The sequence below is a fragment of the Neomonachus schauinslandi genome, chromosome X (genome assembly GCF_002201575.2).
Source record: "Neomonachus schauinslandi chromosome X, ASM220157v2, whole genome shotgun sequence".
Classification (NCBI taxonomy): domain Eukaryota; kingdom Metazoa; phylum Chordata; class Mammalia; order Carnivora; family Phocidae; genus Neomonachus; species Neomonachus schauinslandi.
This window is the reverse complement of record NC_058419.1, coordinates 39,591,813-39,663,901: the sequence shown is the minus strand read 5'-3', so window position 1 is coordinate 39,663,901 and position 72,089 is coordinate 39,591,813. Positions and strand designations below refer to the sequence as shown.

The 72,089-nt window shown below is 41.8% G+C and overlaps 1 protein-coding gene across 1 annotated transcript; it reads left to right on the top strand.

The window, feature by feature from the left end:
* The first annotated feature begins 31,882 nt into the window (after positions 1-31,882).
* Positions 31,883-66,481, top strand: VSIG1 (V-set and immunoglobulin domain containing 1). The gene is made up of 8 exons (XM_021678463.1): positions 31,883-31,931; positions 47,939-48,102; positions 51,336-51,443; positions 56,953-57,151; positions 61,934-62,089; positions 62,497-62,616; positions 65,539-65,692; positions 66,141-66,481. The coding sequence occupies exons 1-8, from the start codon at positions 31,883-31,885 to the stop codon at positions 66,424-66,426; spliced, it is 1,236 nt and encodes a 411-aa protein (XP_021534138.1). The 3' UTR covers positions 66,427-66,481.
* The last annotated feature ends 5,608 nt before the right edge of the window (positions 66,482-72,089 follow it).

The window sequence follows — 72,089 nt, the reverse complement described above, 5'->3', positions numbered from 1 at the left end:
CTTGGAATTAGTCTTTTTGTATTCTTTGAGCAAATACCTAGTAGTGCAATTGCTGGATGGTAGGGTAGTTCTATTTTTAACTTTTTGAGAAAAGTGCATACTGTTTTCCAGAGTGGCTGCACCAGCTTGCATTCCTCAAAACAGTGCAAGAATGTTCCCCTTTCTCCATATCCTCACCAACATCTGTTGTTTCTTATGTTGTTGATTTAGCCATTCTAACAGGTGTGAGGTGATATCTCATTATAGTTTTGGTTTGTATTTCCCTGATGATGAGTGATGTTGAGCATCTTTTCATGTGTCTGTTGGCCGTCTGTATATCTTCTTTGGAAAAATGTCTACTGATATCTTCTGCCCATTTTTTAATTGGGTTATTCATTTTTTGGGTGTTGAGTTTTATAAGTTCTTTACATATTTTGGATACTAACCCATTATCAGATATGTCATTTGAAAATATCTTCTCCCATTCTGTACAGTGCCTTTTAGTTTTGTTGATTGTTTCCTTTGCTGTGCAGAAGCTTTTTTTTTTTTAAAGATTTTATTTATTTATTTGAGAGAGAGAGAGAGCACATGAGAGGGGGGAGGGCCAGAGGGAGAAGCAGACTCCCTGCCGAGCAGGGAGCCCGATGCGGGACTCGATCCCGGGACTCCAGGATCATGACCTGAGCCGAAGGCAGTTGCTTAACCAACTGAGCCACCCAGGCGCCCTGTGCAGAAGCTTTTTATTTTGATGTAGTCCCAATAGTTTATTTTTGCTTTTCTTTCCCTTGTCTCAGCAGACATATCTAGAAAGAAGTTGCTATGGCCAATGTCAAAGAGGTTACTGCCTGTGTTTTCCTCTAGGAGTTTTATGGTTTCAGGTCTCATATTTATGTCATTAATCCATTTTGAATTTATTTTGTGTATGGTCTAAGAAAGTCGTCCAGTTTGGGGACGCCTGGGTGGCTCAGTTGATTGAGCGTCTGACTCTTGATTTTGGCTCAGGTCATGATCTAACAGTTGTGAGAGCAAGCCCTGTGTCAGGCTCCATGCTTATTACAGAGTCTGCTTGAGATCCTCTCTCTCCTCCGCCCTTCCCCCTGCTCACATTCACATGTTCTTTCTCTCTCTAAAATAAATAAAAATAAATAAGTCCTTTTTTTTTAAAAGAAAGTGGTCCAGTTTCATTCTTTTGCATGTGGCTGTCCAATTTTCCCAACACCAATTGTTGAAGAGACTGTCTTTTTCCCACTGGATATTCTTTCCTGCTTTGTCAAAGATTAATTGACCATATAGTTGTGGGTTCATTTCATTGATGGAGTCCAGTTTATTTTTTGTTTGGTTGCTCGTCCTTTTGGTATCTTATTTACAAAATGACTGCCTAATCCAAATTATGGAGATATATTGCCTATGTTTTATTCTAAGAGTTTTTTAGTGTTACTAATTACATTTAGGTCTTGGATTCACTTAGAACTAATTTTTGTGTATTATGTGAGGTAGGGGTCCAAATTATCATTATTTTTTTAATGTGGATATTCATCTATTCCATTGAATGGTCTTCATATATTTGTTAAAAATCAACTGCCTATAGATGTATGAATTTATTCCTAGACTCTAAACTTTGTCCATCGATCTACAAGTCTGTCCTTATGACAGTGTCCCACTGTTTTGATTCCTCTAGGTTTGTAGAAAGTTTTGAAGTTGGTAAGTGTTAGTCACCAGCTTTGTTCTTCCTTTTCAAGATTGTATTTTTTATTCTGGGTTCCTTGCATTTCCATATGAATTTTAGTACCAGATTGTCAATTTCTCCAGAAAAGTCTTTTGGAATTTTGGTAAGGACTACTTTGAGTCTGTAGATCAATCCAGTGAGTATTGCCATCTTAAGAGTATTAAGTCTTCCAATTCATGAACACGGGATGCATTTATAGAACTAGAGAGAAGCTCATCAAGGAAACAGAAGGCCTGAACAGTACTATAAGATCTAACAGACGTCTGGAGAGCACTCCACCCAACAACAATGGAATATTCTTCTCAAACGCACATTAAGCATTCTCCAGGATAGGGGTGCCTGAGTGGCTCAGTCGGTTAAGTGTCTGCATTTGGCTCAGGTCCTGGGATCTAGCCCCATATCAGGCTCCCTACTCAGCAGGGAGTCTGCTTCTCCCTCTCCCTATGCCCCTCCCCTGCTCCTTCTCTTTCTCTCTCTCTCTCCTTCAAAATAAATAAATAAAATCTTAAAAAAAAAATTCTCCAGGATAGATCACATATTAGGCAAAAGTTTCAATAAATTTTAAAAGATTGAAATCATACAAAATATGTTCTATTGCCATAATGGAATGAAATTAGTAATCAATAACAGAATGAAACATGGAAAATTCACAATTAAGTGGAAACTAAACACAGTAGCTAATGAGTCAAACAAATCAGAAAGTAAATTAGAAAATACTCTGAGATGAATGAAAACACAAAAGATGAAAACACATGGGGTGCAGGAAAAGCAGTGCTCAGAAGGAAGTTTACGGCATTAAAATACCTACATTAAAAAAGAAGAAATATCTAAAATCAATAACCTAATTTTCCACCTTAAGAAAATAGAAAAACAAGAGGAAACTAACCCCAAAAGAAGAAGAAGAAAAGTAATAATAAAGATTAAGGGCATAAATGAATTAGAGAAAAGGAAATAATAGAGAAAATCAAGTAAACCAAAAGTTCATTCTTTGAAAAAAACAAAAAAATTGACAAACCTTTACCTAGACTGACCAAGAAAAAGAAGGACTCAAATTACTAAAATCAGGAATCAAACTCAATACCTTACTACCGACCTTACAGAAATTAAAAAAAAAAAAAGATTATGAGAGAATACTATTAAGAAATGTACACCAAAAAATTAGATAGTTTATATAGTTTATAGTATTGTTCAGGGTTTATGGTATTTTTCAGGTCTTCTATTTCCTTGATAATCTTCTCTTAATTTGTTCTATCCATTATTGATAGTGGGGTATTGAAATTTTCTACTATTATTGTAGAACTATTTCTCATTTCAGTTCTGTCAATTTTTGCCTCAGGTATTTTAGAACTCTATTGTTAGGGGAAGTTGTGTTTATAAGTGTTATATATTTTCAAAAGTTTTACATTTTTATCATTATATATCCTTCTTTGTCTCTTGCAACAATTTTTGTCTTAAATAAGACTTGTTTGATATGAGTATAGCCACTCTAGCTCCCTTTTGGTTATTATTTGCATAAATATCTTTTCCCACCCTTTATACTCAACCTATTTGTGTTTGGTTATAAATGAGTCTCCTATAGACAGCACATACCTGGAACATGTTTTTTTCTTTCCATTCTGTTATTCTCTGCCTTTTGAGAGTTCAATCCACTTATATTTAATATAATTACCAATAAGGAAGAACTTCCTTCTGCCATTTCACTATTTATTTTCTTTGTTTGTTCCTCAATTCCTTCAGTACCGAATTATTTTGTGTTCATTAGATATTTTCTAGTGTAACATTTTAATTCCCTAGTCATTTCTTTTTTTTTTTCAAAGATTTTATTTATTTATTTGACAGAATGAGAGAGAGAGCACATGAGAGGGGGGAGGGTCAGAGGGAGAAGCAGACTCCCTGCCGAGCAGGGAGCCTGATGCGGGACTCGATCCAGGGACTCCAGGATCATGACCTGAGCCGAAGGCAGTCGCTTAACCAACTGAGCCACCCAGGCACCCAGTTATTTCTTTTAATATATCTTTTGAGGTATTTTCTTGGTGGTTGCCCTGGGGATCACAATTAACATTCTAATCTATAACAATCAAGGACCAGAAAAACTTCTAGCTATCTGGAGTGAAGGCAGACAATAGTAAGTACATATTTAAATCCCTGTGATCTCTCCCTCTCCCTGAGGGAGTTGTGCAAAGTTCAATTCTAAATGTTCAAAGGGTCCCCAAGTCTATGGTTCCTGTCCATGTCCCATCTTAAGAGTTCTTCAAGCGTTATGAATCTGGCAGATGAAACATTCACTGGCAACTTCAGCTATTACCTGATTAATATTTTCTCAACAATGTTGTCCCAGAGTAGTTTTCAAGTTTGTTTACTATGATGGATCATAGCCTGCAAATTTCTCATCAGACTTTATTTCAGAAAGACTGGAGAGAGACCAAAGGACAGTCTTGGTATCTCTGTAGCCTATTTGATAGTAGAAACATTGAGATTTCTCTCACTATCTTTTTTTTTTTTCCCACAGTCTGGTGCTTTAACTGCATTTTGCTCAAGGTTTCATAGAAGTAATCTGGAATAATCAGGTAATCTTTAATTTGCTGAACCAGTTAAACTTGGGTGAGAGTACTCTGTTTAGCATTCTGGTCGGCCAAGGCATTTCCTTTTGCTCCATGTGTTTGTTCCTTAGTATGTTTCAACTTTAATTATAGCCACTTCCATGGAGAGGAGCAAGGCATCTAGTAAAGCTTGAACATGCTCACACTGCTTTTTGGAAGTACCAGCAGCTGTTAGAAAACCCTGTTGTTTGTATAGCATGCCAAAATAACAAACCACACCAAAGGCATATCTGTTTTCTGTGTATATGTTAGTCTTTTGACTCCTTGCTATTTGGTAGGCTGCAAGTTTAGCTAGTTGTGCTAACTTGACTTCAGGAAGGAAATTGTATTCAGCAAGCTGTTGGGAAGTAGTGACAGCGTACCCAACTTGAGAATATACTTGGTTAGTCTCAAGATATGACTTGTCTAAAAAGAATTCTTAGTCTGGGTTTTGTAGCGATGTTTCAAGGAAATAAGAGATAGACAGCTAGGGTCGCTGGGTGGCTCAGTCGGTTAAGTGTCTTTGGCTCAGGTCATGATCCCTGGGTCCTGGGATCAAGCCCTGTGTCAGGTTCCCTATGCAGCAGGGAGTCTGCTTCTCCCTCTCCCTCTGCTGTCCCCCCCCACTTGTGCTCTCTCTCTCAAATAAATAAAAAAAGAGAGAGAAAGAGAGACACGTAAAGTTCTTAGGTTAAATTTAAACAATCATGAGGTTCTCCCCTCTCTGGAAGAGGAAATAAGATATGACACCAAAACGTACAAATGGCCAATAAACACATGAAGACACTCAACAACATTAGTCATCAGGGAAATTCAAATCAAAACCACACTGAGATACTACTTCACATCCACAAGGATAGCTATAATCAAAAAAGACAAGTGTTAGGATGTGGAAATGGAAACCCTATACATTGCTGGTAGCAATGTAAAATGGCAAAGTCACTGGGGAATAGTTTGGTAGTTTCTCAAAAGGTTAAATAGAGAGTTATATGATCTAGCAATTCCAGTCCTAGGGATATACCCAGGAGAATTAAAAATGTATGTCCACGCAAAAACTTGTGCATGAGTGTTCATAGTAACATTATTCATATTAGCCAAAAAGTGGAAACAACCTAAATGTTCATCAACTGGTGAATGGTTAAACAAAATGTGGTACAGGCATATGATGGAATATTCTTTAGCAAGAAAAAGTAATGAAGTACTGATGCATAATACAACATGAATGACCCTTAAAGCATAATAGGTGAAAAAAGCTAGACACAAAAGCCCACATATGGTTTGATTCTATTGACATGAAAAGTCCAGAATATACAAATCCATAGACATAGAAGGAAGAATAACAGTTGCCCATGGTTGGGGGAAAGAGGGACTAAGAAGTGACTGCTAATGGGTATGGCTTTGCTTTGGGGGATGATGAAAATCTTTGGGAATTAGATAGTGGTGATGGTTGCACAACTTTGTGAATATACTAAAAACCACTGAATTGTGCACTGAAAATGGATAAATTTTATGGTTTCTGAATTCTTTCTCATTAAAAAAAAAGATTTTGTTTATTTATTTGAGAGAGAGAGGGAGAGCAAGTGAGAGGGAGAGGGAGAGAGAATCTGAAGCAGATTCCACACTGAGTGAGAACAGAGCCCATCGTGGGGCTCAATCCCACAACCGCAAGATCATGACCTGAGCCGAAACCAAGAGTCAGACATTTAATTGACTAAGCCACCCAGGCACCCCAATTGTATCTCAATTTTTAAAAAGAGTATGACTCCTATTGATGGTAATATATGCTGAGGAGGAAAGCAGCAGTTAATAGGAAGTGAGTCTGAAAGCAGAGAAATGTTGAGTGCTTTGGTGAAAAGAGTTTGAATTGCATGCGGTACCATTAGTTAGAAAGGTGACCCCAAGATTAAATGTAGCTACAGCTACTACCTTAGACAAGAGAGATATGTTTAACTACTGGGTAGAGAGAAAGGTTGAGATATGTTTAACTGGGTAGAGATATGTTTAACTACTGAGCAGAGAGAATGAATCTCTGATTTTCATTATATTTCTAAGATAAAACTCCAAGAACTTAACCATTTCTTTTATATATAAGCAGAAAAAAAAATAGTATACTCTGAGGGTGACTTAGAATGGTAGGGCTGTGGATAGTAACTTTGAGTTCATCAAAGGCTAACTCTGTAGTGACCTCTGAAGGCAGAGGATCAGGGATGCCAATTTTAGTCATGTCGTAGTAGGTGGAAGTTAATTCCAAAAAGCTGGGAATATACCACCTGCAATATCCTCTAAATCTGCTAAGTTGTCTTTTGGTAACAGGATGAGGGCAGTTTTGAATGGCTGTATTTCTATCTACTCAGAGGGATTTGTCTTCCTAGGATATATCAGGGCTTAGACAGTGGATCTGAGTCTAACAAAATTGTAATTTATCTTTACAAACTGTATGTCCTTTTATAGCCCAAGTTTCTAAGAGATAAAGAGAGCCCTCTTGAGAAGAGATTAGATTAGGTGGATATAAGAGCAACTCACCTACCTGTTGGATTAGGTAGAGGGACAGAGAAATTATAAGTCTTGGAGATTATGACTGAGAACCTGAGATAAGTATGAAGGGGCTTCACTGAGGTCTTGTGGCATCAGATCCAGGTGTATTGCTGTTTTTCCCACATTAAGATGAAAAGGTATTGGGAATCAGGATGCAAGGGAACACTAAAGAAGACTAAACAGACATCTACTACTCGGAAGTGTGTTGAATTTGGAAGTATAGAAACCAAGATAGTGTTTGGGTTGGGGACTGTAGGTAAATGTGGCCAATACCATATGATTTATAATCCTTATGTCTTGTACAAAGTGGTCCCTATGTCCATTAGTCTGTTTTTCACTGGGTGGTTAGGAGTTTTGCAGGCACTAGTACCAAGAATGATTAAGCCTTTAACTATAAAATCTGCCACAATGGACATACTCCCTCTAGTGCTTCAGGTTTTAGGGGATACTGGCCAATTCAGCCAGAGGCATTGTGGGTCAGTATAGATTTGTAAAAGTTCTTTCTATATCCTTTATTTTTCCCATGTCTGTAGATGAGGAAACCCAGAGGATATTGGGTACTGAAGAAGTTAAATTAGAAAACTGAAGTAATTTTTAGGGGACTCAGGAGTAGGCTTTAGGTGGTACTCAAGTAGTTGAGGGAAGCCACCATAAGATGGCATACTGGGTTATCAGACTCTAAGAGATCAAGAAAAAGGCCTTTGGGTACACATCTAATGGTAGATCCCGGCTGCGCCCAGAGGTCCATTCTCAGTAGGTTGGGGAGAAGGGAAGGAAGGACTGCAGCAAAAGTCATATTGAGAAGTTAAGCATCCCTAAGAGATAAGCAAATGGTTAGAAGAGAGAGAAAATGTGTTCAATGGGTAAGGCCCACCTGAGATTTTTTATTAACCTGGCAGAGTGTGGTGAGAAACTAAAAGCAATTAAAGGTATTGAGTATGGCTCCAGTGTCTATTAAAAATGAGATTGAATGATCATTTATGAATACATAAAATTATTTCTCTTTGCTGATCCAAAGGCAGTTGGGAAAAGTGGAGGATGCCTTTCATTGGGGAGGGGAATCATTTTGTTTCCTTTAAAAATTTTTAATTTGATTTTATTTTAATTCCACTATAGTTAAATACAGTGTTTTATTAGATTCAGGTGTACAATATAGTGATTCAACAATCCCATATATTACTCAGTTGCTCATCAAGGTAAGTGTACTGTTAATCACCACCTATTTCTCCCATGCCTCTACCCACCTCCCCTCTGCTAACCATCAGTTCGTTCTCTATAGTTAAGAGTCTGTTTTTTGGTTTGTCTCTTTTTTTTCCTTCATTCATTTGTATTGCTTCTTAAATTCCACATATGAGTGAAATCATATGGTATTTTTCTTTTTCTGACTGACTTATGTCGCTTAGCATTGAACTCTCTAGATCCATCCATGTTGTTGCAAATGGCAAGATTTCATTATTTTTGTGGTTGAATAATGTGTGTATATCTATATCTATATCTATGTCTATATCTATATACCACTTCTTTATCCATTCATCAATGGACACCTGAGCTGCTTCCATAATTCGTCTATTTAAATAATGCTACAATAAATGTAGGAGTGGATATATCCTTTTGAATTAGTGTTTACATATTCTTTGGGTAAATACTGAGTAGTGTGATTACTGGATCATATGATAATTCTATTTTTAGTTTTTTGAAGAACCTCCATACTATTTTCCACAGTGGCTGCATCAGTTTGCATTCCTACCAACAGTGCACAAGGGTTCCTTTTTTCTACATCCTTGCCAATGTTTATTGTTTCTTGAGTTTTTGATGTCAGCCATTCTGACAGGTATGAGGTGATATCTCATTGTGGTTCTGATTTGCATTTCCCTGATGATGGTGATGTTGAGCATCTTTTCATGTGTCTATTGGCCATCTGTGTGTCTTTTGAGAAATGTCTATTCATGTCTTCTGCCCATTTTTTAATTTTTAATTTGATTTATTTTTTTGGTGTTGAGTTGTATCAGTTCTTTATTTTTTTAAGATTTTAAAAAATTTGTCAGAGAGCGAGAGAGAGCACAGGCAGGGGGAGAAGCAGGCTCCCCACTGAGCAAGGAACCTGATACGGGACTCGATCCCAGGACCCTGGGATCATGAGCTGAGCCAAAGGCAGATGCTTAACCGATTGAGCTACTTTGGCTACTCAGGGTCTTTTGTAGTTCCATACAAATTTTACGATTGTTTGTTCTAGTTCTATGAAAAATGCTGTTGGTATTTTGATGGGGATTACATTAAATTTGTAGATTGCTTTAGGTTGTATGGACATTTTAATAATATTTGTTCTTCCAGTCTATGAGCATGGAATGTCTTTCTAATTGTTTGTGTCATCAATTTTTTTATCAGTGTTTTCTAGGTTTCAGAGTACAGATCTTACACTTCTTTGGTTAAGTTTATTTCCAGGTATTTTATTATTTTTGGTGCAATTGTAAATGGGATTATTTTCTTAATTTTTCTTTCTGCTGCTTCATTATTAGTGTTTAGAAATGCAACAGATTTATGTACATTGATTTTGTATCCTGCAACCTTACTGAATTCATTTATCAGTTTTGGTAATTTTTTGGTGGAGTCTTAAGGGTTTTCTATATATAATATTATATAATATTATATCATCTGCAAATAGTGTTTTACACTATTTACATCTTCCTTACCAATTTGAATGTCTTTTATTCCTTTGGTTGTCTAATTGCTATGGCTAGGACTTCCAGTACCATGCTAAATAAAAATGGTGAGAGTGGACATCCTTGTCTTGTTCCTATTTTAGAGGAAAAGCTCTCAGTTTTTCCTCATTATGATGTTAGCTGTGGGTTTTTCATATATGGCCTTTATTATGTTGAGGTATGTTCCCTCTAAACCTACTTTGTTGAGAGTTTTTATCATGAATCGGTGTTGTACTTTGTCAAGTGCTTTTTCTGTGTCTACTGAAGTGATCATATGGTTTTTATCCTTTCTCTTATTGATGTGACATATCACATTGATTTGCAAACATTGAACCACTCTTGCATCCCAGGAATAAATCGCACTTAATTGTTGTGAATGATTTTTTAAAATGTATTGTTGGATTCAGTTTGGTAATATTTTGTTGAGAATTTTTGCATCTATGTTCATCAGAGATATTGGCCTCTAGTTCTCTTTTCTGTAGTCACTTTATCTGGTTTAGGTATCAGGGTAATGCTGTCATAGAATGAATTTAGAAGCTTCCTTCCTCTTCAATTTTGGGAATAGTTGAGAAAAATAGGTATTAACTCTCTTTAAATGTTTGGTAGAAATCACCTGTGAAACCATCTGGTCCTGGACTTCATTTATTGGAAATTTTTTGATCCCAAAAAATTTCTCATTCCTGGTAATAGGTCTGTTCAAATTTTCTATTTCTTCCTCATTCAGTTTGAGAGGTTATATGTTTCTGGGAACGTATCCATTTCTTCTAGATTTTCCAACTTGTTGGCATATAATTTTTCATAATATTCTCTTGTAATCCTTTGTATTTCTGTGGAGTCGGTTGTTATTTCTCTTCTTTCACTTCTGCTTTTGTTTGTTTGAATCCTCTCTCCCTCACTCTTCTCTCTCTCTTTTGATAAATCTGGCTAAAGGCTTATTAACTTTTTTGATCTTTTCATAGAACCAGCTCCTGGTTTCATTGATCTGTTCTATTGGTTTTTGTTTGTTTGTTTTTTTAGTTTCTATTTCATTTATTTCTGCTCTCATCTTTATTATTTCCTTCCTTCTACTGGTTTTGAATTTTCTTTGTTCTTTTTCTAGCTCCTTTAAGTGTAAGTTTAGGTTGTTTATTTGAGATTTTTCTTGCTTCTTGAGGTAGATACGTATTGCTCTAAACTTCCTGCTTAGAACAGCTTTTCCTGCATGTCAAAGATTTTGGACCATTGTGTTTCCTTTTCATCTGTATCCCCTGCCATTATTGTATTACTATCAATTAGTTCCTTTGTTTGTTATTAACTGCTTTATGTATTTGGGTGTGCCCATGTTGGGTGCATAAATATTTATAATTGTTATGTCTTCTTGTTGGATTGTTCCCTTTTTGGTTACATAGTGTCCTTCTTTGTCTCTTGTTACAGTCTTTGTTTTAAAGTCTATTTTTGTCTGGGGCGCCTGGGTGGCTCAGTTGGTTAAGCGTCTGCCTTCGGCTCGGGTCATGATCCCAGGGTCCTGGGATCAAGCCCCGCGTCGGGCTCCCTGCTCCATTGGAAGCCTGCTTCTCCCTCTCCCACTCCCCCTGCTTGTGTTCCCTCTCTCGCGGTCTCTCTCTCTGTCAAATAAATAAATAAAATCTTAAAAAAAAAAAAGTCTATTTTTGTCCGATACAAGTATTGCTATCCCAGCTTTCTTTTCACAACCATTTGCATGATAAATGCTTCTTCAACCTTTCACTTTCAATCTGCACGTTTCTTTAGTTCTGAAATAAGTCTCTTGAAGGTAGCATATCCATTCCATCACCCTATGTCTTTTTAAAATTTCTTTAAATTTTTATTTTTTTAGAGAGGGAGTGAAAAAGGGAGCAGGCAGAGGGAGAGAGAGAATCTTAAGCAGGCACCATGCCCAGCTTGTAACCCAATGAGGGGCTTGATCTCACAACCCTGAGATCATGACCTAAGCCAAAATCAAGAGTCAGATGCTTAACCGACTGAGTCACCCAGGTGCCCCACCCTATGTCTTCTGATCTGAGCATTTAGTCCATTACAGCCAAAGTAATTGTTGATAGGTATGTATTTATTGCCATTTTCTTACTTGTTTTATGGTTGTTTTTATATTTCTTCTCTGTTCCTTTCTTCCCTTGCTCTCTTCTTTTAGAACTAGGCTTTCTTTAGTGATATACTTGGATTCCTTTCTTTTTATTTTTTGCATATTACTTATTTTTGATTTGTGGTTACCATTCAGTTTATATATAACATCTTCTGCATATAGTAGTCTATATTAAGTTGATGGTCACTTAAGTTTGAACCCATTCTTTACCCTTTCCCCTTCACATTTAGGTATGTGGTGTCATCCTTCATATTTTTTTATTTTGTGAGTGTCTTGACTGATTTTTAGAGATATACTTATTTTTACTGCTTTTGTACTTTTACTTATGGTCTTTCCTTTATACTCAGAGTCCCCTTTAACATTTTTTAAAAGATTTTATTTGTTTATTTGAGAGAGAGAGAGAGAGAGAGCATGGCGGGGAGGGTCAGAGGGAGAAGCAGACTCCCCGCTGAGCAGGGAGCCTGTTGCAGGACTCGATCCCGGGACTCCAGGATCATGACCTGAGCCGAAGGCAGTTGCTTAACCAACTGAGCCACCCAGGTGCCCCCCTTTAACATTTCTTGTAGGGCTGGTTTAGTGGTCATCAATTCCTTTAACTTTTGTTTGTCTGGGAAACTCTTTATCTCTTCTTCTAATCTGAATGATAGTCTTGCTGGATAGAGTTTTCTGGGTTGCAGATATTTTTCCTTTTAGCACTTTGAATATATATCATGCCACTTTCTTCTGGCCTGCAAAGTTTCTGCTGAAAAATTCACTGATGGCCTTATGGGATTTCTCTTATCTTGCTGCTTGCTGCTTTTAAAATTCTCTCTTGATCACTACTTTCTGCCATTTTAATTACTGTGTCTTGGTGTGGACCTCCTTGGGTTGATTTTGTTGGGGGATCTCTATGCCTCCTGGACATGGATTTCTGTTTATTTTTCCCAGATTAGGGAAGTTTTTAGCTATTATTACTTCAAATAAATCTTCTGCCTCCTTTTGTCTCTCTTCCCCTTCTGGGGTCCCTATAATGTGAATTTTATTATGCTTGATGGTGTTGGTGAGTTCTCTAAGTTTATTCTCATTTTGCATAATTTTTTTCTCTCACCTGCTCAGCTTGATTACTTTCCATTACTTTGTCCTGTAGATCACTGATTCATTCTTCTGCTCCCCTAGTCAGCTATTTATTCCATCTAGTGTATTTTTAATTTCATGTATTATATTCTCCATCTCTGACTGGTTCTTTTTTATTTCTTTGTTAAGAGTCTTACTGATGTCCTTCACCCTTTTCTCAAGCACAGTGAGTATCTTTATGATCATTACTTTAAATTCTCTATCAGGCATATTACTTATCTCAATTTTGCCTAGGTCTCTTGCTGTGATTTTGTCCTGTTCTTTCATTTGAGACATATTACTCTGTCTCCTCATTTTGTCTACCTCTCTGTGTCTGTTTCTGTGTGTTAGGAAAGTCAGATACATCTCTTGCTCTTGAAAGATGAGGTCCTGTAGTGCCCTGCTGTGTAATGTCCCCTGTTCACCAGAACTTGGAGCTTCAAGGGTATCTCCTACATGTGTTGCCTATGCCCTACTGTTGTGGCTGAGCAGCCTTTTCCTTCAATTCAGTTGTCTGCATTGCCTCTCTTTTTCTGTTGTGGGCAGTGTTTGGTTCCTGTCGTATTAGTGGGCCAGACTTGGGCCTCCTTGGGGTCGAATTGAGTCAGACCAGGCATTTTCCAGAGATGTAGTAGCACCAAACTACAGGGTGCTTTCCCTGTTTTGTTCCCTGAGAAGCTTTCATTGGTGGATGGGGCCTGCAGTCCGACCAGCTGTCTGCCCCCAGCCCCACTGCTGGGGCTGCAGTCTGACTGATGTTTGTGATTATATTTTCCTCTTCCCAGGACAGGAGTCACTTTGAAGTGGTGCTGGCCCCTGTCGGGGCTGCTTGCACACTGCCACGCTTGTGGTACCACTTTGGATGGGCTCTGGCCAAGAGCATATTGGAGGGGTAGATCTGCAAAGTATGAGGGGAGGGAGGTACTGCATTAGCAAGGTTTGAATGCTGGACCTCTGCAAGAGGGCACCTGCTACCACCACCTGAACTGAGGCCAGCCAGGTTGTAGTGGGGAGATCCGCAAAGCACGGGGGTGTGGGAATGGGAGGTGTGGTGTTTGCAAGGTTTGTGCCAATTCTCTGGAGGAGGGGACCAGCAGCACCCGGACTGTAACAGGCCTGGCTGGAGACGGTGGATCCACCAAGCATGGAGGTGCTGGATACGTGGTATTAGCAAGTTAGATAGCAAGTTTTGGCATCACACTGGTTCCTGCAGATGGTTGTGTGTTTACGCTGGGCCACAGGGGAGGGAAATGGAGACTGCTGGCTCCTTTGTCCCTGGAGGAGTCTCCCAATGATCTCTGTCCCTCTAGGATACACTCTGAATTTAATAACTCTAACTCCTGTATGACCCAATTGTTTTTCAAACTGCTGCTGCTTTGCTGTATCTCCGTGGGCTGTTCGTTGTGCTGTGTCTTTAAGGGTGGGAGCTCAGTTTCCCCTCATACTCCAGCTCTTCCAGAGCCGAGCACACTGATTTTTAAAATTATAGGTTTTAAGACCTACTGGTTGTAAGAACTCATGCAATTCCGTCCCTCTGGTTTTCAAAGCCAAATGTCATGGGGATTTTTCTTCCCAGTTCAGGCTCCCTGGTGTGATCATCTCTTTCTCTCGCCTCTCAGTGCCCATGAGACAGTCACGTGTGTCTGTTTAGCTCCCCATTGAGTCTCAAACTTTCCTCCCACAGACAGTCACGTGTGTCTGTTTAGCTCCGCATTGAGTCTCAAACTTTCCTATCCTCTTTGATGTGGCCTCTTCTGTACATTTAGTTGTGGAGCTTGTTCTGCCAGTCTTCAGGTTGTTTTCTGGGTTATTTACACTGGTGTAAATGTTATCTCATTGTACCCATGGGATGAAGTGAGCTTAGAGTCCTCCTACTCTGCCATCTTCCCAGCATCTCTCTCCAGAATCACTGTATTTATGATGGAGCAAGCTTTGTAGGGTTGCCAGATAAAATACAGGATGTCCAGTTAAATTTAGATGTCAGATGCAATGAATCATTTTTTAGTGTGTGTCCCAGATATTTCATGAGATATACTCATGCTAATACATTACTTGCCATTTATCTGAAATTCAAAATTTCCTATATTTTTATTTTCTAAATTTGTCAGCCTAGTTGTGTCTTGTTTCCTGGTCAAAGCAGTACAATAGCAAGCCCCCTGTCATTTTCTCTGCAATATCTGCAAGTGTCCATGTCTCTCTCTCTGTGTTGTATTTGTGGAGGGCCTTTTATTTCCCTTATGCTGTTTAAGTTATAATGGCATAAATTTGTGGTGTGTGGCTTTTTCTTTGCTTATTAGCTCCCCACAAAATGCTGAACTAAACAGTGCTGGACTCAAAGTGCTATAACTCATGAATGGGTGTGGTCTGCCAGCCTATTTGATGCTTATGAGTAGCATCTGATATTTCAGGCTGAGGGCCACTAACAAAAGATGTGCGGATTGTGGTTGGGGTGTTAGCATTGATGCCCAACTCTGAGTATTCCTTAAATGTGGTTTGTAATGGGTCCCTAAAATTAGAGACCGATTCATCATACCCTTGTTGACAGGTTTGGATTGTTCTTCAGTCAATGAAAGAGGGAAAACCTTCAGGGATTGCCTAGAAGGTCTTTCCCTCTGTCTCTGCTCAGGCAGATCCTGTCCCATTTCTCAAAACCTAGCTCAGATACCACCTCCTCCATGCAGTCTTCTATCTCTATGGCTTTTGCATGCTTGGAGAGTTCTGAAGGTAGGGATTTAAAAGTTAGAGGGAGCTGAAAAAGGGAAAGAGGAGGAGAAAGAGGGCACAACAAAGGACAGAGAACAGGAGAGGTAAAAATCCAGGAGGGAGCTGGGTTATCAGGGGCAGACACAGAGTTAGAAAGAAGGAGTTCTTTAGGGAGGCAGAAGGCTGAGGTTGTTTTAAGACTCAATAGATTGGAATCTTTCTGATCTTTTTCTTTTCTCAACATCACCTTACCAGTTAAAGAAAGCTGCTCGTGGGTAGTTAGGCATTTTATTTCCTTTTTGTTCTAAGGCATGAGTCTTGATGTGTTCCCAGAATCCCAAATGGACCCCTGCAATTCAAAATTGCCTTCCTCAGATTCATTCCACTTAGGCCATAATAAAAGATCCAACATAGAAGAAGAGAGAAAGGCATTCTACCTTAGGATCTCATTCTCTGCTCCCAGAGAACATAGAGGGCCAGAGAATTCCCAAAGACAAAAAGAAATAGAGGCAGTGACTTCAGTCAGACAATAGGTTAACCCTTTCAAAGAATCAAAGCCTGCAATTTTCATGCTACAACAAAGAATTGGAGCACATGAGTGGGAACAGGACTTACCATTTGACCCAATAGGGGACTCTGAGAAGAGAGAAAGAGATTCCTTGACTTGCTGTGTTCTTGTCTGAAATCTCAGTAGGTTTGGGGGCTTATTCAGACCCAACTGGAGTCATAGAATCAGACTGTTACAGACAAAAATAGTTAAAGTGACTCAAATAGAGGTTACAGCCTTTATTCAGTTGTGGCACATCCGGGAGTACCTTGACATCAGTAACTCCATGAGCTGAAATAGGTTGGAGTTTTCATAGGGTGAGAAGAGAAGCGTATAGGACTATAGTCTTGCCCCGGGATGTAGTTTTCTTTGTCTGTAAGTGCCACGCAACTCACAGTTGAAATGGTTGGAGATTGTTCAACTCTCTCAGGATTGTTGGTGTAATCTCATTTTGGCTGTTCTCAGAACAGTTCCGAAAGCAATCTTTGTTGGCCTGTGGGTTGTCTGTTAACTGTCTAATGCCAGTTGAGGTACAGGGGACAGAGATCTAGAAAAGAAAGAAAACAAGAAGGGGAAATAAAAAGAAAGGAGACAACATTCCAAGCAAGGAAAAATTGGGGTTTGTTTTAATTTTGTTTACAGTTCTCTCAGCTTCCACCAGTTACATATACTCTTCACTCAGGTACACAAATTCTCAAGTACTCCCCCCAATACTCCCCTGCACCCCAGTTTTGTTGTCTTCATGTTCTCTATCCCATAGCCACAGGAAATGTCACATCTATTGGGTGGGGAGTCTGAAATCGTGGAAGGCTTCATGGAGAAAGCTGTATCTCAGCTAAGCCTTGAGAGATGGGACAAGATCTGCCTGGGTACAGACAGAGGAAAAGACCTTCCAGTAGAAGATGATGATGTGAATTTTTTCATTCTTCAAATAGAGTATTATGGAGGGCTTTCTTTGTGCCAGGCACTAATCATGTTCTGGGTAAGAGTGTAGGTTTTGAGGACAAAGACTCAAACCCCAACCTTTGCTATTTCCTGGCTATACTAGGGGTTGGGATCAGCTATAACGTAATCAGTGAAGCAGGCTGGATGGAGACTGACAAATTGGAGAGCAAAAGCCCGCTGTTTAACAAGGACAACTCCTGCTCGGATGCTGGTAGTCATAGCCATGTGGGCTAGTTGGGTCTGATATTCTGATATTTCAAGAAAACTAAGATTCTGGATTTTATGTGAAATACTTTTCTTTTTAAGATACTGGCCATTAAATTTTTTTAAAAAAATGAATTTATAGGTCAAACTATACACATCTGTAGGCTGGTTTTCTTCATGGTTGACAAGTTTGCCCCCCTCTGACTTAGAGGCTTTACTCTGTACTTAGTAGAGCAAGCAAGGCCCCCCAGCTAGCACTTCTGCTTCATTTCCAGCTTTGTTTTTCCCTACATCTTTCTTTCCCTGCCACTCTGTGGCCCAACACAGTAAAACTGTTGCCCAGATGAACCTCTGTGTTCGTGCACAGGTTGTTGAAGTGCCTTTCCCCACATCCCCAGTTCAATTTTCTTCTCCTGACTAACATCTCCTATTCTTTGAGAGCCATCTCCTTTGAGAAGCTTTCACTCACTCCTTCCCTGTGCTTCCCCAAACCTTGGATAACTATTAGTGGCACTCTATTGTCATTCCTTATCTACTTGTCATCTTTTCCACAAGTCTGAGTATATTATGTGTGCGACATAAGGGCATGTGGTAAATAAGTGGTAAATGAATAAGTGGAATGAATATATGTCTGCAATGTCATTTGTTATATGTAAACATGCACCAAGAAAAATATAGAAGTCCCCTTCTCTATCCACTCATCCAGCAAATATTTATTGAGCTCTTATTATATGGAAGGGACTGTTCTAGATGATGGAGATACAAGAATGAACATGCCAGACAAAGTCCCTGCCTTCACACATCTCATATTTTAGTGTGTCTTCCCACACTAAAATATGAAATATTTTAAACAAAATGTGTAATATAATGCAAGATGGTGATAAATGTTAAGAGAAGAAAATAAAAGCAGGGTAAGGGCTTAGAGGGTGACAGGTATACTTTCCAATACGGTAGCTGGAGAAGGGATCTCTGGGAAGGTGACATCTGACCAAAGGTTTGGGGGAAGGGTGGGAGCAAACCATACAGATAGATGGAGAAGAGCATCCAGGCAGAAGGAACAGAAAGTGCAAAGGCCCTAGGGTGGGAGCATGATTGGCATATTTGAGGAATAACAAGGAGGCCAGAGTGGCTACAGAGGAGTGAGCAAGGGGGAGAGCAATGGGAGGTGAGGTCAGAGAGGCAATGGAGGGCTAGACCATCTTATCATCACCCCTCTCAACCACCCATTGAACACAAACCTTGGTGAATAATGGAGTAAAGAATGTCAGTCTTGCTGGGATGTGTGGTGGCAGTGCCAGGGAGATATGCATAGGTCAAAACAGCTTCCCCCACAGATATATGCTTCTCGTAGTTCCCTCTCTACCCAGAGTCTTTACCACAGGGCTCTCAGAGGCAGGTCCCACCTGAGACCAGGCCCTGTTTGCCTTGGGAGGGTCATGAACCTGTGGAGATTGGCCAAAGTTATTTCCTGCTAGTTGGAGTTGGGACCAGGCTGTGCAGCTCCACCCAGTTGGAAAGGACTCCAGAGTTGTTATTCATCAGATATGCTGCTGTTTAGAACAAGTCCTGAGTTTCCCACTTCTACACCTTTTCCGCTCCCAGGAAGACACACCAAAAGAGTCAGGAGACCTATGTTCTACTTCCTGCTTGACCTCCACAGTGGGTTGTGAGAGCTGGGGCAGGTCTGGTGCTCTGTGAAAGGAAGGACTGAGACTTGATGTTCTAGTGCTGTATGTTGCACCTGTGTCTTGACTCTGCATGATGGGCCACCTGATTTCTTTTTTTTATTATTATTATGGTCAGTTAGCCACCATATAGTACATCATGAGTTTTTGATGTAGTGCTCAACGATTCATTATTTGCGTATAACACCCAGTGCTCATCACATCACGTGCCCTCCTTAATACCCGTCACCTGGCTACCCCAGCCCCCCAGCCCCCTCAGCCACCTGATTTCTAACCTTGGAAGTAGGCCTTCTATAACCCTCTTCTTGTAGCTGCACCAAGGTGTGAGCATAGCTGTGCTGCCTATTCAAAAGAGGTGGTAAGTGGTGAGGTTTGACTGAAGCCCCAAGGTCTCTTTTCCCAAACATCTCCCACAGCTTCTCCTCTCCTGCACACCCTGACATTCTCACCATTAATTGTTCCTCTCAAGCAAAGGTGGAGGCCGTCTCCAGAGGTGACACCTGGGAGCCTGCAGGCCCATACACCCAACCTTCCCAAGCGGGTTTCAATTTCTTCCTAGCATGCAGAAAGAAAGGACATCTCCTCTGAAGGAAAGACACAAGGCTCCAAGACTGTCAGAAAACCACTGGCAAAGGCTCGGGCCAGGCTCCCTGCTGAGTGGCTCTGAGCAGCTCCCAAGCACGAAGAACAAGGGACCACAGGAAGCCCACTGCCTGGGAATGCTGCAATGGATGGTGGCTCTGAAGAAAAACTTGGTCGCCCTTGTAGCTTGGTTTGGGGCTTGCTGCTGGGTAAATTCTTCCTGAGCTGTGGTGTTTTCAGACCTTGAGGCACAGTTTAACCCCCTAAATGAGCATAAGGAGGAGGACACAATTTGTTAAGGCCTGGTAACTCAGAGGAAGCTTGCACATTCCTGCTTTGCCGATTTCAGCTCTGTGCTTTCCCCAGAGTTGCTGTTGCAAAGGATTGTGGGAGCCCTAAGTCCTCCTTCCCATCAGAAGTGCCGAACTATGGGGCACCTGGGTGGCTCGGTCAGTTAAACGTCTGCCTTCCACTCAGGTCATCATCTCAGGGTCCTGGGATTAAGCCCTGCATTGTTGGGCTCCTTGCTCAGCAGGGAGTCGGCTTCTCCCTCTCCCTCTGTCTCTCCATGCTCCACTCATGCTTGCATGCTCTCTCTCACTCTCTCTCAAATAAATAAATAAATAAATAAATAAATAAATAAAAAATTTTTAAAAAGAAGTGTCAAACTAGACAGAAAGGCTTGAAGCAGTAGAGGAGGCTATGGAGGATGGGGGTGCTGCTGCAGCCCAGTGGCCCAACACCTGGAGCCAAGGAGGGACCCCAGCTGAAGGAGAACAGATACTTCCCTTAGACTCTTAGGGTTAGAGCGTGCTATGAGCTCAGCCAGGCCTGGGTTCCTGGCCCAAATTGCTTCCTGTATGAGCTCTCTTTGTAAATATAGGGTCATATTAGGAACCCGGATGTCCCTTCACTTTAAACCAGGAGTCACAAGATCACATGAAGTGAGCCAGGTATAAGCAGTTGGTGGTGGGGACTGGGAGAGCCCCATCTGAAGGCAGCAGCCACTCCTCAGCTGTCCTCGGTTGCCATGCTGAAATTCGCCTGGAGGGGCCTACCTACCAGTTGTTTTTAAGAGAAAGATCTTTACACAATGATTTTAGAAATTTCCTACATGTTTCAATGTTGATAAGGAATTGCATTTGTATGGGGCCCCTGGGTGGCTCAGCCAGTTGGGCTTCTGACTCTTGGTTTTGGCTCAGGTTGTGATTTCACGGGTCATGGATCGAGCCCTGGGTCAGGCTCTGCGCTCAGCCGGGAGTCTGTTTGGGGATTCTCTCCCTCTGACCCTCCCCCTGTTCTCCCTCTCTCTCAAATAAATGAATAAATCTTTAAAAAAAAGGAATTACATTCGTATATATACAGCAAGCATGTCTAATACCACTTACTATATGCAGGCACTGTTCTAAGCACTTCGCAAATAATAACTTGTCCAATTCTTTTTTTTAAGATTTTATTTATTTATTTGAGAGAGAGAGAGAAAGAGAGAGAGAGAGAGCACATGAGAGGGGGGAGGGTCAGAGGGAGAAGCAGACTCCCTGCTGAGCAGGGAGCCCGATGCGGGACTTGATCCCGACACTCCAGGACCATGACCCGAGCCGAAGCCAGTTGCCCAACCAACTGAGCCAACCAGGTGCCCAACTTGTCCAATGCTTATAACAATAACAACTCATGAGGTAGGTCTTCCTTCATCTCATTTATTGATGAGAAAAATGAGGCCCAAAGGAATTAAGTAACTTGCTCACAGTCCCTCAGCTGGTAAGTGGCCGAGCCGGGCTTAAAGCCAAGCTGCCTGACTCTGTAGTCCATGCTCTTTGTCGCTATGTTATGCTGCCTCATTAAAACTAGCAAATGAGCAAACAAAGCCCAGCAAACACAAAACACCATGCAGGACAAAAACCAAATAGGAGAGCAGATGCAAAACAAGCCCTTCATTTGCTTCCTCCGCTTTAAACCAAAGCCAACAGAATTGGACACCTCTGCCATTTTCTTCTGCTTTTGTTGTCTGTCTTCTTTGTAAGCTTCTTCGTGCCTGACCCCCATCTTAACACCTCTCTTTTTTAGATATTCCCAACACTGATTTCTTTTCAGCCCTTTCATAAAGCAACCTGGCCTCTTTGCCTTGTCAATTTTGCTCTCTGAAATGTGACCTCTCACTTTTCATTGTTCATTCTCCATCTTTACCTTCAAAAATTCTACTCAAATCCTCCCAGAATCACTGTCACCTGCCAGGTGGAGGTGGATCCCATGAACTTACTTTGTAATGAAGATTTGGGGGAATCACGGCCATCCCTTGCAATGGCCCACATTTCTCTTTCTGTACTTGTATTCATTTAGTTTCTGTGTTGCATAATGCAGTCTTTTATAGTCACATCCGTCTTAGTATTAATCCCTGTTTTGCGTGTATTTATCTTGTCTTTCCAGCAAGAGCGTAAGCCAGACGAGCAGGGGCTGTGTTGACTATGTATTCTACCATCTCTTTTTCAGTGCCAAGAAGTCGCATCACATAATCGGCAAAGGCATGGGCTTTGGAGCACTCTCTCTTGGACCCAAGCCTTGGCTTTGCCACTTACAAACTGTGTGACCCATCACAATTCATATGATCTCTCTAAACCTCTTTCATAAGATTATCATGAGACATAATGCATATAAAATACTTAACCCGGGACCTATCATCTAGTAAGCCTTAGCATTTGACAACTCTTATTACTATGTCATAGGTACCATTAATCAGCTCTGGCAGCTGTGAAAGTGTTCAATCTCTTGACTCCAAAGAGATGTCTGGTTTTTAGGATTAACTTCACTCAGGCATTGTTAGGAAGTGTTGAAAAGGATTGGCTAAAAAACAAACAAACAAACAAAAAACCCAGGACCCTACAATTGTACAATTAGAATGTAATATATTTTTTTGGTTCAAGTCAAGCTTGACCTCTCCCAGTTGGAAGGAATTGGAAGATCTAGGACCTCTTTGGGTTGAACAGGTGGGTACATGTGTGTGCAGATGTGTGCATGTTTGTGCCTACACATACATGTGAATTTTTCAAAGCAGAGCCTATGACATGTGTTTGTATAGTGCGTCACCACAAACTGCCTAGGAGTAGGCTTCCCCAAACACTTTAATGTACACAGCAGGTTGAGTCACACTATCAGTTAACATAGGGTTCCTGGTACTAACCCTTTCCAGACTCCCTACTATCGCTAGGTAAGCAATCCTAGGCTACTCAACACAAGCTGACTCATACTTATTGTTAAAACATGACTTGCCAAGGGAGAACTTTCTGCAGGATTCTTCCCTCCAGGACAGGAAACAAAGATTTCCCAAATTTAAGAGGAGAGAACCTCCATGGCCCTACCTACATATACTCCTGTTTCGCAGTCTTATTAAAGGCCATTTCTGGCAGTTCTCTGGAGGACTCCCAGTAAGGTGTCCTGAGAGCACATTAAGGGACACCAGGTTAACTGTTGAGAGAAATTCCAGTCCTTACACATGGGGATGGAAGGGAGAAAGGAAACTCTTTCACTGTGTAACACCATCACAGGATTCACTTGAGAGTCTATAGTCTGGGACTCCCAGCTTCTTGGTTTGGAGAATTGTAAAATTATGTGCCACTTCTTTTTACTGTTTTCAAGGCAAGTAGGTATTAACCCGGAATAGGAAATATGTTGTTGTTGATGATAATGGTGTTATCCTAGGTTTGTTTTTCAACAAATACACCAGATCATGCACATCCAAATGAGTGCTACCCTTTCAAATAGTCACGTTGACATATCATATACTTGAAAAAGTGAATTCACCAAACATAACTACTCTGGGTCCCTAAAGTCACAATATACCATAAGTCATGAGCACATATTCTGGAGCCAGCCGACTTGAGCTGAGGTCTTGGCTCCAGTGCTTATGTGGTCTTCAAAAAAATTCTCTCTGAGCCTCATTTTTAGCAATAAGGGGGTTACCAGGGACTGACGCTTTGACCAATAACAGCCTTATTTGTGAGGAGGATGACTGGCAGCCATTTCCCAACAGGGAACTGATAGAGCAAGATTAAAATGACTGCTCACTAGCTGTGTATAATAAAGGATGGGGAGGGGGAGCAGGAGCAAATAGGTACCACCCCGTGAAGAGAACAGAAAACTGCCCAACTACATGTGAAATAGGATGTGGGTTATATAACAGGAATAGCTGAAATCTGTTGAGAGAGGGGAGAATGAGTCCTGAGTCTATGTGTTGCTATAAATGAGATTTGAGCAAATTGCTTCATTTCCCAGTGCTTCTGTTTCTTTACCTATAAAATGGGGATAATACTATTACTTACCTCATAAGTCTGTGAAGAAGATTAAGTGAGATACTGCATATAAAGCACTTAGCACAATGCTTGGCCAATAACAAGCTCGTGTGTGTGTGTGTGTGTGTAAAATCACCTAAACACGGTCCTTATCCTCTTTAGGAGCTTGCATTCTTAGAGGTATGAAGAGCACCAGGACATGAAGAGTTGTGCTATCCTAAGCGCTGTGCAAAAGGTACTGATTAATGCTGTTAATGTGAGATTACATCATGTGGGAATCAGGAGACAGTCTCTGGAGGAGTTAACAGTTGTGATAAGGCTCACAGGATGAGTAGATTTTTGACAATTCACTTTGGTGTGGTGGTAGATCTGGGAGGAGGCAATAGCCTTGTAGAGGCACAGGGATGGAAAAGTGAGGCATATGTTCAGGGAAGAGAGTATTCAATTTTGTTTGGAGGTCACTTGTAAGACTTTGGCCATCCCTGACATTCTTTGGTGATACAAATCTCAGAAAATAGGCAGCAAAGGTAGGTTGGACACCTATTGAAAGCTAGATAAAAATTCTTATGTCTAGGCAAAAAGGTGATGGGGAGTCGTGGACGATTTTTGAGTATGAGAATGACCTGATGATATTAGACTTTAGGAAAACTTAGCTGGCAGGATTGTTCAGGATGGATTGGAGAGGGAGGAAAATTGGAGGCCAGGAGATGGGCTAGGAGGTTACCACCACCATCTAAATGAGAGCTAACAGGGACTGAACTAGAGGATGACAGGATTCATCCTCACCTCTCTCAACAGATTTCAGCTATTCCTGTTATATAACCCACATCCTATTTCACATGTAGTTGGGCAGTTTTCTGTTCTCTTCATGGGGCAGTACCTATTTGCTCCTGCTCCCCCTCCCCATCCTTTATTGCACACATCTAGTGAGCAGCTATTTTTTTTTAAAAGATTTATTTATTTTAGAGGGAGAGAGAACGCACAAGCGGGAGGGGCATAGAGAGAGAGAATCTCAAGCATACTCTGCCTTAAGCGCAGAGCCTGGGATGGGGCTCTATCTCACGACCCTGAGATCACGACCCTGAGATCACAATCTGAGCTGAAACCAAGAGTCGGTCGTTAAACGGACTGCACCACCCAGGCACCCCTAGTGAGCAGTCATTTTATTTATTTATTTATTTTTTTACCAGCTCCTTGTTGGGAAATGGCTGCCAGTCATCCTCCTTGCTGATAAAGCTGTCGTTCATCAAAGCCTCAGGAGATGGAAAAGAGAAGATGGGCTGAAGAGAAGTTCTCGGTAGGATCTGGTACTTCTGGAATGGCAGAGTGAGCAAAGTAAGAGTCAAAGAGTACCCCAATGCAGAGTTAAGGGGGGTGCAACAACAGTGCTTGGGCAGTGGCACAGGTTTGGTGACCAGAGGATGACGTGTGAAGTCACTGTGAGGCGCAGGTGGGGCATAGAAGTGGAGTTTCCCGGCAGGGAGTCAGAAAAAGCAATGAGGACTCAATAGTGCTGTGATTGCACAAAGAATGTTTGAAACACTTTCTTTGGAACCATTCCAACAGGAATGAATTAAAGTCTTTAGACTCTAAGCACTGACTAGATTATGCCCTTCTATACGTAATTCAGAATTTTAAAAGTCCCTACAAAACCATAAAATATGTAGAAGGAAGTCCAATGAATTCTGATTTTCCCATGATGACTACTTCAGGGATTAAAAAATATATGTGAGAAAATTTACTCCCAAATCTGTCTCTCTGTCTCGATCTCATGCTAGTGCCATAAGTAAGAATGGCCTCAGTCTGTCTTTTGGAAAACCCAAGACTGCCATCTGAGCTAGTTCCCAAGCCGCACAAGGACAGCAGGCTCATTACTTTATAATTATGCCCTGTTTCTTTTTTTTTTTTTTAAGACTTTATTTATTTATTTGAGAGAGAGAGAGGGAGAGAGTGCACACAAGCAGGGGGGAGCAGCAGGCAGAGGGAGGGAGAGATGCAGGCTTCCCACCGAGCAGGAAACCCAGTGTGGGGCTCCATCCCAGGACCCTGGGCTCAAGACCTGAACTGAAGGCAGACGCTTAACCACCTGAGCCACCCAGGTGCCCCTATGCCCCATTTCTTGGGCACAAAACAGCATTTTCATGAACTTGATCACCTACCTTGTTTAATAAAATTAGTCTGAAATGACCTAGCTGTTTCCAAAGACCAAATTCCCTCAAAGGGTAATGATCTGTTCCTACTTAGGACGCTAGGACATTTTAAAAACATTTCTACTGATCTCACACAATACATAAAAATCAAATCTGAATGGGTTAAATTCAGATTCCCAAATCCGTTCATTTAACAAATACTGAGTACCTACTATGTGCAAGGCACTGTCCTAGGCCCTTGGAATAAATAGTAAATGAAATAGACAGAAATCCCTGTCCTCTTGAAACTTACATTCTAGGGGTGCCTGGGTGGTTCAGTCTGTAAAGCGTCTGCTTTCTGCTCAGGTCATGATCCCAGGGTCCTGCGATTGAGCCCCGTGTCGGGGCTCCCTGCTCAGCGGGGAGTCTGCTTCTCCCTCTCCCTCTGCACCCCCAACTTCTGCTCTCGCTTTCTCTCTCTCTCTCAAATAAATAAATAAAATCTTAAAAAGAGAGAGAGAAATTTACATTCTAGCTGGGTGGAGAAGTTAACCACAAGTGAACAACATAGTATGTTGGAAGGTAATGAGTGCTATGTAATAAGGAAAAGGCAGTAGGGGATTGGGAGGGCTGGAGTGGAGAAATCTGCAGTTTTAAACTGTGTACTCAGGGGCAGCATTGTTGAAAACTAACATTCGAACGAAGACTTGAAGAAGATGTGAGTTGGACCTGCTGATACCTGGATTTAAAGGGTCACAGACAGAGGAAACCACCAGTGTAAACGCCCCCAAAAGTGGGAGCGTGCCTGGCTTGTTCAAGAGTCAGCAAGAACAGTGTGGTTGGATCAGGGTGAGAGGGAAGGAGTGGTAGGAGATGAGGTAGGTTGGACGGGTGGTGGAAGGGGTGAGGTAGATCATTTTATAGGGTCTTCTGAACAACTCTGAAACAATTTTTAAAGATTTATTTATTTGAGGGGGGAGGGACAGACAGAGGGGGAGAGAGAGACTCTCTAGCACACTCTACGCTGAGTGTGGAGCCCCACCCAGGGCTGGATCCCAGGACCCTGAGATCATGACCTGAGCAGAAACCAAGAGTCAAACACTCAGAGCCACCCAGGTGCCCCATAGGCTACTTTAAAGACTTTGGCTTTTACTGTGAGAGAAACTGAGAACTATTGGACGATCTTGAGCAAAAGTGAGATGGGATCTGACTTACATGTAAAAGGATCATTCTGGCTGCTGTGATGAGAATAGACTGTAAGGGGAAAAGGAAGAAACAGGGAGACCAGTTAGGAAGCCATTGCAGTGAGCCTGGCAATTGATGGTGGCAGCTCAGCCCAGGGTGGTAGCAGTGAAAGTGGGGAAGGTCATCGGAGTCTGGGTCTCTTTTGAACATGGACCCAAAAGAATTTGCTGGCGATCTGATGTGGTACATGAGGGGAGGAGAGGAATCAAGGATGACACCAAGGCTTTTGGCCTGAGCAACTGGAAGCACAGAGTTGCCATAACTGAAAGGCAGGACAAAATTATAGAAGCATTAAGAGAAAGTATAATATTATATATTAATATATATTATATAATAATATAAAATAACATTTCTATAGTCTGGGATCAGGGAAGGCTTTCTTAAGGAAGACATGAAACTCAGAAGCTACGAAGAAAAAAATTGCTAGATTAACTACAACAAAATGCAAACCTTCTTTATGGTGGAAGATGTAAAATGTTTTAAAAAGTTAGGCTGGAAGAAAATATTTATAATATATGTACCAAACTTAATTCCTTTTTAATTAATTCTTGATTATCAATCAATCAATTAATCCTTAATTATGGGGTATGAAATTAAGATTCCTAAGGTATAAGGAGCACTTCAATGATACTGAAAGACAGATAATTCAATGGAAATTGTCCTAAGGCCATAAATAGGCAAGTCACAGGGAAGGGAACACCAATTAAGCCAGCAAACCTATGAAAAAAGGCTCAGCCTCACTAGAGAACCACAAATTAAAACAGCAGTGTGACACCACTTCTCACCCACGGTACTAGTAAAAACAAATGGCATACTTTTCATTATTGACAAGGGTGTGGAGAGACAGGCACTCTCATACACGCTTAATGGAGGTGTCAATTTATAAAGGATTTCCGGTGGACAATATTGCAGACTCTACCAAAATTTAAAGCGTTCGTCTCCTTTGATCCGGCAGTTCCATTTCTAGGTACCTAATCTACAGAAATAATCACTCAAGTGGGCGGAGATGTAGGCAAAGGGCCATCCATTTCACCATTGTTAATAGTAGTGAAAAACTGAAGGCGATGCAAGAATTGACCAACAAGAGAATGGTTAAGTGAGTTGTGGTACATCTGTACAGTGAACTACTCCGCAGCCTTCAAACAGATAAGGGAGCTCTGTAGATGGTGTCGCACATGCTGACCCAAAGAGACAATAAAAATGCTTTTGCAAGGGGGAAAACAAACTATCGAATGATATGCGTAGTATGATTACCTTTATGATTCAAAAAACCACCACCATGTGCATGTGTCTGTGTGTGCGTGTGTGTGTGTGTGAGAGAGAGAGAGAGAGAGAGAGAGAACTCGCAGAAGCTCTGAGAAAAACATGAAACTCCCATTGCTTGTGCGCACGGCATGGAATTACACCCGTGGGTAAGAGAATGGAGGCTTTCTTTTTATTCCCTGCATACTTCTTCTTTGTTCTTTGAAATCTCGTTACAATCAAAATGTGTTATTTTTGTAATTTTTAAGTTAACAAAAATGAGAAATAAGTCAGAGGCTGCAGATTTCTGAAAGCTCCCAAAGACTCCTGGTGCAGTAGCATGATCGATACGTGACAGTCCCACTGTGTCACTGTGACGGGAGGGACAGCATCTAATGTGCTCTCTGTGGCCTTGGGAAAGACACAACGTTTCTGAGCCTCTGTTTTTTATACAGAGAATGGAGATAATTCCTCCCCTGTTTATTTTAGTCAGTTGCGAAGATAAAATGGAAAAGCGGCTTAAAAATCATAAAGCCGTGTAAAAATATGAAAGATATTTAACAATACTTCATGTGCTAGTTAATGACCCACTTCTTTGTCAATAACATCAAAATTCAATACCAAGAAGAGAAATTAGATGATCTCTTTGAGTTTGTTTTGACAGAATTCTTCCTGTCCCAATTGGGTGCGACGTAAGCAGAAATATAGGCATTTTACTTAAATGTTCTAGAGAGTTCTGTGTTTGTCTGAGATAGTCTGTGTGCAGATGGGTTTGGCAATAGCCTTAAGTCATACTCTCCACCCCACCCATTTCAGGGCCAGCTAGCTTGGACAGTAGCGGATTAATTAGAAAGCTTTTATTTAGCCCCTGCTTTGTGCTTAGCATTCCACCGTGAGCAGGTGGCCAGACATCCAAGTTCACCTGGGACTGTTATGATTTACACCGTCTGTCCCATGTAATGCCAATAGCAGCCTATTCGCTCTCAAAAGTGTCCTAGGTTTAATGATGAATTATATGCTCACCTATGGGGCATGGAAGGAGACATAGGAAGCCCCTGACTTACAAACACCCGACTTAGAAACCTCTTTCCCTGTCCCAGCTCTTTACCACTGGAAAAGCCGGTATTACTTTCATGGATCTTTTGGAGACTTAATGGATTCAGAGGTCAAGGCAGGGCCAAGCCTGAGAATAGTTGATGTGGACCTCCAGAGGGCTGCCCTCCAAATTGCCCTCCTTGGCAAAACCTCCTCCCTCAGACCATTTCTCCTTATTGCGTTGCCCAATACTCCTGGTGGGAGATTCATTTGGGGTGGAGGAGGCAAGCATTCTATTTTCAATAGTGTAAACCGGTTGGAGAATGTTCATGGCAATTTTTTTTTCCCTTCCTAACATGGAGCTGATTGTCTGCTTATACAGAAGAAGGGTATTTCTGGGAGGCATAAGGTTAGAAAGGAAAAGGTAGTCTTGGAGCGTGGGTTATTCTGGTGAGTAAGACCCTTCCTTAGGGCAAGCTAGGAACTCAAGGATCCTGGGGGCCACGAGAGTTGAGGACAGAAAGGAAGGTGGGTGTCAAAAGCATACAGTAGTTATTTGGCGGGGGCAGGGGGGGAATGTTGCTTTGTGCTCAACACATGTCCTAGGAAGGGAAAGGCATGTTCTTTTTCGGCCCCCTGCTACTCATTCTCCTCTTCCCCTGCTCTGTATGGCCCAGGACCCAGAATTCACACCGGTGGTAGACTATGTGCCTCATAAGTCTGGGAATGAGTCTTCCGTTTATAGCATCCTGCTTTGGCAGGAATGTGTGCTCTTAGATTCAATCGAAGGGCTTACCAGTACATTTTGGTATATAGCCTTTCTTAACTTGGGGGCTGCCTTATAAGACTTTGTCTCTGCCCTGGAGGGGCTCACAGCTATTGGACTTAGGGGAGACCCAGTTAATAAATAGGAAACTTCTGGAAAACAATCAAGTGCCAACTGTAGTGTATTGGTTCTAAGTACAATGCAAATCTATTCAAAGTGGAGCCCAGAGAGGGGTGGTAAACGTTAAAAAATTAAAAAAAAAAAAGCGCTTTTCACATAAGACAGCATGACTGATCTGCCCTGTGAATCTGCTTAGACAGCAAGAAGATAGAGGAGAAAATTCTAAGCAGTGTTGGAATTCACCTGGAGGTCTGGCACTAGCCATGAGCATGGACAGGGAAGGCTGTGGAAGGAATCAGAAAGCAGTGGGAAACTGGCCTGGCTAAGGTGAGTGGGGCTCAAACATTTCCTGTAAATTAAAGTTCATAAAACGGGGCGCCTGGCAGGCTCGGTTGGAAGAGCATGCGACTCTTGATCTCGAGGTTGTGAGTTTGAGCCCTGCCGCCGGGTGACAGGTTACTTCAATCAATGAAAACTTAAAAAAAAAAAAAAAAGTTCATAAACCACATCACTGTAGCTTGCCCATGTTTCGTGTGACTGAACACTGTGAGGCAAGAAATTGCGACAGCATTTTTCGGGCGGGTGAAGTTCAGATGAGGGGAGGGTCAGGTCTTGGAAGGCTGGGAATCCAGATTAAGGACTCGGGTCTTGTTGGAAGGAGTCCGTAGTGGTGTTAACTGAAGATGCTTGGTCAGGGTAGGAACATCGGACCTAAGAATCTGGGCTAGAAGCGGCAGATTGGTGAAAGGACAGATCTGAGAGCCATCGCACAGGTGAAAACAGCAGGATTTAGAGATCGCTTCGGAAGAGCCCGAGGAGGCCTTCATGCCTCTCAAATTAAACACGACAGGAACTCTTGTTAGCAAAGGCTTCTCACCAAGGCAACCTGCCATTCCCTCCTAGGGAACCCCCTTTCCAAAGAAATCCCATTACATCTACTCATTAACCTAATTCTGCAAAAGTTGAGACTCATCCAGTGGAAGTCTTAAAGCATTTATTCACTCACCTGGTGGCACAGCGTTCGGTTGGGGGAATGCTATAGGGTTTCTAACCAGGAAGACCAAAGCAAGCTATTCGTTCCACTGCCAAAGTGGTGAGAACCGCCATGGCTTCAAAAAAAGTGTGACGTGTCCAGAGTTTGTTCACACAGAAATGCGTGCTTTTTGCTTCCTAACCCCCGTGTCCTTCCTGTGAACCCTGTCTCCTGAGAAAATCTTAGAGCACCAATTTACTAACCTAATTTGCGAAAGGAGGTTAGTGAATCCATGCTGGAAGGCTCCGATGGAAATATTTGAAATTAATTAGCCTTGTCGGCTTTTATTTGTATAGGCTCACTTCCAACTGTATATGCCCCCCCAAGTTTAACTTTTTAATAAGATTGATTTTAAACGCTAAAACTCAGAGAATCTGTGTACAAAGAGCTTGAAGAATTTAAATGCATGAGTTTATTATTAACACAGTAGCAAATATATCAAAGGAAACACACCCCGTGAAAAGTGTTTCACAGAAACACACATCTGCTCTGAGAAAGGACTGTACCCAATAAGTAAGCCCGGAGAGTCTGTTTGTTTCGTGATGCCTGCAGATAAGCCTGGCAAAGCTCGCTGTGATTGAAGGAGGCAGTTTGAGACTCAGCCTAGCCCAGGCAAGCACCCGGCCCTCGGCTGCGCTCGACGAACCTTGACACAATGGTGTTCGCATTTTGGAAGGTCTTTCTGATCCTAAGCTGCCTTGCAGGTAAGGAAAGGATCTCCAAACCATCAAAGATGATTGGGGATGGAGTTTTCTTTTAAGCCGAAATCGCCAATTTTTCCATGAATGTTCTCCTCTTGCACTTCAAAGGAATTATGATTACTTTGCTGAATAAAGTAATTTTCAGAGCTCTAGCTTAGCAAATATAGGCCACATTGTAAATGTAATTTTATGGAGCTTCTGAATTAAAATTTTCTCACAGAAATCACAGGAGTTTTCTTTCTCTCTCTCTCTCTCTTTTTAATCTGGAAGGTGAACAGATTAATTTGCTCGGAAGCTGAAGTTTGCACTCAGGATAGTTTTTTTTTTCCCCCCCTCTTTTATTTTAGTGATTCTTTTAAGGGAACTCACTGTGATCCACTTGCTTTGTTAGGACAAGCAGAGCCTGGCTGGGAGGGCCTGCTATGCTTTACTCTCTAACATTTCTTTAGGAGTTGCAGTTTTCCAAACCAAAGACCTTATTTTGGAAAATATGTGAGTGATTTATTGTTGTGCACGATATGGGTGTTTTTAGGGATTGGAGCAAAACAAAATCATTTTTAGAATCAAGATCCTGATGTTGGTAAGACCCAGGAGAGATCACTAATTCAGAAAATCCCTTGGCTCGTTTTTTCGAATACCAGATCCATTTGAATCTCTTTTTATGATGTTAACTCTATGGTCGGTACAATAATAATGTTTACAGTCATTCCGATACAGTTAAGCCATTGGTAATATTAGGCAGTCATTGGAAGGAGGGTCACTGAGCCTATTTAATGACAGAAGAAAATGTCCAGGATAAAATATTAAGTGAAAAAGCAGATACACACATTTGACTAGAATAAATTGTGAGAAGGTTATATACCAAAGTGCTCATGGTGATTGCCTCTGGGTGATGGGATTATAGATGACTTGTTTTATTCCCCAGCTTTTCCCTATTTTCTGGAGTTTCTATAAAGAATATTATACTATTTTCATAATTAAAAATTGTGACTTTTCAAAATTACATGGTATTCAGTAATAGTTCTCTAAATGTTCGTTTCTCAATGCTTAAACAGACATGTTCTGTGGAGTCACCAGAAGGCAATATTGTATTTATCCTGTGATCTAACTAGGACTTAGAGCTGGAACAAGCCACCTTTCTCAGCTTCTATCCTGGTGGGGAACACGTCACAATCTGCACCCCCACCCCCACCTCCAGGAATATTCATTTTAAACTTTAACTCTAGACAGTGCAAGTCTTTGTTCCTTCTTAAAGAGCTTCCAGTCATTAGCTAATTGGGTTGCCCCTGGGCCTTCTGCACCAGCCCCCTAAAATCACACATGTAGTTAATCCCCATTTCCTTATGTGAGGCCTTAGGCAGGCCTACACTAGACACCAGCTTTGGAATAGTTACAAGAATGATAATTTAACATAACTAACTAATTTTTACTGATTACAAATGTAGTGTATGGGTGTTGTGGACAGGTCGAATATATGAAAACATATAAATAAAATAAAAATCACCAGCAATCTTACCACTCAGAGATTTGAGTGAATTTTTTACATATATTGTTTTTTCCTTCGCACGTATGTATACACGTCACATGACAAAATTGGGTTTCTACCTTGTATACAGTTTTCTGTTGTTTAAGGAATTACTTAGACGCTGTCAGGATCTTATTTGATTGTGACTTTTAGAGCAAGGCCCAATCAGAGTGACCCAATAAATACTTCAGAGCCTTTGTTCTTCAATGTTTTGTTGGCACATAGTGTCTACTGTTTATCTACACATACACAGTCTAGGTGGCCCATAGGAAAAGATGGTAGTGTCAGTCTAGCAGGGAGAATGGAAATATGGTATAATATATTACTGTTTGCTATGCTTACACCCCTATGGAAGTCGGAGAAAGGAAGATTTCAGTAGTCTATACTTGGAATTGGTAGTGTCCCTCAGTTGATCCAAATACGTCTGTGAAACAATGATAATGTTTTTATCAAGGCGTAATTTAATGTGCTACCTGGACTTGTTTCCCATCAGGAAGAATGTCATGTTTTTTGGTGTCAAGCACGGTGCCTGGCACATTGTAGGCTCATAGTAAATGTTTGTTGAAAGAATGAATTAGCGGGGCGCCTGCGTGGCTCAGTCGTTAAGCATCTGCCTTCGGCTTAGGTCATGATCCTGGGGTCCTGGGATCGAGCCCCACATTGAGCTCCCTGCTCAGCGGGAAGCCTGCTTCTCCCTCTCCCACTCCCCCTGCTTGTGTTCCCTCTCTCGCTGTGTCTCTCTCTGTCAAATAAATAAATAAAATCTTTAAAAAAAAAAGAATGAATGAATTACCTTCTGAAATGCTGCCATTTGGAACAACATGGATGGACCTCGAGGATGTTATGCTAAGTGAAATAAGTCAGACAGAGAAAGACAAATACTGTAGAATATCACTTAGAAGTGGGATCTACAAGAGCCAAACTCACAGAAACAGAGTAGAATGATGGTTACCAGGGGCTGGGGAGGTGTTAGATAAAGGATACAAATTTCCAGTTAGAAGATGAGCAAGTTCTGAGGATCTAATGTACAGCATGGTGACTCTAGTTAATAATATTGTATATATACTTGAAAGTTGCTAAGAGAGTAGATCTTAAATGCTCTCGCCACAAAAAAGAGAGGGTAATTACGTGATGTGGTGGAGGTGTTTAGTTCACACTATGGTGGTAGTCATTTTGCAATATGTAAGTGTATCAGCACATTGTACGCCTTACACTCACGCTTTGTTTTTTGTCAATTTTATGTCAGTAAAGCTGGAAAAATAAAAGAATGAATTACCTTCCTAAACCCCAAGCATTCAGAAATAATTTTCACATTCATATTTAAAATCAATTTTTCTGTACAATTAAGCAAGACAGATTTTAATCAGGATCTTTCTGTATAATGGCATACGTCATTTATACTGCAATAAAAGTTGATATGATCAAAAAAATCTTTCTGATGACTTCTTAGGAAGTCTTAGGTTACATTCCATTTCAGGAAAATCATTTCCATCAAAAATGTCTTCTGCAGAAAGTTCACACATATCATTTAGATACTTGTCACATATGTTAGTCACCTGTTAAAAAGGCATTTTAATGCTATTTTCATTTTCTGGAGGTATGTGCTAGCACTTCAAAGCAGTAATATACTTGAACTTTAGTCTCACAGACAAATCCAAAAAGTGATCCTTTGGTTATATTTTAAGTCAAAAATGAAGCAATTATATGCGAGTTTGCTGGAAATTAAACCACTTCAAATGCATCATGTTAAACATGGTTATTTGAGGAATATTTTTGCTGTGGTACATTAAGAGAATAATTCCCCCGTAAGCGCGGTGACTGCCATATTGTCGGCATTAAGTACACGAGTGAACAATCATTACCAAACCATGAAAGAAAACGTCTTTTAAAAACGATTAATTTAAGTGTATAGAGTTTGGATTCGTTTCTTTTAATAATCACCACTGAATTTTAAAAACAACCACGTGTATTTTAACCACATATGTGTTGTTTCGACTTCTCATCCAGCCAGGACAGTGAGGGAGAGTGCAGTTCTGAGTTCTGTTTAAATCAGGAACTAATCTATAGGTTGCTATTCATTCACCGTCTTGTTAATACAGAGATTTTTCTGACTTTTTCTGTTTTAAAATAATTTCCCAATTTAGAGTAAACTAATCCAAAGGGAGGGAACTCTTTTTTTTTTTTTTTTTTTTTTTACCTGCCACTCACAGAATCACTTTCAGTTTAAGGTTACATTTGTACTGTTCACTCTCCGCACGTGACTGTCTCAATTTAAATTAATTCAAGTGAAATGAAATGAGAAATTCAGTTCCTCAGTCACACTAGCCACATTGCATGTGCTCAGCAACCACATGTGGGTAATGACTTACCGAATCGGACAGTAATGCAGAGATAGAATATTTACGCCATCACAGGAAATCCTATTGGATGGGCTGGAGGCTGATCTCCATGGTTTAAGTAATGTGTACTAATGGAATCAGGTGACATTTTTTAAAAGTTCATCTGGAAATATGTAGCTTTGGGTTCTGAAGCGTATTGTGACTCTATTAGGGAGGGACAACTTCTGAAAACCCTCTTTTCTTCAGAACTTAAGGATTGATTGTGGTGCTGTGAGTATTAGGAATCTGGACAATAAAATGGTCTAGAGATACTGCTTGGCCAACTGTTACCTATTTATAGGACAATGTGTAGTATTCTTAAAAAAATACAGTTTCACAGTAGATTTGGAGGTTACCACCCTTATTCCAAGGTGATATTGTCGAGCTTCTACAGATCTCAAATTATTTATGTATTTGTGTGTCTTCTATTTTTAAAAATGTTGCAAATGTTTAAATCACATTTATAGTTCCCAAAGCCTTGATTTTCATTTGCCCTCGTTCTGGTCTGTGCTCTAAATGGCGTCCTGCTGTGTTGATAGGGTGGGCAGAGATTGTGTGTGTCCTGTTCGTTGGTTCCCCCGGGTTTAGCGCTGTACGTGGTACCAGACAGGTGCGTGACAGGTATGGGTTGATAGACAGCACGGCCTCTTGCACGGCTTGCCTGTGGGACCTGGGAAAGCATGGAGAGGACGTTGGGAAGAGGAAAACTGCAGAGTCAGAAGGTGCTGCATTGGTGTCTATCTTAAATCTCTTTTCCCAGTTGATCACGATATCGGTTGCCCTATAAACAGCCAAACTCTGGCAGAGAAGCAGCTGGACCAGGTGGCTTGGCTGTGACAGAGAACTTGGCTATTGAATAGGGAAAACCAGGGGTCTCAGTACATGGTTTGCTTTTTCTTCTAATTTTTCAAAATGTTTGTCAGTTCCCTAATTTATGTTTGCCTGTCGTTAAGTAAGAAACTTTTTAAATTAAAGAAGTGTTGGGGTATGCAGAATTGGGGAGGAGGCCGGGATTTTGTCTTTCTGTACTATTTCCTCTGATCTTTCCATGATCTCTATGTCCTCATTCTCCTCCTTATCCTTAACCATGCAAGCAGCCAGAACTCCCACTCGGGTTCCCCTGCAGCGTAGAGAGCGTCTCTTAAACTTGACCTCTTCTTCTAATACCTATCTGACGGTCTTACGTTCCATCCTGGAGAATTTCCGTACTCTCTGACTTCACAGTGGGTAATAACCAGTTAATCAGATGTGCTAGTACCTCTACAGTGTTACCCGAAGTATTGTTCCCTATCACAGCCCTTTGAAAGATGCTTATGTAGTCCTGAGAATTTCAAGCACAGTGGTAGGCTGGGTTTTGGGGTAGGGGTCTCTTCGGTGTTCCTCCAAAGCATAGGGGCAGCTCACGCTTTTGGAAGGCCACCAGTTCTCAAACTTGGTGGCCTCAGGACCCTGTTACACTCTTAAAACTTGAGGGAAATTTCTGGTCTGGATAAAAGGGCATGGATCTGCTTGTCCTTGCTTCTTTCTGCTTAGCACAGATATAAACCCTCCCTGGAGATAATGCAAGAGACAACCAAGAGAAAACTCTGAAAGATGGTAAGAAGAAGCAAAGTGGTTTGGAGCCCTGGGAATAACACAATGGCAAAGTGTCTTATTTCTTTCCACCCCAAAGAAGAAGGGTAGCCAGTTCTGGCATTTCCAGATCCCAACCTAGCAACAGAGGGCAGCCTAGGGAAGCTTATTCTTCCACCAGATCTAATGAGAGTCCCTCTGACATCAAGTGAGCCCAGCACCACTGGGTGAGTCATCAGAAGCCACACTAACAAGAGTAGACAAAGGAAGCATTCTTTTTCCCCACTGGGCCTGAGACTCCTCACTTGCATCTAGAGATAACTGAGGTGGGAGGGTAGAACAGACAAGAGGAATGAAGTCACAGCAAATGCTCAGTTCTGGAAGGCTCTTTGTGAGCAAATGCTCAGTTTTGGAAGGTCTGAGACTCTCTCCCCACCCCCGAGACACAGGAGTAGCCAGGGCTCCCAGTAGGAGTGTCCCACCATACTGATCCCCCACTGAGAGACCCCCAGCAACCTGACCTGGGGAAACCCTTCCACCCCTCAGGCAAAAGAATCAGAGACAAACAGAAGCCCTAGTGATAGCGGATAAACCAAAGAGACCAAAACAACACTGCAGAGACTCTGGAAATTAAACTAGCGTTAGAATCCCAGCCCACAAAAGTAGGCTGAGCCCTGTGGGTAAAACATGAAACCAAAGGAAAGAGACTGTCTGCTAAAATGACAGATTTAAATGGGAGTTTCCTAACATGATAGACAAAATGTCTGCGGGTTTGGACAAATGTATAATGACATGTATCTGCCATATATTATCATATAGAATATATTCACTGACCTAAAAATCCTCTGTGCTCCACCTATTCATGCCTTCCTCCCCACTAACCCCTTGAATCCGATGACCTTTATACTGTCTCTATAGTTTTGCCTTTTCCAGAATAACAGAATTGAAATAATATAGTATATAGATTTTCCAGATTGGCTTTTTTCACCTAGTAATATGCATTTAATGTCCCTCCATATCTTTCCATGGCTTAATACCTCTTCTTTTTAGCACTGAATAATATTCTGTTGTTTGTATATACCACGGTTTATGTATTTTTATTTTATTTTTAAAAGTATTTTTAAAAAGATTTATTTATATTTAGAGGGAGAGAGCAAGAGAGCGCAAGTGGGCAGAGGGGCAGAGGGAGAGAGAAATCGAGAGAGAGAATCCGCAAACAGACTCCCCACTGAGTAGGGATCCTGTGGGGCTTGATCCCAGGACCCTGAGATCATGACCTGAGCCAAAATCAAGAGTCGGACACTCAACTGACTGAGCTACCCAGGCGCCCCTATATACCACAGTTTATTAATCCATTCACCTACTGAAGGACGTCTTGGTTGCTTCCAAGTTTGGGCAATTATAAATAAGGCTTCTGTAAACATTCGTATGCAGATTTTTGTGTGGATATAAATTTTCAACTTTTTTGGGTAAATACCAAGGAGCATAACTGCTGGAGAGTATGGTAATAGTGTGTTTAGTTTTGTAAATAAACACCAAACTGTCTTCCAAAATGCCTGTACCATTTTGCATTCCCACCATTAATGAATGAGAGTTCCTGTTGTTCCAGATCCTCACTAGCATTTGGTGTTGTTGGTGTTCTGGATTTTGGCCATTCTAATGGGTGTGTAGTAGTATCTCATTGTTTTAGTTTGCATCCCCCGATGACATAGGATGTGAAGCATCATTTCATATGCTTATTTGCCATCTGTATATCATCTTTGGTGAGATGTCTGTTGAAGTCTTTAATCCATTTTAATGTGGTTGTTTGTTTTCTTATTAATGAGTTTTAAGAGTTCTTTGTATATCTTGGGTAGCAGACCATTATCAAATATGTCTTTTGCAAATAGTCTCTGTTAGTCTGTGGCTTTAGTCTTCTCGTTCCCTTGACAGTGTCTTTTGCAGAGCAGAATATTTTAGTTTTAATAAAGTCCAGCTTATCAATTATTTCTTTCATGGATTGTGCCTTTGGTGGTATATCTAAAAAATTCATTACTTGGGGCACCTGGGTGGCTCAGTTGGTTAAGCAACAGCCTTTGGCTCAGGTCATGATCCTGGAGTCCCAAGATTGAGTCCCCACATCAGGCTCCCTGCTCGGCAGGGAGACTGCTTCTCCCTCTGACCCTCCCCCTCTCATGCTCTCTCTCTCTCTCTCTCTCTAATAAATAAATAAAATCTTTTAAAAAAATTCATTACTATACCAAGATCATCTGGATTTTCTCCTATGTTTTATTCTAGGAGTTTTATATTTTGCTTTTTTCATTTAGAGCTGTGATCCATTTTGAGATGATTTTGGTGAAGGGTGTAAGGTCTGTGGCTAGATTCATTTTTTGTACATAGGCATTCAGTTGTTCCAGCACCATTTGTTGAAAAGATTATCTTTGTTCCATTGTATTGCCTTTGCTCTTTCCTTTGTCAAAGATCAGCTGACTGTTTTATGTGGGTATATTTCAGGGCTTTCTATTGTGTTCCATTAATCTATTTGTCTATTTTTTTCACCAGTACTATACAGTCTTGATTACTATAGCTTTATAGAAAGTCTTGAAGTAGTGTCAGTCCTCCAAATTTTTCTTCTTCAATGTTGTGTTGGCTATTCTGGGTCTTTTACTTCTTCATACAAACTTTAGAATAACCTTGCCAATATCCATAAAATAACTTCCTGGGATTTTGATTGGAATAACGTTGACTTGATAGATTTAGTTGGGAAGAACTGACATCTTAAAAATATTGAGTCTTCCTATTCTATTGAGACATAGATTACCTCTCCATTTATTTGTGTTTTTTTTTTTTTTTAATTTCCTTCATCAGAGTTTTCTAGTTTTCCTCATATAGCTTTTGTACAGATTTTGTTAGATTTATTCTCAGGTATTTCATTTTAGGGGGCGCTAATGTAAATGGTATTGTGTTTTCAATTTCAAATTCCACATGTTCATGGCCAGTATATAGGAAAGCAATGAACTTTTGTGCATTAATCTTGTATCCTGAAAACTGGCTTTAATCGCTATTAGTTCCGTAAGTTTTCTTTGTTGTTGTTGATTCTTTTGGATTTTTTCTACATGGGCAATCACGTCATCTGTTTTTTCCTTCACAATCTGTATACTTTTTGTTTCCTTTTTGTACCTTATTGCATTAGGTAGAACTTCCAGAATGAGGTTGAAAAGGAGTGATGAGAGGTAACATCCTTGTCTTGCTCCTGATCTTAGTAGGAAAGCTTCTAGTTTCTCACCATAAAGGATGATGTTAGCTGCAGTTTTTTTTGCAGATGTTCTTGATCAAGTTGAGGAAGTTTCCCTATATTCCCAGTTGAGAGTTTTTATCACAAATGGATGTTGGACTTTGGCAAATGCTTTTTCTGCATATACTGATACGATCATGTGATTTTTAAAAATCTGTTCATGTGATAGATTGCATTAATTCTTTTTCAAATTTTGAGCCAGCCTTGCATACCTGAGATAAATCCCACTTGGCCATGGTGTGGGATTATTTTTATGCATGGTTGGATTTGATTTACTAGTATTTTGTTGAAGATTTTTGCATCTGTGTTCATTAGAGATATTGGTCTATAGTTTTCTTGTAATGTCTTTGGTTTTAGTATTAGGGTGATGTTGACATTATAGGATGAGTTAGGCAATATTTCTTCTGTTCTATCTTCTGAGAGAGATTGTAGAAAATTGTTAAAATTTCTTCCTTAAATGTTTGGTAGAATTCACCAGTGAACCCATCTGGGCCTAATGCTTTCTGTTTTGGAAGGTTATTAATTATTGATTCAATTTCTTTAGTAGATATAGAGTAGATATAGGCCTGCCAAAATTGTCTACTTCTTGTGTGAGTTTTAGTAGGTTGTGTTTTTCAAGGAATTGCTCCATTTCATCTAGCTTATCAAATTTGTAGGCATAGAGCTGTTCCTAGTATTCTTTTATTATCCTTTTAATGTCCATGGTATCTATAGTCATGCTCTCTTTCATTTCTGATATTAGCAATTTGTGTTCACTGTACTTTTTTCTTAGGCTAGTTAGAGTCTTTTTAATTTTACCATGTTTTCCAATAGCCAGTTTTGGTTTCACTGGTTTTCTGTATTGATTTCTTGTTTTCAATTTCATTGATTTCTGCTCTAATTTTTATTATGCATTTTCTTCTGCTTTGGATTTAATTTGTTCTTTTTTTCTAGTTTCCTAAAGTGCAAGCTTACATGATTGGTTTTAGATCTTTCTTGTTTTCTAATATATGCATTTAATGCTGCAAATTTCCCTCTAAGTGATGCTTTTGTTGCATACCACAAATTTTTATAAGTTGTGTTTTCATTTGCATTAATTAAAAATATTTTAAAATTTCTCTTGAGATTTCTTTGACTCACGTGTTCTTTAGAAGTGTGTTGTTTAATCTCCATGTATTTTGGGACTTCCCAGTAATCTTTTTGTTAATTTATTTCTACTTTAATTCCATTGTGGTCTGGGAGCAGACATTGTGTGATTTCTCTTCTTTTAAATGTGTTAAGATTTGTTTTAAGGCCCATAATGTGGTCTATCTTGGTGAGTATTCATAGTGGGTTATTTTTTAAGATTTATTTATTTGAGAGATGAGGGAAAGGCAGAGAGAGAGAGAGAGAGAGAGAGAGAGAGACAGAATCTTTAAGCAGACTCCATGCTGAGCAAGGAGGCCTGACATTGGGCTTGATCCCACCACCCTGAGATCATGACCTGAGACAAAACCAAGAATCAGATGCTTAAATGACTGCACCACCCAGACATCCCCATAATGTTTTAAAATATATCTCTTTGTATAAAACACTTTACCCAACCATAGCAGAATGCACTTGTTTCCCCAAGTCCCCACAGAATATTTACCAAGATAGAGTATGTGCTTGGCCATAAAAAAAAAAAAAACCTCCACAGATGTAAAAGAATTAAAATCATGCAGAGTCTGTTCTCTGAGCACAATGGAATCAAACTAGAAATCAAGAACAGAAAGAGAACAAGAAAGTCTCTAAACAGTTGGGAATTATACAACACACTTCTAAATAACCTATGGACTGAAAAGGAAATCTCAAAGGAAATTTAAAGAATATACATAAAGCTGAATTAAAATGAAAACATAACATATGGAAATATGTAATATGCAACTAAAGCAGTGCTGAGGGAGAAAATTATAGCATTACATGCTTCCATTTGAAATTAAGAAAAGTGTCAAGTCAATAATTGAGGTTTCTACATCAAGGAACTGGAAGAAGAGTAAAATAAACCCAAAGCAAAGAGAAGAAAGGAAGTAATAAAGAGCTGAAATCAATGAAATTGAAATAAGAAAATTATTAAATGAAACAAAAATCTGGTTCTTTGAACAAAGTAGATTAATAATATTAACAAACCTCTAGCGGGCGCCTGGGTGGCTCAGTTGGTTGGGCGACTGCCTTCAGCTCAGGTCATGATCCTGGAGTCCCGGGATCGAGTCCCACATCAGGCTCCCTGCTCAGCGGGGGGTCTGCTTCTCCCTCTGACCCTCTTCCCGCTCGTGCTCTCTGTCTCTCATTCTCTCTCTCTCAAATAAATAAAATATTTAAAAACAAAACAAACAAACAAACAAAAACCTCTAGCAAGATTGGTAAAAATAAAAAGAGATAAGACACAAATCTCCAATATCAGAAATGAAATATGGGATATCAGCACAGATCCTGAAGTCACTAAAAATATAATAAGGAAATACTGTGAACAACTTTACATTCATGTATTTGACAAATTAGAAGAAATGGACCAATTCCCCCAAAACAACAAACTACTAAAACTCACCCAATATAAAATAGATAATCTGAATATCCCCAAACCCTTAAAGAAATTGAATTCATAATTTAAAAGGCTACTGAAAAAGAAATATCCAGGCCTAGATACTTTCACTGGATAATTCTACCAAACATTTAAAAAAATAATTAACAACAATTTTACACAATCTCTTCCAAAACACAGAAGAGGAGGGAACACTTCCAACTAATTTTATGAGGCTAGTATTACCCTGATACTAAAACCAGACAGACAGTACAGAAATAGAAAACTATAGAACAAATTCTTTCATGAACTTAGACTCAAAAACCCACAACAAAACATTGGGAAATTGAATCTTACTATGTTTAAAAAGAATTCTACACCATGACCAAGTGGGATTTATTTCAGGTATGTAAGGCTGGCTCAACACTCAAAGTCATTCAGTGTAATCTATCATATCAACTGGGCTAAAGAAAAAAAGCAAATGATTCTATCAATTGATACAGAAAGAGCATCTGACAAAATCCAATACTCATTCATGATAAAGACTCTCAACAAGTTAAGCAATAAAAGGTGTGTTCGTTTCCAAGAGCTGCTGTCACAGATTGCTAGAAACTGGGTGGCTTAAAACAAGAGAAATTTATTCTCTCACAGTTCTGGAGGCTGAAATTCTGAAGTTAAAGCTTTGGCAATATTGTTTCTCTCTAAAATCTCTGAAGGAGAATCTGTGCCATGCCTTTCTGCTACTTGGCTTCTAGAAATTCTTGGTGTCTCTTTGTGTCTATATACAATGCTCCAATGTTTGATTTTATCTTCATAGGGCCTTTCTCTTTGTGTATCTGTGTCAAATCTCCCTCTCCTTTTTCTTATGGGGACAACAATCATTGGATTTAAAGCCCACCCTAAATCCAGAATCATCTCATCTCAAGATCCTTAAATTAATTACATTGCAAAGACTCTATTTCCAAATAAGGTCACATTCACAGATATCAGGAATTAGAACTTGTACATATCTTTTGGTGGGACACAATTTAACCCATGACAAAGGAGAATTACCTCAACTTGATTAAAAGCATCTACAAATAACCTAACAGCTAATATGTTTTGTTTTGTTTTTTTTTAAGATTTTATTTATTTATTTGACAGAGAGAGACACAGCGAGAGAGGGAACACAAGCAGGGGGAGTGGGAGAGGGAGAAGCAGGCTCCCCGCAGAGCAGGGAGCCCGATGTGGGACTCGATCCCAGGACCCTGGGACCATGACCTGGGCCGAAGGCAGTCGCTCAACCGACTGAGCCACCCAGGCGCCCAGCTAATATGTTTTGTATTATGTTATGTACATGTTGTACATGTAAAGTACTGGAAGTTATAGCCACTGCAATAAGGTAATAAAAAGAAATAAAAAACATATAAATTGGAAAGGAAGAAATAAAACTGTCTCTACCCAAGAAGAGACTGGAATCTAGATTATATAAAGAAACTCTCAAAATTCACCAGTTGAAAATTAAATAATCAATCCAATTAGAAAATGTGCTAAAGATATGAACAGACCTTTCACTGAGGAAGATATACAAATGGCAGATTATCACATTAAAAGTTGTTTAGCATCGGGGCGCCTGGGTGGCTCAGTTGGTTAAGCGACTGCCTTCAGCTCAGGTCATGATCCTGGAGTCCCGGGATCGAGTCCCGCATCGGGCTCCCTGCTCGGCAGGGAGTCTGCTTCTCCCTCTGACCCTCCTCCCTCTCATGCTCTCTGTATCTCATTCTCTCTGTCTCAAATAAATAAATAAAAAATCTTTAAAAAAAAAAAAAAGTTGTTTAGCATCATTAAATTGCATCAGGGAAAGAAAAATTAAAATCACAATGATATATTACTACCCACTTATTATAATGGCTAAAGTAGAGGATAGTGACAACACCAGAGACTGGAGAGGATGTGGAGAGACTGGACCACTCATATGTTATTGGTGGGAATGTTTATTGGTATAGCCACTCTGGAAAACAATGTGGCTGGTTTTCGGTTTGTTTGTTTGTTTTTTTGCTTTTTGTATTTTTTTAAGTAGGTCCTTTGCCCAGTGTGGAGCCCAACATGGGGCTTGAACCCATGACCCCGAGATCAAGACCTGAGCTGAGATCAAGAGTCGGACACTCAACTGACTGAGCCACCCAGGCACCCTTGTTTCTGTTTTTAATAAAACTAAACATGTCACTACCATCTGACCCATCAGTTGCACTCTTGGGAATTTATCCCAGTGAAATAGAAATTTATGTTCCCACAAAAATCTGTACATCGGAGTTTTATCCAACAGCCCAAACCTGGAAACAACCTAGATGTTCCTAAATGGGTGAATTGTTTTGTTTTGTTTTGTTTTTTTTAAGATTTTATTTATTTATTTGACAGAGAGAGACACAGTGAGAGAGGGAACACAAGCAGGGGGAGCGGGAGAGGGAGAAGCAGGCTTCCCGCTGAGCAGGGAGCCTGAAGCGGGGCTCGATCCCAGGACCCTGGGATCATGACCTGAGCCGAAGGCAGACGCTTAACGACTGAGCCACCCAGGCGCCCCTAAATGGGTGAATTGTTAAACAGATTAAATACTCCTAACCAATAAATGGCAATGAGTTACCAATACAACTTGGGTACAATGCTAGGTAATTATGATGAGTAAAAAAAGCCCCTCCTGAAAAATTACAAAATGACAAAATTTTATAAATGAAAGACAGATTAGCGGCTGCCAATGCTTAGAATCAGGGATGGGGTGCAGAAGGGAGAGGTGAGTGTGATTATAAAAGGGCAACATCAGGGATCTTTGTGGTGATGGAACTGTTCAGTATCTTGATTGTGATGGTAGATACACAAACTTACACATGTGATAAAAGTGTATCAAACTAAGTGCATACACACACTTGAGTACCAGTAGAACTGGAGAAATACAAATAAGATCGGTGGATTGTATCAATGCCAGTGTCCTAATTGTGATATTATAGTATAGTTTTATAAAATGATACTATTATGGGGGGCTGGGTAAAGTGTACATGGAATATCTGTGCTGTTTCTTAGAACTGCATGTGAATCTACTATTATCTCAGTAAAATTTTCAATTAAAAATTACGGAGGACCCCCAAGGAATTTTTGCTCTGTCACTTATTTCTACCTATATTTACTGAATTAGAAATTGAAACTAAAAATTATTTAAACAAAAATACACAAGCACACATTCCATTAACTGCGAAAGCAATGAATCACTATCACCATCATCAGTGCTAGTGGAACACTCCACTGTACGCTCATGAGAGGATGAGAGTGTAAAAGAAAAATAACCTCTTGATATTATTATTAATATCATTTTGATCTTAAAGCCTCTCAAAATGGTCTTAGGGATAAGGTGACCAACTCATCCTGTTTTTTCTGAGATTTTCCTAGTTTAAGCACTGAACATCCTAGCAAAACCAGTATGGTTTGCCTGAGACCTGGTTTTAAAACTGAAAGTTCCTCCAAAGAAGACATACAAATAGCCAACAGACGCATGAAAAAAATGCTCAACATCACTCATCATCAGGGAAATCCAAATCAAAATCACAATGAGATACCACCTCACACCTGTCAGAATGGCTAAAATAACAACTCAGGAAACAATAGATGTTGGCAAGGATGCGGAGAAAGGGGAAGTCAAGTCTCCTACACTGTTGGTGGGAATGCAAACTGGTGCAGCCACTCTGGAAAACAGAAAGTTAAAAATAGAACCACCCTATGACCCAGCAATTTCACTACTAGGTATTTATCCAAAGGATACAAAAATACTGATTCTAAGGGGTACATGCACCCCAATGTTTATAGCAGCAATGTCCACAATAGCCAAATTATGGAGAGATCCCAAATGTCCATTGACTGATGAATGGATAAATAAGAGTTAGTACACACACACACACACACACACACACACAGAGGAATATTACTCAGCCATCAAAAAGAATAAAATCTTGCCATTTGCAACAACATGGATGTAATTAGTCCATGTGCTAATGTGTCAGTTAGAGAAAGACAAATTCCATATGATTTCACTCCTATGTGGAATTTAAGAAACAAAACAGATGAACATAGGGGAAGGGAAGGAAAATAAAAAAAGATAAAAACAGAGAGGGAGGCAAACCATAAGAGACTCTTAACAATAGAGAACAAACTGAGGGTTGCTGGAGGGGTGGTGGGTGGTGGGATGGGTTAAACGGGTGACGGGCATTAAGGAGGGCACTTGCTGGGATGAGCTCCGGGTATTGTATGTAAGTGATGAATCACTGAATTCTACTCCTGAAACCAATACTACACTATATGTTAACTAACTTCAATTTAAATAAAAACTTGGAAGAAAAAAACCCTGAAAGTTCCACATCCAAGAAATCTGTTAGTCCTGGGCAACCTGGATTAGTTTTTCCCCATATTCATGGACCTTTTAGGTCCCTGGACAACATTTTAAGAACCTCTGTTTAAGGCCATCCTTATACAGAAGAACTAGCAGTTTGGTGTTATTACCTCACCATCACATAGGATTTGAGTTTCATTACATTGTAATTTGTTAGAAACTCCCCTACCCCCACGCCAATTGCTGGCTCAGCTTTCCTGTACAGTTCATTCTACCTCCTCCTCCTCACCTTGGATACCTCAAACAAGATGTCATTGAAAGTGCTTTGTAATGAAAGAGTGTCCTCAGAATGTGAGAGTGTACCATTTTCTTTTTGATGATTATTTTTTCAGGTCAAGTTAATATGGTGCAGGTGACCATCCCAAACAGTGTTGTGAATGTGACTGTTGGATCCGATGTTACACTTGTCTGCACCTACACCAGCACTGTGGCCTCCCGGGACAAGCTCTCGATCCAGTGGTCATTCTTTCACAAGAAGGACTTACCGCCAGCTTCTGTAAGGACTTTTTACCTCAACTATTCCCCTGTGGTAGTTCTGACATAAACTGTTGAGGTCGTGTGTGAAGGAGTGGTAAACCAGTGACAGCAGTGGCAGAATCTCAGGTACAAAGAGTTTGAAGATAGTTGTTTAGGGAAGACCATCATGTATGTGATGTGGCCTTTGTCCTCTCTTCGTATTCAGTTATAGCCTGTTATCTCAAATCTGAGTAGGTCAGCAGCTGGTGTATCGTGTTTTCTAGAGTAGACAGGAATGGTCCTTCTCCTAGGTGAAATAAGCAGTAGTTCTGAAAAGGCTCCTCCTCCCCCCAAATAATCTCCCTATTATTTCCAGAAGACCCCAGTTCAAATACACATCCTACTTGATCTGCTGATCTCTGTCAAATGTAGTATCTGGGATCTGCCCCTCAAGTGAGCTAGCTCATTGTGCTAGATGAATCCTGATGGAATGAGACTCCCAGATGGGCGGAGAAGGGCCAAGGTAGTGATGAACCCTGAGCAATCAAGGGCAACAAGAAGCTAGAGGGTAGAGGATAGGGCAAATAGCCTGGGGTTAGGGGTCAGAGGTTGCTAGAAGAAAGTGGGTGAAAGTCAAAGGAAAATGTTCTACCTGTAAGCTTGTCTATTTCCAGGTTTTCTTCATCTGGCCTTAAGGGTAATTCCTTTTTAAATTAGCCCAACGACGAAAATTATATACTCAAAGTTGTGTGTGTGTGTGTGTGTGTGTGTGAGAGAGAGAGAGAGAGAGAGAGAGAGAGAGAGAGAGAAAATGCATGCAGAAGTCTGCATGAGTGTGCAACATGTCTGCCAACACATATCCCTTAAGGGAAGAGGCCTATAGCTTTCATCAGATTTTCAAAAAGATATATGATCCAAAACAAGGAGTTCAGAGAAGAAACAAATCAGTATGGCTTGGAATAGTTGGATGGAGTTGAATTGGGGTTTTGATTAGTAGAAAAATGGAGAGCGAGCTGAATGGACTAGAGGAGATTGAAGGACAGAGGTAGAGAAGAAGGAGGCTGCTAGCTTGGAGGAGCCACACCTTGGCCAGTGTGGCTTCAGCCATCTCTGGTCCTTTGGAGGTGCTAGATCCTCTCTTTACCAGAGGTCCTGAACACTTTTGTAGCAGGAAACACTGTTCAAGAGGTGATTTCATTAATGCCACCCTCTAGTCAGTGTTCAACATTTTTGCTTAGCACTGGTTACCTCAGACATGCATCTGAATCACTCTGTGCCTCTCTTCAAAACATGGTGGAATGCTAACGCTCTTCTATATATCTCATGGGGAACCAGCTGACATGCTGCATGTGAAAAGGCTTGGGAAAAATTTAAAGGCCTGTAAGTTTTCTCCCTTGTAAACACCTTTATCATCTTAAGCAGCAGCAGCAACAACAACAACAACAGTGATTTTACCTCTTTTTGTCACCCGGATGCCCTGACCCAAGACCTCACATATTGCAATCAACTGAGAAATCATCCCTTTGCAGGTTGCTCTCTTGTATTGTGGATGGCAATAATCACATGAACTTTCTTCCTTTTTAAAATTCAGTTTCCTGAATAGTCTTTTCAATGCATTCTTTATCTGTAGGCTTGAAGTCCTTCCCATTTAGCCAGTAGAGGCTGAAATTAGAGAAGCCTTGCCAATATATTTTGAATTATTTTTATGTGTGGTACTCAAATCCAGATGTCCTCAACTGCCTGGAAGTGAGGCCAGGCCAACCTGCGTTCAAAAATACAAGTTGTTCTTTATGCCTCCTCTGACACTGGAATTTACAAGGCCATCTCTGGGTTGAGCCAAGTAGTTCTGAGTTGGGAGATGCAGGGCAGAAGGATCTTGTGACCAGCAATGGGTTTTTTCTAGACCTGGAGATGCACAGAAGGTGTAGGTGATCGAACGGGGTGTGGCTTGACCTCAGGACATCTGTTAGAGGCACTTTGGAAAGAAACTTTAGTAACAAGTATGTATGTACTGAGTAGCTTATTTACTTGACATTTGCCTCATTCTTCAAAATGTCAGGTACAGGCAAGGCAAGTAGTTTAAGGTATCTAGGCTTTTGAGATGTCCAAATCAAAGGAGCTCCTCTGCACTGAGCCGCTGATTCAGTGAGAACATTCTTCTTGATCTTAAAATATTTTAGATATTTCTCTGATGCATGAGACCTTTGTTATGCCTGTGCCTTAGCTGCATAGGAGACAGGGTGGGTGGGGGGTGGTCTAGCTCTTGGCTTAGAGACAGTGAAAACCACCTCCAAAAAGTCAAGCTTCCTCTTCTTTCTCTTTTTCCATCTTGTTTTAGCTTGCCCCAGCAAGGTCCCCATTTCAACCGTCCTTAGGTCTCTATCTCCAAAGAACTGGAGGCTCTCACCTTTTTCCCCATACCCTGCAGGCATGTGCTTCTCTCTGCTTTTCCAGATGAGTAGTTTTGGAGCACCAGTGGAAACTTCCTGATGGCTATTGGTTCTACTCCTTGCTCTGCTACTTAGCTGCTGGCTGGATGACCTTAGACAAGTCAGCTGACCTTTCAGAGGGTCAGTTTTCCCATCTGTGTAATGGGGCTACTTACCTACCTCATAGGTTTACTGTGAAGATTAAATGAGATGATGCTTGTAAAGCACTGGGAAGTCTTCCACATAGTAGCCATTCAACGAATGTGAGCTATTATTAGTAGTATCATTACTTACAAAATGGTGATTTTGTAAAATCCCTAGCCCATCCAGACCCCCTGCATCATGGGCGCTAGGGATCCGGCCCAACAAAGATATTTAGTATAGCTCAACAGCTGGGACAGAGCTCTTGGGGGAGTCCTGGCCCAGGATTAGTTTCCTGCTTCACCGCCTGCCAGGTTCCCATGGCTGAAGGGAGGGGTTAGCCTTCTCTGCCTGCTCCTCTCCCTGAACAGAGTCCACTCAACAAAGAAGTTGTAGACATCTTCAGTTGAGATGGTATTTTTCAAAATGGGATTTGGCCTCTATTTCGAATTTGTTTCTTCTTTGAGTACTTCCATGCATTCAGAATTCTGTAGAGCATGTTGTATGCTAATCTAGGGATGGCTGGTGAACATTTTGGGGATGATAAAAAGAGACTGCTGTGCTATTAGACAATTCTCTGATTTATGGGAGTAAGATGTTGCCAGACTGATCACTGAGTGATTCACTTCAACTCTTGGGTTGATGTGGCAGTATATCATGTAGCATTCAGCTCTCAGACCCACCCATTTCTGCTCAAACACAGCACAGCCCGTGCCTCAATACTGAGGGTATGGAGGAAAAGGCAGTCAGTCAGTGTCTAAATATGGCGCATGCAAGAGACGCTCGGGGAAGATGTAGCTGGACCTCTCAGGTAAGAACACCAATTGGTGTACTACTGGACCCCTTCATTGTTTGGAATATCTAGGGCAATGGCACCAGCCTTTAGGAGTGGGATGGGATGGTCCAGATCAGCACAGGCTCCTGGCAAAACTGGGACAGTCTTGAGTCTGCCTTCTCACACCCATGTCTGGACTTCTTTTCAGCCTCCTCCAAAAGGCTCAGGGACTTATTGCTGCCTCGAGCAGGGCAGAGGCCCGCTCTTGCCATAGGCTCACATTCTTCTCCTACCCCCAAATCATTGTGTTAAAGGAGCAGTTGACTCCAAGGCATAGTGGTTCTCCATACCCAGGGGAGGGTGTTACCACTTACTGACTATCCCCTCCAAGGGGTTCCTTTGGTGAATGGGGACTACAGAAGTATTCCATAAGTCTTCTGACCAGGAGGGCCAGGACATTTATTAGCACGGTCCTCCTCTTAGAGAAGCCCTCCTCTCGGAAGACAGGGACAGTTTCAGATGATCAGTCCCTCAGCAGAGACTTTCAGCTGAAGACTCTAGGCCCTGGAACAGGCAGGCTAGCATGGAAGTTTTGGGTAGTTTGGTGCCCCTCTGATCACACCACTTTTCTCCTCTTCCACCCAGCCGGTCACTGGTAAAACTAAAGAGACCTCACCTGCCCATGAACAGAACAGGCATTGATCCTACTTAGCATGGGTCTCGCAGACAATACTTAGAACATCCTTAGTGGATGAAACCTGTTGCCATTTTCATCTCCCCAGCATACATTTAATGTGGATAACTCCCTTCTAGAACCTAGTGTCTTCGTATTCTCTGGCTGTTCAAATTCTCCCCACCTGGACTGTCCTCTTCAGATAGCATTATATCAAATGCTTCCCAAATGTTGGCAGGGTGGGGGTGTACCATCTCTTCACATGCATTTGAAAATGAGGGGGGTGTCGGTGTAATGGTTATAAATGAGAGTCACTGCTGGCAGTTAGTAGGTGGGAGCTAGAGGTGCTAGATGTCTTGCAATACGCAGGCTAAGCCCACAGGAGAAAGGGCGGTCTGCCCAAAATACCAGTGTCACACCCATTGAGAAACAGTCCACATTCTTCCCTTCCCACCACCCCCTCCCATCAAAATTTATCTGTTCTGTATCCCATGGCCTCAGGTGTATATTCTTGCTAAACCTGATCAATCAATCTAACGCTGAGGTGCTAGGGACTGGTGATACTAATTTATTTTGTTCTCTTCCAAAGAAAATCCTTTAAGTGTAGACTTGTTCCATGCCTTCACCCCAAAGAAGCAGTTCAAATGGTGGGGACCTCAGGCAAATGGCAGCCTGGGAAGGGAGTGGTTTGAAGGCAGGGATGTCTATCTTTTGGTGTTCTTTCCCTTCCATGTGCAATCTGAACCCCCCACCCCCACCCCAAGAACAGTCCAGAAAAAGTGCGGGGCTTGAGACCATTGCCACTGCCCCCCTCCTCCCCTCCCACAGCCAGCCCCTTTATGAGTAGTGCAGGAAAACGAGAAGCTGAAGGGAAAGAATGGGTGCTTTACTGTGGGTTTCCACACCCTCCACATTTCCAAAAGGAACCCACAAAAGCAGCTCTGGAGGCTAAATGCATTTATTAATTCCAACTCAGACTCAAACAGAAAGCAGACTGAATTCTTTCAACCCTTCTTGTTTATATTCCAGCCTCTGGTTAGAGAACTGTGTCACAAAGCTGAGGGGGGAAAAAAATCTTTTTGGACAAATCTGGCTCCCAGCTGCATGGCCTCATGTGACTAGGAACTTGGCATCATAGGAGGGGAGAGGCTGTTGTCGCAGCTGGCAACCATTGAAGGCATCAGGTGGCAGGCCCACTCGGCATGGGCAGTGCCATGCCAATGAATAGTAGCAATCGGCAGGAAAAGGGTTGGGAAAGATTACCTAGGAATCACCCCCCCGCCCAAAGCAGCACTAGGAGTGCTATTTTCGTGTATTCGGAGAGAATCAGGAGGTCTGAATTCCAGGTCTGGTTATAAACTGTGTGACCTTGGACAAATCACTTCCTCTATTGGGGCCTCAGTGTCCTTTTCTGTTATTGAAGAGGATGAATTGGAGGTTGCAAACTGGCGGCCTCTGGGCCCGATTTGACCAGTGGATTCGTGTTGGTTGACCAGCCCAGTATTTTGTTTGTTTGTTTCCACAGTTTGGAAGCCTTGTTTGTATTGGCTCTCCGGTTCGCCACGGTCCCCGCTGTCCTTGTGATCTTACCACCATCCACCAGCCCCTCCCAGCTATCTCCCATATTTCTAATATCCATCTGGCTCCTGAAGAGTCGTCAACCTTAGAAACCATGAATGAAGTGATCTCAAAGGGGGTCTTATAACAAGGTGTCATTATGACTACATATCAGCCTCTAACATCATGGAGGAGCAGAGGGTACCTGGGGGGGGGGGGCGGGGAGTAGGGCAGCCACGAAGGGCAAGTGGGCAACAAATTAACAAGTACCACTTAAGGGAACACTTGGATGGATTTTTCTTTAAGCAGATTTGCCACCCTGTCCCCCCACCCCAAAGGATGTGTGGCCCGTGGAACATCCATGGCTTTTCCTGGACCTCATTTGCTTTGATCTCTCAATTGACAATATACTTTCTTTGAAAAGGTACAAGTCCCACAGGATCATGGGCTGAGTCTTGGCCATTGTTCAGCTTTGATTTTTCAAAGAGTTATTATTCTTTTGTGGAAAATGGCACCACGTTTCAGTACTTCCTGTGTGATTAGATAAGCAGTTTCAGGAAAACATTTCTATTTTTTTTTTTCTTTACAAGGACAGTGTGACAGCTTGGACTTCCCCTAACAGAAAGTCCCTCCATCTGTGTGTCTGGCCACTGGCTAGCCCTGGGGACTTTCCTTCTCAGGCCTAGGCCTTTCCCTTTTAGGTGTCCATTGCTATCCCTCTTTAGCTCCATTCCTATCCCTGACACCCTTCAGTATTATTTGTGAGAGGGCAAGATATATGGGGGGACGGTGTGAGGAGTGAGGGTAGAAGGGATGGGAAGGGTCCTTTTTAGAGGGAAGTTACAAGTTCAGAGCCTCATAACTTATCTGCTCTTTTCACCTGGATTCATGACCAAAGGTGAGACTTTTACAGTGGCTTCTTTGCATGTTCTAGTCCTGGCCTAAAACACACACTCTCTTGGTTCCCTGCTCTGGGCAGAAACAAGGTCTTTTCTCCCAGACCCTCTGGCACTCACTGTGGGCCGTAGGCAGGACTGATGTATCTCATTGTGATGTCGCCGAGCCTCAGCATAAAACAGGCTGACTTATCCCCAGTCTTCCTGGGAGCAGGGGAAGCAGCCAGATGTCTACATTGTAAAAGGGCTTCCTGGATGCCCTGCAGGCTGTGTTCCAGGTAAGAGTACACAGGGCCTCAGATTGTTGATTAGCAAGTAAATAAGCCCCACGCTGGCTAGTGAAATGGAAAGCCCAATAGCTTGGGTGTCAACTCAGAGGAAGGCAATAGACCTCTGACCAGCTGAACCGCCTCCTGGACCCCTTGAATACCTTCAGTTAACATTGGCTTTCCAGTTTATAAGTCCAACAAGACCCCTTTGGGGCAAATGTTGGTGATTTCAGTAGGTGTGAATGGACAAATTGAATTATAAATGGCTCATTTGGGGCAGGAAAGAAAGCTAGTTGATGTTAGACAACCGGAGGAGAGAGACAAGTCTTTTCTCCTTAAATACGGTCTTTGAATTTTCCCTCAGAATCTACCTTTCTGCTTTCGTTTAAAACTATATTGGCTTTTGATTTGAAGGAGAATATTTCTGAATTTATCTTGATCATATCTTTTGGTTTGTTGATTGCCTTTCCTCTCTCATTATCCTATTAAGGTAAAGAACACCGGACAAGGAGTTAGAAGAACCAGGTTCTAGACCTTTCCTCACTTAACTTTGTGTGTGTGTGTCTTTTTTTTTTTTTTTTTTAACCTCTCTGGGCTTCAGCTTCCACTAGAAAGTAAGGGGAGTGAGTTAAATGAATAAGGCCCTTTTAGTAGATTTTATGAAAACATTAATTAGTTCCACTGGACTAGGGTGATACCAGTTTATTAAAAAATAAACCATCACTTGAATGACACACATTTATATGAAACTAACAAAGTGTGTAGGATGTGTGTGTATGATGAAGAAACCTCAGGGATCACCTAGTCCAGTGATTTCCAAGCTTCAGTCCTTTATGTCTCATCTTTATGATTTTTGTCATAATTGTGTGTCACCAGCAGTATTATTTAATGTCATTTTCTATAGTGACTTGGTTTTAAAAAATTTTTTAAAAATCTACCTTAGTGTCACCCTAAGCAATAATATCCATGAAGTCACAGATGCAATATGCAAGATATGTGTCTTTCTAGTAAGTTTTCATTTATGTACCACCTAAAATCAGCTTATGTGCCTATACCTGGGGAATACATCTCAATTTGGAGGACATTGCTCTGGCTCCTCATTCAGATGTGGAAACGAAAAGTTGGAGAGTTTAAATCACATTGTTTCTCACCACAAAGCAGGTAGCCATGGAGGCATGACCGGCGGCCCCACCTTCCCTATGTCACAGTCAGAGGCAGAGCTGTGGCTAAAACCCAGGTCATCTGACTCCTAGACCAGGCCTCTTTCCACCTCACCATGCTGCTCCCACAGTTGCCATTATGATCTAACTATTCATGATCTTTACTAGAGATGGGACTAGAACCCAGATCTTCCTCGAGTGTGGTAAATCATAGTAATAATAAATGAAGCCTGTGACTTTGGATGAGTCATTTAATCGTTCTGGATTTGAGGGCCCTTATTTGTCTAAATGAAAGAATAATTCCAGTTCTGCCCCCTGCCACATGGGGAGAAAGTGAGGAGCCGCCACTGACGAAGCATTTCCTAGGCCACTATGAGGGGATGGGACCAAATGATTTCTCAAGGGCCTCTCTGCTCTGAAATGTGACTCTTCTAACAAACAGGATAAACCCGAGTTTGCTTATCCAGAGGAGTAGGTGTGTATGAAAGGAGTACGAATATTCTAACTCTTAGGGAAACTGAATAGTCCCGTAGTCCCACTTAGTAAATTAAAAAAAAAAAAAAGTTTATAAAGTGGGGTTAAAAATGATGGTTTTGGCTTTCCCACAGGCATTTGTGTTTTATACAGTGAGTTTCCTCCGGGTAGACTCCTCAGGTGAGCATCTTGATCTAGCCTAAGCTTAGCAGTTGAACCCTGTCAGCTCCAGCTGTTTATCATCTCTAAGATCGGCACATGTCCCTGCTCTGATGACATCACAGAAGGGCTGTGAGCTCACATGAGGAGGTGGTTGTGCACAGCTGTGAGAAAGCTAAAGCACCCCACTGAATTGAGACCCCCCCCTTTGCCATGGGATCTGTTCTGTGCAGGAGGGGGTGGGTAGGAATGTTGCCTCTTGCCAACAAAGGTAATGTCGGATGGAGGGTGCTTCCGGTAGCTTACCTTAGCCCTGGACACTCTCCAGTTCTCATTTCTGCCATTTTTCTGTCCTAGATTTACTATTCTGAAGGTGGACAAGCTGTAGCCATCGGGCAATTTAAAGATCGAATTGTAGGGTCCAACGATCCAGATAACGCATCTATCACCATTTTGCATATGCAACCAGCAGATAGTGGTGTCTACATCTGTGATGTTAACAACCCCCCTGACTTTGTCGGAAAAAATCAAGGCATCCTCCAAGTCAATGTGTTAGGTATGGGCAATTTTTTCTGTTTTTTGTTTTTTTTTTTCTTTTCTCTTCTTGGAACAACTTAGGACCTTCAATGAGCCAGGACAGTGAGTTATGGTGCTAATTAAGTCCCAGGGGGTAAATATCCTCCCTGCTCCTTTTCTTGTTGGGGAAATAGAGACACACCACCAACCCAACCCTTAGAGTAACACTGAGAAATCACTCACAAAACATGTTGAAACAATTGCCAAACTAAAAGTGCTGCCAAAATGACAGCAGATGACCCAACCCCCGGGGATCCATGTCTCTGAAGGGTGGAATGAGGACAGATGGGACGACATACCATCCCCACTAAATGATCACTAGCAATTGGAGGGAACCTCTGATTAGAGCCAGTCCTACCTGGGGGAGATAACTGTCTATTTATGATCTCTCCTAAGCCAGCCACAATTCCCACCATGAAATCATTCTTTTGAGTAAAGGCAGGAGGGTCCCTTTTAAAAACATTAGCACTATCTGGAAAAAGGACCACAGGTTAAGCCAGAGTTGAGAATATGGGCACAGATATTCATTATGTGACATTTGGCAAGTCATATCTGATTTTCAAATGCACCTGGAGTGGTTTGTTTATACAGTATTTACTGAGTGCTTCCTATTTTGTGCCAGGAGCCATGAAGTTTACAATGATGGAGGCATGGTTTCTGCTCTTGGAGAGTTCACAGTTTTGGGGGATGTCTAGCGCTCCTTCCAATCTCTGAGAGGACAATGGGAGCTTTGCTCCTGTCTGGAGGCCTAGCAAGGTCTTGTCTGCAGGCCTTCAGAAGTACTGAAGGGAGAGAGGAAAGAGTTATCAACCCTCACCAATTAACCAGTTGAGCTGAGGGCTCTCCCATTTCTAAGTGATCCCAAATGGAGCCGATCTAAGTCATTGTTCCTTTTAAGCTGTGTACATCCATCACAGGAAAGGAGGAACTAGATCAAACCAGTGACTTGAAAATTGACTGGCTTGGAAAAGCAGCAATTAGTAAAAGGTGCACACCTAGGAGAACCATCCAGAGTTGTCTGAGCTTGCCTCCCAGGTGACGCCCCAGATGAGGTTTGGTAGTTAACCTCATCTGGAAGGGAGGGAAAGGTAATCAGGAGCTGAGTTTTAAGAGTGGGGTAGCTCAATCGTGCCTTTATTTTGCTGAGCCCCATGCTAGGTATTGGGGTACAGGGAGAAGACAAGAGAATTACACACAAACCCTTTCCTGGGAGAGTTGATGTTCCAATTTGGAAGACTGGTCATTTACCTGGGAACTAAACAGTGAAGCACAGATGCTAGGAGTCCAAAGGCTTAGGTTCTAGTTCATACTTCGCTACTCAGTGGCCTCGGGCCTGTCAGTCCACTTTTCTCTGGCCATTTTGAGATGGAGTTGTAATTCCTGCCCTGTCTTCACAGGTTTGTTAGGAGGATCAAATGATAGACTGGAGATACCACATTAAAAGCATTTGAGGGATTAGTCCTCTCATGGTTTCCTGCTGCTCCCTGGCTCTGGGTTGTCCAAACCAAGCCTCTTTATCTCTGAGCTAAAGTTAGACAGGAAGGTTAATATTCTTAAGTTTAAAGCTCAGAGAATCCTAAGAAGTTGAGAGTCATTTCCTGAAGTCTTCAAGTTGCTTTCCCATGAGTCTTTGGGTCCGTTGTTCCTGCAATGACTGTGTCATGACTTTTCCTTAAGCATCCAGGATCCAGGCAAGGTAAAAGGCAGAAGAATCTGTGGATAATCTTGTTTGGGAACTCTCAAGAATTCTGTTTTTATTAGTTGGGGTAAGAGCCAAGGTCTTGTACAGATACATGCTTTCTGGAAATCTTGAGACTGATAATTTTCTCAAAAAATTGCAGAGGCTGTTTGCAGTTCTCAAGTTCTATGGCCTATGAGTGTCCTGCTTGCCCTGACTGAGGGTTGGGGCATAGTGGGGGCAGGGGGGTAAGGGAGGCTAACTGTGGGGAGAGGTGTTGATATTTCCTTAGTGACCACGCTTCCTAGCAGTGCATTGCCCAGAGACATTCCATGACACAGTGATGGACGTAGATCCCACTCCCTCATGCATAAATTCATTCAACGGATCCTGAACACACATCTGGTTACTGTGCCACACAACGGAGATGGAAAGATGTAAAAGATGGGGTTTCAGCCCTCTAAAAGTTTTGAGAATAGGGGCTGAGGTGGCAGGGCATGACTTAGGTAAAGGAAACAGCTATGAGCAAAGGCCCAGGTGGTTTGGATGACTGTTCATTTGAGAGGCTTCCATTAGGTATGACAGCCTTGGAAAGTGCATCTCTGAAAAATACCCAGGTAGAAGTTTGAATAATTATTTTGTATGTGTTTGGAATAAGCATCATATTCCTTCTGCGATTTGGCACCTAAAAAGAAAATGATGAATATAGGGAAGGCTTGGGCAATGAAGCATTTTCATTTTCATTGATTTTTCTGCAGTGAGCCTCTCCCTCCCACCCCCATTCTGCTGAAAGCAATAATGCTAAATGGTAGATCAATGGCTTTGCCAGTAAAACATCAAAGTTCTACTGGGGTCGTTAGCTGGATGAAATGTCAGTTCAATCCTGATTCAGTAGTTGTAGAAAATATGTAGGTTTGGGACGTGGTTCAAAGTGATTCGCTAAGTGTTTTGTTAATAAAAAATAAAGGGAGGAAACTGTGTTCAGGAAAAAAAAAGCCTATCTGGGGTTGATTCTGGGTTCTAGAAACACCCCCATTTAATTTTCTGTTCCAAATTCTGTAAAGGCCATCAAGTCATCATGGTTTTAAACAGGCCGTATCTAAATCTAGTGATGCTTGCAATGGACTTCCGGTTAAATAGCCTAGCTTAGGGGAAGCAAATCGAATGAGATGTCCCCATCCGAGAAAATCAATGGTAAGGAAAAGAGAATAAAGAGCTAAAGGGAAAAATACTTAATTTTTTTAAAAGATCTTATTTATTTAGTTGTCAGAGAGAGCACAAGCACGGGGAGCGGCAGGCAGAGGCAGAGGGAGAAGCAGGCTCCCCGCGGAGCAGGGAGCCCGATGCGGGGCTTGATCCCAGGACCCTGGGATCATGACCTGAGCCGAAGGCAGACCCTTAACCGACTGAGCCGCCCAGGTGTCCTGAAAAATACTTATTTTAATTTAAAACCACCTGTTTAAAAGATAGGAATGGTGCAGGGTTTCAGAGAGTTGCCATCTCCATCTCCTCACTCCTGTGTACAGCGGGTTGGAGTCTGAGCCTGGAAGATTAACTTCAGTAGAAAACTATACAATGTGGCAGTAGAAATTAGTCCTGCCCATGGCCAAGAGCAATTCCATGTGTGAGGCACTACAGACACCATTTTATTTATCTAAATTCAGTATGTTTGGATTAGTCAGAGGCCAGACGGTCTCTTGTTCCCATTTATACAGATGAGTCAGCTGAGGTTTGGGTGGGTGAGGGTCCTTGCCTAAACACACCCAGAGTAAAGCCGCAGAGAGTGGTCTGTGTGGATCCAGCGCTGTGCTCTTCACTGCTGCCTCCAAAGGGTTTTATGCCTAAGTTAAGACAAGCAAGGTGAGGTGGTAAGTACTGAAATTCAGATTATTATCTCTATGTAACATGAGGCTTAGGACAAGCTGTGAGCAGTAAGACGAATGAGGAGATCCAGATCCTCGGTTTCCCACAGGACCCCTCCCACAGAGATTTTCATAAACAGCTAAGACTCAGTATGTCCCCAAATAACGGTATCATTGCCCCTTTCTCCTCCTCCCTCCATCCCAGAAAACCTGCCCCTCCCCTGTTTATCTTGGGATAAGCCCAGCTGTCCAAGTCAGAAACCTGGGAGCCATCACCGCCTGTGCCCTCTTCCTCACGCCCCCTATTCGTTTGGCCACCAAGTCCCATCGATTCTACTTCCTTGAGACCTTTTGATTCTGCCTCGTCCCCTCCCTTGGTTCGGGCACCCCCAGAGTGCGAGCCAACCGTCTAAAGCATTAAAAATGACCACCATCCTTCCCCTCCTTAAATTCCTTCCTTGGTCCTCCTTGCCGTCTGTGTAAAATACATGAACTACAAAGCCCTCCAAGCTGTAGCTTCTGCAGCTCTCTGGCCTCATCTCCCACTTCAGACATTACTTGGGCATTTCTGGTGCCTAGTGCTGTGCCAGGCACACAGAAGGGGTGAAAGATGAGTAAAGATTTCAGCATTGCATAGCACACCCCTTCCAAAATGGGCTTCCCCGACCAATGAGGGACACAGGCCAATTCAGACCCTCCAGTAATTTTGGGTCACCCACCCCCAGAGATATAAATGCCCAAATGTGACTCCTGAAGGAAAGGAAAGATACAGCATTGATAAAACAAAGGTTGTAAAAAGAATAAATAACAACTTAATCTCAAAGTAGCTAAAGGTTCTATTTTTCCCTTAAAACTGGGCTTCAAATGTATAAACTGTGTCTTTAGTCATTTAGCGTTTGCTTCCATTTGGCTGTCTTAATAAAGGCGTATTTTAAGACACAATGCAGAAATTCATGGTCACGAATCTGGGGAGGGAGGCAGACGGAAGAGGAAGAGATGCCGCTAGAATCTTAATGGCCTGGTGCCTGGCAGGTCCTTGAACCTGAAGTGCTCTACTCCCACCTGGCGGTACAATCGGAAAACGGTCACAGGAAGTTCAGAAAGCTTTCAAAACTGAGCGCCCAGCAAGGTAGTCTACGAAATGACAGTAGGGAGTGGCTGCTGATTGTGACGGGTTTCAACTTCCCCTGCAGCATTTTTACTCTGTGTCATTGCCTTACAGTCAAACCGTCTAAGCCCTTTTGCAGCATCCAAGGAGTCCCAGAAACTGGCCATCCGATATCTCTTTCCTGCCTCTCTGTGCTTGGGACACCTTCCCCTGTGTACTACTGGTATAGACTCGAAGGTGGAGACATCATCCCAGTGAAAGAAAACTTCAGTAAGTCCAGCCCACTGCAGCCCCTGGCAAGGCCTGGTGTGTGTGGTTGGCTGACGGATGGCACGTGTGTGTGGCTGGTTGCTCGTCTTCAGAGCTCAGTCTTCTGGGAAGGGGAGGGAAAAAGCAGATCTCCTAGCAAGGTGACTGTGGTCTGGTCTTACCCCCAACCTCTAGTAGTCAAGCCTGTTTCTGGCTCACCATAATAGAGGTGGTGGATTTGGAGGGAAGAGGCATGGTCCCAGGGGGACTACCTTTGGAAGAGTCCTGAGGGGTCTAGCGGGACCTTGGACAGCTCAAGAAAGGGAGGCCAATGTGAGGGAGTGGGTGGGCACGGAGTGATTCGGCTATGATGACATGATCTGTACCGTCCATAAGAGATTTCAAAGTCTATATCCTGTTTTTGACAGACCCAGCCACTGGGACTTTGGTTATTGGAAATCTGACCAGTTTTGAACAAGGTTATTACCAGTGCACGGCTAGCAACAACCTTGGCAACAGTTCCTGCGAAATTGATCTAACTTCTTCCCGTGAGTTGATCATCCCACTTTAACGCACTTTCTCCTTAAGTCAAGTATCCTGCGCCTGCCAACCAAGTGAATTAATTAGGATCCCTCTTAGTCCTTCCTGCCTCTCTGGTGATTTTGGTGGTTTATTTATAGGTTGATATGCTGAATTATTATCATCCTAATATCTAAACGCCTACATGATACTTAATATGTGCCATACACTGCCCCAAAGCATTTACAAAACTTTTGTTTATCCCTCACAAAATTTCTAAAAAGTAGGTATTACTATTTAATAAATAAAACAGCAGCCCCATGGATAGTAACAGGCTGGATTTTCTTTGTGATGCTGTTGGTGAATCCAGGGGAAACCGGCAATCTATGTTGAACATGGAGCTCACAGACTTTCCAGTTCTTCTGCAATTTGTTAAGATCTGCCTCTAATAATAGTAGTAATAATAACACTTGTACCTACAACCACAGTAGCTAATATTTGTGGAGCACAAATTATGTGCCAGGCACGTGGCCAGGTGCGGTGAGCATTATCTCACTCAATCCTCCAACCACCCTGTCTAGGAGGCACAATATATTGTTAGCCTCATTTTGCTGAAAAGGAAACTGAAACTCAAGGAGATAAGTGACTTTCCCAAGGTTATCCAGGTAGTGACTAGCAGGGCCAGGATGCCTTATTTTTTATTTTTTCTAAAGATTTCATTTATTTGTCAGAGAGAGGGAGGGAGAGAGCACAAGCAGGGGGAGCGGCAGGCAGAGGGAGATGCAGGCTCCCCGCTGAGCTAGGAGCCCATTGTGGGGCTGAGCCCAAGGCAGATGCTTAACTGACGGAGCCACCCAGGCGCCCCTTGCCACACCTTTGAATGATCCCTTAATAACACTTAGGATCATGTCATCTATTCATTATTCCTAACTCACTTTGAATCTGTGACTAATACATACTGTATCCAGGTGGCCAGTTCCCTTGGACCATCGCTCTCCTAGGAAGCTAAGCTTTCTTCCTTTCACTTGTCCTGAATCAAACATTTTCCAATTCCAGGCTGCTTCTTCATTCACCTAATTTCTGTTCAAAGGTGAAGAGATGTCTTTTGGGTCTTCGTCTGTGGTCTCATTCTCCCCCTAGTCCCTTGATCATTTCTGCTGTCTCTCTCTGTATCTTCCCCAGTCCCATTTTGCCTTTCCAGTAGTTATACTGTACCTGTAGAGACTCAGGAGTTGTATTTGAGCCTTGCTTCCGCCCAAATACTCTTTTTAAATGATGCTGGCATTTGGTTGCCTGCTTGCCTGCCTGCCTGCCTCCCTCCCTCCCTCCCTTCCCGCCTGCTTCCCTGTCTCCCTCCTTCAAACCTTAATTTGATATCTACTATATGCCAGGAACTATCACAGATGATGCAGATACAGAGATTAATAAGGTCTATGTCTTACACTCAAGGAACTCACAGTTTAGCTAGAGGGACAAACAGTAAAATGTGTTAAATGCTAGAATAGCCATCTGTACAGGATCTCTAGGACCCTAAAGAAGAAACAATTAATTATGTTTATAAAGCCAGGGCCAGCTGTATTGACAAAGTGCTCTTTGAGCTGGATCTTGAAAGGATTTGCAAAGCCTGTTTATCTATAAAACAGGGATGAAGGTGAAAGGCAGCTGACGGATGATGACACTACAGCAGCAGGCTTAGGAGGGCAACCAGTCCATGCTGGGGGAGGAGGATGGAGGGTTCCAGAACGGATGTCTCCAAGGGAAAAAATCATAAGAAACCAATAGATTATCTGATGCGTTATCTGAGGAATATTCTACTATTGACATTGCTTAGAATTGCCAAATTTTTGGTTTTTTGATTTTTTTTTAAGATTTTATTTATTTATTTGACAGAGAGACACAGCGAGAGAGGGAACACAAGCAGGGGAAGTGGGAAAGGGAGAAGCAGGCTTCCCGCTGAGCAGGGAGCCCGACGTGGGGCTCGATCCCAGGACCCTGAGATCATGACCTGAGCCGAAGGCAGTTGCTTAACCAACTGAGCCATCCAGGCACCCCCAAAATTGGAAAGTTAAAACAAGCACAATAGAAACATGGGGACAAATACCAGATGATTAAAAAAAAAAAAAAAAGAGTTAAGAGTGGTTGCCTCTAGAGAATGGGACACAAAGACGGGGAGGAGAGGGGACGGGGACTGCTGCGCCTTTGCTAGAACTCTAGTAGACTTTCCAAATCGTGCACACAGATTCCTTTAATCATAAAAAGTTGAAAGAATGACCAGGCAACTCAACTAGCCTCTCATCTCAAAATATAAAATGCCCAGCCTTATTTGAAGGGAGGCAGGTGGGGATGGGCCCACCGGAACTCAGGCAAGGTCTCCCAGGGACAGCGGAAGGTCTGGTGCTCAGCTGGATCATTGCACATTCGCTGAGTTTTTCCAAAGACTGATCGAATAGACCAGATGCCTGTTTATGGAAATGGGCATATCCTTTTCCAGTGGCCAGAATGCCTGAGGCTCCTTGGTGAGCATGGCATCCGAGGGAGAGGTTTATAGGGACCTACTTCACCTATGCTCCGCATAAGCCTAGTGAAATGTCCCTGCCTGTATCAGAAGTCCTTTCTCTGGTTACCAGATTGTAGCTCTGTGGGGTCTCTTTCATTGATCAAGCAGAGGCCCATTGAAGACTCACTTCCCTCAGGCCTGTTTTGAAAGTGAGCCCCGTGCCCCCCTCCCCCAAGTTGGCATATGTCTTCTTTATGTGTATCAGTGTGAATGGGTGAGCTCCACAGTTGAGCCAGGGTGAGTCCAACTGGCAAGAGTTCTAGGGGTTTCCAGCCTATACAAGTCATTTCCCCCACCATATGAGGGCTCCAGATATCCCACACTGGTCACAAATGCACACGTGTGGGGCAGACAGTATGTTCCACTTTACCAACCAGCTGCTTGTTTCTTCTAGATCCGGAAGTTGGAATCATTGTTGGGGCGCTGGTAGGTACCCTAGTGGGTGCTGCCATTATCATCGCTGTTGTGTGCTTCGCAAGGAGCAAGGCAAAGGCCAAGGCAAAGGGGAAGGAGAGGAAGAGAAATTCAAAAACCAGCACAGAACTCGAGTAAGATCTTACTTTGTTGTCTTTACTTGAACGCTGACATTTGTCGGGCGCAGCTCTATCCACCAGCTCTTCCTCAGCGCCCCCTTTAGGCCAACATATCAGAGGTGTCTTTCCACTCCCCTCACTGCTTCTAGAAACGACGGGTGGCGGCAGCTACCAGCTCCCGACCACCATGTGCCAGGCTCTGCTCTAAGCTCTATGTCTCTCAACTCCTTTAACCAGCTTTGGGACCCTCGTTTTTCTCTCTCGGACTCTCATTCTCTGGTCGAGACCTAACCTCTCTGGTCGGGAGCGAAGACGAACGCGTGGTGTGACAGTGAGTCAGAATCTCAGACATCACAGAGGTCCTGAACAGATTGGAACCTGTGGTCACTGAAGCTACAGAGCCTAGGGCTCCGCGTGAAATGCTGAACCCTAACTCGTTCTTCCCTGGGCCTTCTTCCTGCAGACCAATGACAAAGATAAACCAGAGTACAGAGCTCGAGGCAATGCCAGCCGAACACGTTCTCCAACTAGAAGCCACTCTGCCACCTTCTGGCCAGGAGAATGACCCCGATACCGTCCTGGGGCCAGATCACGAGCCTACCCCCGAGCCCGCCCCACAGCCTGTCCCGGTGCCTGAGCTCGAGATGGAGCTGGAGCCCGAGCCCAAGCCCGAGCCGGAGTCTGAGCCCGAGCCCGGGATTGTAATGGAGCCCTTGTGTGACAGGGAAAAGGGAGTGAATAGGCCATAGGCTGCTAGCCTAAGTACAGCGTTCATCAGTAAGGAACCCATTACTGGCATTTGGAGTTGCCCTAATCAATCTCCCACCATGTCCCTCTCTTCTGACCTGCCCTCTTCTAACAAGGTGCTCCTACCATCAATCCAAAATAAACAGGTCAAGATAAATGCATGGGTTCCTGCGTTACTTACACTAACACGCAAGCATGACTAATGACAAAGCAAGTGATTCCTAATTCGGTTGAAAGCGTTTTACAGCAATATCTCCATTGTACTTTGGAAAATCTTATTTCTCTGTTTCCAGCTACTCTGTTACATTCCGCATGCACACATGACAAGGTGGCATTAATTGGATTCAATGTTACTCCTAAGATCAGTTGGTCAGGGCTTCCCTAATTCATTTTCACATTGGCCATGAAGACAAGAATTTGCCAGCATTCTCTCAGAGATTGGGGGGGGGGATCCCCAAAAATCCCAGAGGAGAATATGTAAAGGGTACATATTAAAATGGGTACCTATTTAAAATATTAAAATTAAAATTATCATACTAGATTTCCCAAGGAACCACCCTGCCATAGGGTTTGCTTGAGCATAGCAAAATTCTTAAATGACCTAATTTTTAAATGCAAGATAATGTACAAGCAAACAATTCCAAATAACATGTTCCTTCAGTGACCACAAAATGTTGATATCATGGGTGATGTACAATTTAGCTTTTAATGAGATGTTATCACTATGTCTGATGCTGTCTACTTTAGAAGGGCCAGAATAGGTAAGTGTTCTAAATGAACACTTAAGATCTGTTTTAGATAATCTGAACTAATCATTTAATCTGTTTCACTGGTGAGATATTCCACATTAATACATACCATTCTTGCATAAATGCTAAATATTAACTAACATGCTAGAATGTTTTTCCCATTGATCATATTTTCCCCACATTCCACCTTGAAGAAATTTATAGGTAGACTTTTTCATTTGTGTAATCAGATTTTAAATTGTATTTTGAGGCTCAATAAATACTCAATAAAATCGTATTTGAATGATCCTAAGGTAAATCTCTTATTAACATTATTGACATATACTTTACATACAATAAAGCACACCCATTTCAAGTGTACCATTTGATGAGTTTTGACAGACGTATACGCCCATGAAACCACCCGTTTAAATAGAGCATTTCCATCAATCCAAAGTGTTTCCTGTGCCCCTCTGGGCAATCCCACCGTCACTCCGGCCCTAGGCAACCACTGATTTGCTTTCTGTCATTAGAGATTAGCTTTGCCTTTTCTTGACCTATGTCTAAATGCGATCATACAGTCTACTTGTTTTGTGTCTGACTCCAAGGTGAATCTTTTTTAAATGAAGTAATGACTCTCTAACTTATCACATCCCGATTTTCATGTAGGGGATTTTCTTAAGCTGCGAAGCCTTTTATATAGAGAACATACCTATACACTAATTGAGGTAGAGCCTTTATTGGTTTTAAGGCAGACTGAACTTAACATTTACACTTCTGGAGCCATGGAGAGAAATAACAAGTTTTACGTAGGTAATTTCTTTGATGTGTCGATTTTTTGCCAATTGTAGGGACTTTTTGGAGCATCTATAATTCCATTCACATTAAATACAATATTATGATACACATTGTCTGATGGGTCCAGTAAGCACAATGATGAAGGTTTTGAGAATGATCTAATGATGAAGGTTTTGAGAATGATCTAATATTTAAAGATTAAAAACTAAACACCAGCAGTGTAAAAATCTCAATCACCAGAACACCAAAGTAGCTGGAATTCACTTTTCTTTTCCACTTTTATAATAGAGGCGGAACACAAGAAGAGAGACTAATATATAATACTCAATAGCTGTACCCCCAAATTTCTGATGGATCAGTGCTGAGCAGGAAGGAAGTCACTCTTGGTGATCTTACAGAACTCTGTCCTGATTAGCACTGTTCTGGTCAAAATACTGATGAATAGTTGGATTTAGTGGTTTTCAACTTTTTTTGAGGTCAAGGATCACCTTGAAAATCTGTTGAAAACTCTGGCCCCCTCTCCATAAGAAAAATGCTTATATACACAAAGTGTCATGTACAGTTTTAGGTAAATTACAGACTCCCTGAATCCAAGATTAAGAACTAGTGACTTAGATAAAAACACAGAAGGGACACTTAACAAATGTGTGGATGCCTTCCTCCTGGGGAGAATGATTACTATGTTGTAGGACTCAAAATGATCTCAATAGCCTGGAAGCTAAGCCGAAATCAGACAGGAATGGAAGGGAAAGTCCAGATTTAAAAATATAGAGTACATGTTGCCCATGAAGAAACCTTAGCTGGGCAAGGCTGGGAAGTAGGCGAGGTTAATCTGAAGTGGTATCTTTGGATCTCTCCTTTCAGTGCCCTTCCTGGCCATCTGGCGTCTTAGTTTCCAAACACCCAGGATTCTCATGCACCTACTAGCTCAGTGACCCACTCAGCTCTGCATCCCTCAGGCATAATTCATTGCTCAGGACCTACCTCTACCCTTGCAACCACTTTATTTATTTTTTACAGATTTTATCTATTTATTTGAGAGAGAGAATGCACGCGAGTGGGGGGGGGGAAGGGGCAGAGGGAAAGAATCTTCAAGCAGACTCCCCGCTGAGCACAGAGCCTGGATGTGGGGCTCAATGTCAGGACCCTGAGCTCATGACCTGAGCCGAAATCAAGAGTTGGACACTCAACGGACTGGGCCCTCTAGCCCCCCAACCTTGGTCCCATTTTAAAAAGCAGTTGTGTGACCTGTTCTTGTCTAGTGACCATGATGTTTTAACATCCGGTGATGTCATTTGGATTGATAATGAGCGAGCTCTCTTTTGAGTATTTTACCTTTTGAAAGGGGACTCTTGAACACAGGGAATTCCTTAATCCAAAGAGTCTAAATGGTGGGATTTCAAGCACCGGAACAATCCCAAGGGGAGCTATTGCTGGGAAAAGGAGTCTTCTCACATCAAACCATGTGGGTTTTCAGCTACGCTACCTACTTGTAAGGCCACTCGGGGTGAGTGCGAGTTTCATCTCGGTCGCCTCAGTCTTCTATTAGCATATCCATAATACACCATGTATTTGTTTGTGATAAATCCTGAGACCCTGTAAAATATGAAAGCGTAACAAAATTTTCACTGAAGTTTACTTGGGCAGAAAAGTGGGCTCATGTTAAAGAGCTTTCCAGCAAGGGAACCAAGCAAAGGTGGATCAGAAAATAAGTAATAGAAGAGATCATTACCCACACATTCTGATTGAACTTCAAATTATTTCAGCGTAATTCTCATTCAGAGAGGGTAATACCGGATTTATTTTGCCGTAGAGAGTTAAAATTTAAGTGGGTGGTCCCAGTGAAATCCCAGGTTTCTTAACCATTCACTCTTCTCACTACCCAAAAAGATTTCCAGGAACTTCCCTCAGCTCTTTGTTTCTGTACTTAGCAACTGGGATATGCTAAAGTCAACAGAACAGCTTTTTGGCTGTAGGTATTTATTCTCCTCAAATTCATCTGTTTATTCCATCATCCGTTGGGTATTAATGGATTGAACGGCTGCTATGAACCAGGTACTGTGGCCGGTGACACAATGATGAGCAGAATTAGAGCTACCTCTTGTCCCCGAGGAGTTTACAGCCTCGCTAACTATGACAATTTCTTGCATGTTATCGACAGCAGGTGAGGAAGGCTGGAATTTGTACTGCACAGGGGAGGGCCTCCAAATTATAGGCCTCCTTTCTCTGTGAGAAAAAGGGACTAAAACATAGTGATTCTTGACCAATAGCTAAGAAATCACGTGCACTGATATCTCCAATGGCCTTCAGAGTACCAGGTGACCTCTACCCCCAATACACACTGGGAAGTTCCTATTTGCAGCTCTTACCCTGGCCTTTGTGTAACTCGGGCTCGATGAGCTTTCAGTAAGAAAAGCTAGAAGAGCTAGGAGGGGGCTGTGGGAGAATAGCACTCAACCTTTTTCAACTGCAGCATACGTTGAGGGTCATAACCCACACAATGGCCCACTCCTGACTCTGATGGGGTGGAGGGGGGAGATAATAAGAGAGTTACCTTCTCAGTTGGGGAGACAGGAAGGGGTAAACGTTTAAAAAGTTGCGTCATTCCTATGTATCCCCACCCAATCCCCAGAGGAGACTCCCTGAGTGAGAGAAAATAATCTATCTGCCTGAGATTATACCGAGTCGACTAGATCCCAGTGTAATGCTCTTTCAACAGCAACAAATTAGTATCAGTGAAACAAACCCAAAGTTGTAGTAATAAAAGATTGTTTTACAATGTCTATGTGCTGGAAAACAGGTCAGAGGGTCTCATGAAAGCTTCAAACCAATCAATAGTCAATAATCTTGTCTTTGAAGCTTTGGTTTCAACAAGACAAAACAAAGGCTTAGAGATGTTACCGAAGGTTCCAGGAAACCAAAAACAAACCAGCAAAGTAAAGAAAAGCAGGTGGGGGGGAGGGTGAAGGTGTTACAACTACCAGTTTATTATCAAAATGCCACAGTACTTTCCATTTGGTCCAGTTTTTGACTAGAGGCAGAAAGAAAATGGACCAGGATCCGGGAAAGCTCCATTCCTCTGGCTCTGGGTATTTTCTCAACTGTAACATGGGAGATGATTTTTTGCCTTCTTAAAGGCTGCAGTGGAGAATGGATTATAAATGTTTGTGAACTATATAGTGTGGTAGAACTATACTGTTGTAAAAACCACATCCCCCGCTAATTGGTTCAATACTCTTTTTTTTCTCTTGACCAGAGATTCTTAACCTTTTGGGGAGTCACAGATCCCTCTGAGAATCTGGTGAAAGCTACAGAAAGAACCCTTTTCCCAGAACAATGGACATACAAATGTCTGCAATTTCAGGCAGTCAGAACTGTGACACTGGAGCCACAGAACCCAAAGTAAAGAGCCCCCACACCGTATCACACCTGCCCGCAGACTGACCTGGGGGCGCGACAGCATGACACGATATGGAAACAGCAGCAGACACAGCCATGTCATGACCTCACTGTAGTTGACGGAGTTAAGAAATGGGGAAATCGGAACACAGGGGTCATTCGGTTAAACTGCTAAGTCAAAGATTATGAAGTAAAATGCTGATTTACCCTGAGTATCACAGAAACTCCCTCAAATTGTGGATTCCCTCCAAGAGATACTTACACTTTTTTTCCACTGTTCCTATTTACCTGCATCTTTCAGCTTATATTCAGTTAAGCTTACAACTGAAATTCTCATCTTTCTTGAGTTCATTTGGAAGCAACTGTAAAACCTGCTGACCTTGAATCACCTTCATCTCTACTGGGTTTCCTATATGAACAGATAACAATCTGATCAGTATCCAAGGCCATTAATATCCTTATAATATATAGTTGATATTTATAAAATGCCAGTAGCCTACAAATTAACTGAGGCTTGGTTTCATCTGTTTCTTATTAAAGAACTAAGATCAGTTTTCTTTCACACCCAAGAAGCCGATTACCTCAGACAAGAAAGTCAGTGTTTATGAAGAGTAAATGCCTTCGGACCTAACAGGCCCGATTAGATGAGATACGACTTTACTCTCTGTTCACGGCTAAAAACCACTGGAAAGAAATTACTTCCCCTGTCATCAATTCTATCCCTGGCACTCAATAAACAA

Bases quoted from the DNA above. Each gene is read 5' to 3' on its own strand.
- VSIG1 (XM_021678463.1), top strand. From the start codon at position 31,883: ATGGTGTTCGCATTTTGGAAGGTCTTTCTGATCCTAAGCTGCCTTGCA. The intron at 48,103-51,335 runs GTAAGGACTTTT...GCTCAAACACAG, and splicing joins AGGACTTACCGCCAGCTTCT to CACAGCCCGTGCCTCAATAC. The intron at 65,693-66,140 runs GTAAGATCTTAC...TTCTTCCTGCAG, and splicing joins AAAACCAGCACAGAACTCGA to ACCAATGACAAAGATAAACC.